We start from the raw sequence: 72,089 nt of genomic DNA on the forward strand, positions 1-72,089 counted from the left end.
TTTCAAAGTGGGGAGATTTTACAATAAATCATGGTTTCACTGGCAAGTGATCAAACATACTACCAAGAGATCACTGAACGAGTTTAGTGGACCTTAAAAGCTAAACATTAATATTCTTTAGGCATGAGGTGTATTTCTTTAAATATTTTTTTAGTTTTCTTCAAATGAGTTGAAAACAGGTCAGTACATTCTGGAAGCACAAAACCGCGTCTTTAACATTGATATTAATATCTGTAATAAAATATAATTATGAATAAAGAGAGATTTGAGGTTTTTAAAGTCAATGAGAAAGCAACCCAAACGACTAACAAAAACCAACAGACATAATTTCAGATTAGATATGACTATCTTATCGCTATCTCTGACCATAAGTCGCCCACTTTTTTTTTACAGTTCTTAGGCTAAAGCTGATTACCTTTTATTAAATTAATTCAATGAGATACCTTAAAGAAGGAACTTGGTAATGCTTTTATTTATATTTATATATATATATCTTTGACCATAATAATTTCATACATCAGACAACCCATTTTAGTTCTTTGTCATTATTTGATTAATGTTTCAGACCACCACATACAGGTTTACAGGATACACAAATAAGGCGCTGTAACTATTAACACTTTCTCCAGGAAGTGATCGCATCAATTCATTCAACAGTGCTTATCTCATTTTGAACATCCAAAACGCTATTTAAATTTAGGCTCTTGAGGTAAACTTATAATTATATTGACGAAGCTTCCCTTGAAATTGCCTTAAACAACACGTATAATTACTATAAATACATAACAAAAACATAAGATAAAAATTTCAAACTTCCACAAAATGCACTTCTTTAAAACTGAGTTTTACTGTGTGTTTATTTATTCTACATTGTCTAGAGAAACTAAGGGAGGATTGAGTTCTAACACAACATGTTTTACCCCAGCCATATAATTATTCCACCTATCCCAAGTCAGGAGCCTCTAGCCTTTGTTTGTCTTGTGTTTTTTTTATAATTTTGATTCATTTGTATGTATTGAAGTTTCAAGGGTGGTGTCCATTTCGCTAAACTAGTGTACACAATAATTAAGGGGTCAGCTGAAGCCCATCTCTGTGTGCCGGATTTACTTGCTATGTTAGACCCATTATAGTGGTCTTGTTTTCTCTTTGACACATTCCCGGTTTCCATTCTCCATTTTCGTTTTAAAAATCAATCTGAAAATAACCAAGATTTTAAAATTTTCATTTTTTATACCCCTCACATAGGTGTATTAATTATGTTTTTTGGTCTATGCGTCCGTTCGTTCGTTCGTCCGTCTGTCCCGCTTCAATTAAAGTTTTTTGTTAAAGGTTTTGGTCAAGGTAAGTTGTTGATGAAGTTGAAGTCCAATCAACTTGAAACTTAGTATATATGTTCCCTATGATATTAACTTTCTACTTTTAATGCCAAATTAAAGTTTTGACCCCAATTTCACTGTCCACTGAACATAGAAAATGATACTGCGGGCGGGGCATCCGTGTACTATGGACACATTCTTATTTTGTGATTAGTTCGTATAACAAAATATTTCACACAACAAAACAAGGAATACATATGCATATAAACATAAGATAACATAGTCTGTCTATAAAGATCTACATTTTTTTTAAATACTAATTACTATAGGACTTCTTAAGATAATTTTAAAACATCAGATAGTATTTTCTTTATTCTATTCAGATCCCAATTCGAAAGTTTTAACCATCAATAGCCGAGATTTTTTTCATTTCAGGTTATTGGGTTTTCTGTCTTAAAACATATATTCAACTAAAATTACCCAAATATTAATACTAAAGGACTTCACAAAATAAGCATGAAATAGTATGTTCTTTTTCTATATAGATCAAATTTCAAAATATTAACCGTTAACATCGGAGATTTTCTACGTTTCCAGTTTTCGACGTTTTTTCACTAAAAATCACTCATTTCACCTCAAAATTACTTCAATATGAATAATACTAACTAGAGGACTACATTATATTCTATTAAGATCAGGTTTCCTATCTTCAACAAGCTTTAGGTCTAAAAATGTAACAATAACTAACACTTTTTCGTATTTTTCAGTGTTCAGCATTTTTTCTCTGAAAACCACATATTTCATCCAAAAATAACCTTTTCCGCAAATTATATCAATGTATAATTTTAGTATGTTGTTAGTACATGTCTATATAATAATTTGCATTAAAAAAAAACTGTTGTTGCAATTAGTTGGAGGTTGAGTGATTTGAGAGCTAAATTGACTAGGCTATAACTACACTATGGTTGTAACTATATACTACATAAAATACTTTGAATAAAAAGATCGAATGACATATATATACTGTCTTTATAATACTTTTGTTTGCCTCGTCCTTAATATTTGTTTGAACTGCATATATTATCCACTAAAGAGATCCATCCGAAAGTACCAGCTAGAAGATATGTTGTCATCGCTGAAAACAGCACAAGTGCGGAGAAAAACTTCGTAATGACAGATTCGGTAAACAAATGTGGAAGGGAGATATTTTTAATCGATTCTGTAAGAAAAATAATGTGTAAACCAAATTTTTGATTTGAGAAAGTTTTATTGACTAATTGAAACGCATTGGCATTATAACAAAAACCAATTTAAACATCTCTTTATCATCTCAATCCTTTTTCACGTGTCCGATTCAGAGATTATGTGTTCATTATTTATCAATATCACAATCGGTAAACTTCGGCACAAAAACCCAACAGGTAATATGCAAACAAAGTTATCAAAAAACTATCAATTAAGGAAAATGTTTCAGTTGATTATACGTTACGGATTCGTAATAAATCTTAAAAAAAAGTTCAAGGAGGACATTAATTACTATATGATAATTTCATTAACATTATAATCACCAGAAACTAACTCTTTGTCGTAGACATACAATAGTGTTTTGCAATAAACTACCACTAGAATGTTTAACGACCGTGATGAGGTTCCGACTCAAAAGGAAAATTGTATATGCTTGATCTATTGCCACAAGACTCAAATTGTGAATTGACTGGTGTAAATTTATGGAGATTGCAATGAAGAATGATTCTGCGTTTATAGGCTATGATCTTATTATGGATAACACGCTTTTCAAAGGTCCGTGTTCCAAATATAAAAATAAGAAGATGTGGTATGATTGCCAATGAGACAACTCTCCACAAGAGACCAAATGACGCAGAAATTAACAACTGTAGGTCACCGTACGGCCTTCAACAATGAGTAAAACCCATACCGCGTTCATACATCCAAAGTTCAGTTACGCAACAGATCGGTATGAAATCCGTGATAATTACAAAAGTTACAAGATTATATCCTGGAATCGAAAATAATTTTTAACAAGACATGAGGGCAACATTAATTGGACATGACGTCTCTTTCATTTCAATTTTATTTCAATAAATAGAATTTGTACAGAAGAGTTGAGAGTCTGACTAAAACATAGTTTTGATCCCCAATTTCTAATTTGTAACAATGACAGGGAAATCAAAATGATTTCGAATATAAAATGTTTAAAATAATAATAGAATAATTTGTTTGCACATGACAAGTTTTTTTTGGAAAAACTGTTATCAGATAACGTACAGAATTCAAAACTTATGAAAACCAAATGCAGAATACATTAAGTATAGATTATTTCATGGCATTTTTCATATCAAGCCCTTTGTCGACCCTAGGTCATGATATCAGCTCAAGCTCGATGGCTGATATCATGAACGAGGACCGATAAAGTGTCTGATATGAAAAATGACATGTAATTATCTTTTTATCATATACTTCAGCAGAAGAAATACAGACAAGAACTATTATTTTTTTTACTTTTCTTTGAACTTTTCGATAATAATTTACAGACAACCAAATTCATATTTCTTAACTTTAATTGTTTTTATTGATATCACAAGCATTTTAATTATCTTGTTTCAACAATTAGTATGTTCTTAGTTTGAAAAAAACTGTGCTGCCGTTTTTTAAACAAATTTGGCCAAAAATAAAATATTGTTTGTTTCCCCTCACACGACCGACCCGGTAAAATCACCGCGACCCGAAAAATTTTATTGGCCATTCTTGTCCCCTTTTTTTGTTGCTATGTTGGTTATTGGTATTATCTTTCCGATGCTGTAGTCAATGAGCGTTGGTTTTTGGTGATACCTTTCCGATGTTGTAGTCAACGAGCGTTTTAAATCAAGGCATTTTTGCAAGGAAGCGTCTACATGATTCGGAATCAAGGAAACAAACAAAATGCTTTGCCACACGATTTGTTTGCAAGGGTGATCTTTTTTGAAAATAAAAAAAACCTGAAGCATCTTTCAACCCTGTGCATCTTGATTTGTTTTGTGTCTTACATCTGTTCCTGTTTAGAGGATAAAATCTTAAAGACTTTGAGTAAAAATGGTCTGAATCGTGCTTTAAAATCTATCTACTTTGTCTTTGAATAGGTTGGGCACAAGTCAGGAAATGTTGGATACATGTATTCCCTGCTTTCAGGGAACGTCCCTGTTTTCTGGTGTAAAAATAAACCAGTTTAAATGGGATTTCCTTTTTCAATTGATGGCATGAAAATTACAAAAGGGCACGTTTTAACGTTATAGCTGCATCAGTAGAATTCGTAAATACGGAAATTTTTTTAGGAAATACAAAACATGAATATAAAGTGAAGCCTTGTTTCTTCTAGAACTCGAAAAAAGCATACAAATCTTTGTTTAGGAATCAATTGACCAAGCTGCATAATCCAGGTGTAACTGAACATAACTAAATTATGTTCACTTCTATTGAAAATATTTATTCATTGAATTTTTATTCCAAGTGATTAACATACATGTATTTTTTTGTCATCTCATAATTGATGATCAATGTATGAATTGGTGAACAAAGGAATTGTTTTGTTGTGAGTTACGCATCAGATTAGACTTGAAATAAGCTTGATGTTTTAACTAAAAAAAACACTTGCTATCATTAAGCATTGTTATCACAAGTAGAATATGCCCTTTTGTAGATTTCATTACATTAAATGAGTAAGAAAATAAGGAGGTCCATGTATACTGGGGTGTACACTGAATTAGAATACAGGGAATACCCCACTTTTCTTGACTTGAGCCTTACCTGTTGAGTTTTATACAAATTCAATATAAAAACCATATCAAGGAATAAAATAAAATAATTTGCCTACCTACCTACCCAAACAACCTCAGTCGGGTGAGGGGAAACAAAGATATTTTGAATGTTGGCCTTTCCGTAAATGCACGAAGTTGCATTTGATAAACGTCACGGACTGTAAAGGAAAGGCATGTGATAACATTCTGGAAGCAGTCAATAAAGGTTCATTTATCAGCCCGCCGAGGAAATTCTTAGGAATCTGGTCAATAAACATAGTAATCCTTTCATAGCCTTTAAAGATTTTAAAATGTTATTGAACTGTGAAATTTAAGTAATATTTTATACAAGTATTTGATAAACAGTATTAAGACTATATATGGCAGTAAAATGAATTACTGTAAATTCATAAATTAGTGTGAGGTTTTTATTAATGCAAATAATGCGACTGGGTGGGTAGTGCAATAATAACTCGCATTCTGATATCTGATACATTTATCTGTATGCAGAAATCGCAATAATTAATCTCACATTTTTGTTCGTTCTTCAAAACATACACAAAACGCAATGATAAATGAATGGAATAATATCTGAATTTACATATATTGTTGATTCATAAGGCTTCTCTACCCTCCCCAAAAGTTAAAGAAATTTACAGCTTTAGATGTAAACAAAAAACAGATCGAGATATATTTTTTCGTGTAAATCTTATTGAGTTGCGTTTAAAACGGAAACATTTGGATTACTTATACAGTATGTCATTAAATTAATTTCTTAAATTAAAAAAATGGCAAACATACTTTAAAATATGTGAGCATTCAATGGATCGGAGACATGATTGTGTTGCATGCCGTCTTCAAATAATATAAGCAGGAATGGTGAAGTTGTTGTTTTGGTATAGAAATCCCAAACATCAGTCTCACCACAAATCAGATTAGCGGGTGCACGACTTCGTGTCCTGTAAAAGAATCTGTGCATTTCAGGTTAATTCTTGCCAGTATTTTTGAATGAGATACGGATTAACAAACTGTAAAAAGGGGAAAAGGTCAAGTCTATGTTCTGGTATGGAAAATAAGATATTGAAATCGCAGGATACAACTACATGTCCTGTAGGAAATATATGCTAGTTTGGTTGAATTCAGCCATTTTCAATGAGTTGTGATGATGCAAGACGACAGAAGTGATCCGGTATGGGTCGCGATACCTGGACGTTCTCGTGAAACAACATACTGAATACAGAACAATTAGCAGAAAACAGACAATTAATTTAATAGTATTATCCTTGCATCAAACGTTCTGAAGTTGTGTTAATTCAGATTTTTTGAGCACATGAAAAATTACCACCAAATGTGAACTTACATGAGAACACGATGGGTTCCGCCTGTAAAGCAGGATCTCCTTACTCCTCCGGATAACATAAGATTACCTCCAACTTTTGATGGGTTTCGTGTTGTTCAGTCTTTAGGTTTCCTAGTACTGTTCTGTAGACTGTTGTATTGTTTTTTCATCCGTTTGACTTTTTTCCATGGTTTTGTCAGTCTGTCTTTGATTTGTTAGTTTGGATGTCCTTCGAGTATTTTTCGTCTCCAATATAGAATGTGTCCATAAATATTCGTAATTTTTAGATTTGATAACTAAGTAGTGTAAAGCTTTTGTTGGTCTGTAGAGTCATCCTCAAATTGGACTATATTTTGTATAACAATAGCGAACTTTTATCATTTGTAATTCAGATTTTAGGACTCAGTTTGCTAAGGGATAAACATCCAATCATTTTGAAGGAGGAAGTACAGTACTTTGTCATTCTCCGTCCACTGGTACAATCTATCTGTCATATTTTTGTCGTCAACTACAAGAGTAAACGGTAACAAATTTTCTGACCTGCTACTTTTTTTTCTTTCCTGATAGTTGTATGTTCTTAACATTGATGCAAAGATATATAACATAATTCTAATTCTTGATAACCAAAAAATTACGAAAACACAAACATGACAGACACGAACCAACGACAACCGCTGAACAATATGCTCCTGACTTGGGACATGTGAAAACAGAGCGTGCCTGGATTAATCATGTTTGAAAGCGCCAAACCTCCCCTAACACGAGACAGTGGTGTAACAGTACAACATAACAATTAACTATAAATTCTGTTGAAAAAGGCTTAACTCATCAGATCGATGCAAAGCAGAATTTGAAAAACATCTAACAAAAACACAGAAACACAGAGCGGACGTGGGAGGGTATTCATACATCTCTCACAACAAAAAAGACATAAAGTATAGATGTAAGAGTACTCGCAGTTACTGACAGCTAGTTCAAAGCCAAATATAACTAATAAAAATTCATGTATCTAAGACTAGAATATCAATTGGTATACACCCAACATCCTATGTATTTAGTTTTAAAAGACGCCTTTAACAGTTAGATAAAAATATAACTTTGTACAATTCCAACATATAGGTATCGACATATTTTAGAACCATGAATGTGTATATGTGTATAACAATAATATTTAGTATGCTTCTAACTTATTGATAACAAAATCAATATCACCGTAAAAATTAGGATGTGCTCTTCCGTTTGAACTAAGGTACAGTCAAACTTCCAAACCAAATCTATTGAAGAATTTAGTAAAGGGTTTGCAAAATTGCTGGTAACGAAATCCCTGACTTTATTTACCAGTAAGACATAGATTACGCTTATTGAAATCCAACAAGGGCATCGCGAACTAGTTGGGATATATAAACACAGCAATACAGTGGCAAATGAACATCACCGTCCGTCCAGAAAAGGAAAATTGACAATAGTGTAAGTAATATCGTCCTTTTTGTCATAAATATTTGTGTAGAGTTTATCGTGTCAAACTGAATTATCTTAATCTAAAAAAGGACAGTTATTGCTTTTGAAATTTAATTCATTTAAAGTAAGTTCATTTTGGTAAATTCCGGCAGTATATTTAGTGCATTCTTGATTATTCAACGAAAAATGATCATCAAGATAACGGTAAGTGTTGTTGAATTTATCAATTAAATTGAATTTAGACGGGTTTTACTGATAGCTTCTGTCATCTGTTTCATCGTTATTTGTGTTTGTACTTTTCCCTTAACTCATAAAGCAACATCGTGGTATAGATTTATCAGAAAGAGCTAATAGTCGACCTTCTTTTATTGATTGATGTCGATAACTTTTTTTTGACAGATTTCGCTATCAAGTTTGTTCACTTGTACATGTAAGATAAAAAAGAAGGAATATCAGTTAATAACCTAGATTCATCATGTGTTAAATTATAACTGATTTACAGTTAGCTTGCTTGACTATATCTTCTATATTTCATATAGTGTGCATTCCCCTTTACATATTCTTTCTGATAAAGGAGTGTGTGTGATAATTAGCTGTTGCTCATGCATCCTTACCTGGATGAAAAATCCATAAATGATTTGAAAAATAAATCATAATCAGCTTCAATCATTAGAAGTAAATGTCTGTAGTATGGTGACATGACAACGACTTTTACAAACATATGCGTTTAAAGTGCCTTTTAATGCTCCAATGCTCTTCAACTTCGTACTTTATTTGGCCTTTGTAACTTTTTTGGATTCGAGCGTCACTGATGAGTCTTTTGTAGACGCAACGTGCGTCCGGCGTATATACTGAATTTAGTTCTGGTATCTATGATGAGTTTCTTTAAAAGTTCAAATGGTCAATTATAAATACATAGTTCTGATACAAAATTAGTGTGCCACATATGGACAAAGCTAAGCTGATAATTAGTAATTGAAATAGTATCGACACAACAAATCATGTTCGATTTCACTTTTATGTAAAAATCACTACTGTAACAAATTGATATATTGAAAAAAGAAGTATTTAGATTTATTATGCTCCTGCATCCTTATCTGGATGAAATAATTTTGTATCAGAACTATGTATTTATAATTGACCATTTGAAATTTAAAAAGGCACTTTAAACGCATATGTTTGTAATAGTCGTTGTCATGTCACGATACTACAGACATTTACTTCTAATGATTGGACTTTATTATGATTTATTTTTCAAATCATTTATGGATTTTTCATCCAGGTAAGGACATAAAAGGAACAAAACATTTCTGATAGCAAATAAGCATTAAACAAATGAAGCAAACACTAAAAAAATATATAAAATCATTCTGCAGTCTCCACGTTAAAATCAGATTAAACATATTAAAAATAGAAACAGAATTCATATTATTTGATATAAGAATTTCATAAATACCGCCAGTTTCAGAGTATAAACTTTCATTACGTGACAGAAAGGCGTGTGTACCAGGTAAACCAGTCGTGTTGCCAAAAACCATTGAAATGTACGCAAAAAAATACATTTAAAAGACAGTGACTAAGGTTTGTAACATACATGTTTAAAAGTAATATTGATTTATGGTAACTTTCAACAAAGAGTAAGCTATTCCGTATTGGACAATATTACTTTCGCTTTCCTATGCCTCTGCATGTGTAAAATAGCAATCAATTAATGTAGGTTTCTTTTCTTTTTATACCTATATGTTAATAGGAAATGTTATTTTAATATATCCTCGACTCTATCATATTCTTCATAAAACTTAGGCAACGTACGATGCAACAATCGTAAACATAATCCTTCCCCTTTTCTCGTTGGTATCAAAATCAGACCTGCTGCAGTCTCTATATCCAAACGACTGATTACCCAAATAAAATAGTCTGATATTTGTTTCTCTTACTGCTATCTCCCAGTCATTTGAAGTGAGATACTCGTCTTAGGAATTCCAAATCAAATCGCTAATTACCAAGTCAATAATTCATTACTTTAGTCTTTTGCTTACAACATACTATTGGGGTTCTATGTTAAAATTATAAGCAAAATGCAGTGTACGACAAATATCAAATATATTATGCATATATTACAATGTATTTACCCTATCGCTAAATTTGCAATAAATACTTTACAATACTTTGTTATGGCACGCCATAATAACAAAAATATTAATCTATTTAACATCAAAAACATTCTTAACTAAACATATTATATACATATATAATATTTTATGTTTTACCTCAATCACATATCTCCTTAAATTTGGTTAACGGAACACATCTCAAATGTTTAAGATATCTTATTTACATATTGAGATATATAAAGCTTTTATGAGGAAAAGTAGGTTATCATATATAGGATTTTTGACAATTTTAAAAGATGATTCATTTAGTGAATAAATTTTGAATTCTAACTGTAATGTTAACCACAACTGCGATACTGTGTAATATTTTAGTAGCTGTCCATACTTTTATATATATATTTGTTTCTTTGAATGATGAATTACAATCTTTTCTTTAAAAAATACCTTATGCAAATATTTATTAGAATTACGGTATAATATATAAGAAATCTTATAAAGTTCATATGATATATTTTGAAGTTATTAGGATATCTTATAATCTTATAAAATTTACGAGATACATTTCAATCTATTTATAGGATACCTTATAGGAAAAAAAGGAATAAGATATTGTTAACTTTGAAGTAATATAGGGTTATTGCATGAATATTGGGGAATATTGTCCCGAGTAGAATTTTATATTGCACGAGCTTGCAATTGCAATATATGTTCTACGAGGGACAATATTCCCCAATATTCATGCATAACCCTTTTATTGTATAGCAATATAATATTTACAAGTAAAAACTGGTTTAAACTAAGATTTGATCGTTGATGACGTGATGAATTTTGAAGATTTGTTGCACTAGTGCAATATTAGAATTTATTGCACGCTAACTTTTGGTTACTTTCTGTAGGAAATATTATATTGCTATACAATAATATTGATTATCGTTAGAGTGATTTATAAGTATCCAATAAAGAAGCTGAAGCATTTTTATCAGTTCACATAGAAACGAAGGTCTCTGCCATGATAAACAATCCTATTATTTCAGAGTATGCCAACCGAGTTGCTAAACATATAAAGAAATTAAACTTTATGTTTTTGCATTTGTGATTCATTCACGAACCCGGGTTAATGCATTGGTGATAAGAAATGGACTAAGTCAAGGTTTATTTACTGAAGACTTTATAAAAGTGAGAAATGGAAGCAATTTTTTTCACATCCAATTAAAAATAGTGTTTTGGGGTTGTTTTTTTTTTTTTTTTTTTTTTTTTTTCTGGCATTTCAAGATAGAAAAAAAATTATGAAATGCATGCGTTTGAATTGAATCTAAATTTCATTTTTTAAATAGCGTTTAGTTCATTAGTTTTTTAAAAAGTATTTTCCTTTTTATCATGGTAGGAAAAACGACTTTCATTTACCGATAACTTATTGACAGATATTTAGCTGGGTTTGCTTCACGTGGGTCATGTGTATTTCAATTGTTTATTATATCAAAGATAGTTTCCGCGATATTACTTATTTTTTATTATATTACTTACAATGTATCTTATAATATGACTTTTTTTCTTATAATATAACTGAATCTTACTATATATATTATTCTTACAATATATCTTATCCTAACAATTTTCGTTTTCTGCAAATTTTATTTTGTAAAAAAAACGAGTTGCCAAGAATACCGTCAACATACGTTTATCTTAAATAAGGTACTCAATTTCAATTCATATTTGTTAAGCATTTAACACATGCTACCATGAAACTCAATCTATGTGTTGTTTAATTTTTTGGGGTTTCTTTTGTTTGATATTTTTTCAAGAAATCGCACGTAAGGGATTGAAGGGATTTTTTTAACTATCTATTAATGTCTAAATGATAGGGAACCCTATAATTTCACATTGCCAGTCCATCCGTCTGTACGTCAACGAAAAAACTCCAACAAGATAAGTAGGAAGCCAATTTTATTTTCTATAGTTGTGCATAAGATGTGGATTTTATTTTGTTTGTGAAAGTTAGTCAAATATTATCATAAAATAAATTACATATTTTGAGAACCTTTTTAAACGCCTGGCTTCCTTAAAAAATGATATATAGGTAAGACATGTTATTTCAAATTAATTCCTAGTGTAAAATGTTGGGGTAAAGAATTGGCATTTCTTACAAATCATTTTATAAAACATCTTTCTACGTTACTGTTCTTTCATTCTGTTTAGGGTCATGGCAGGTAACTGGACAGTATGCGATCCACTAGAGATAACAAAGCCATCAGTTGTTTGGTGTTCCGAATGTGACGAGGGTCTATGCACTGAATGCTTTATCTAAGGCAAGTCCTACTCACTGCACAATACCAATTGAGAAATATAGTAAATTGCCAAAAGAGATTTTGGAAATTACACACAACTGCTTAAAAATGAAAAAATTCCAAACATACTGCAAAAAGCATGATTGTCCTTGTTGTCACAGATGCATTATTGAAACCCACAATTGTTGTAAAGACATCACTGCGATTGATGACATCATAAAGGATGTGAAGTCGTCAAATGCACTATACAATATCGAGCTGATGATTGTGAAAATAGCCAAAAAGTTAGAGAAAATTATAAAAGATCGAAAAGATAACCTTATTTCTTTGAAAGACCAGAGAATGTAATCCAACAAACAATGATAAAAGTAAACAGTCACCTAGATCAAATCCAAAAGAACTGTATGCGAAGTTGAATGCCTTAAAAGAAAAAGAACGAAAGAAAATAGAGGATTTGCTGACTTCAGTATAGAAACAGAACAAAGAAATATATGATTACACGTCGTACTTTCTGATATAAAGCAGCATGCTTCAGAGTTTCAAACAGTTTTAGCCATCAAACAAAAGGAAAGTAAAGTATTTAATGAAGAAAGATTTTTTGTGATTTATTGACAACCTTCGAAAGTCTCAAGTGGATATTTTTGTCATTGAAAGATGATGGCGCTTTTCAAAGGGTTTCCAATTAAAATCTTATGTTCAGATAGAACTTGAAATGAGAACCATGCAGGTAGTGATGACAAGAATGAAGTGGAAACAAGCTCAGCTGGGGTTTGCAGTTGCTTCACCGAGATTAATTAAAGATCTATAATTGAATTTAAAACTATCAGTACAAGATTCACATTGGACAACAGGCTGTTTATTATTACCTGATGATCGATTGGTACTATTTTGTCGAGTCCAAAATCTTGTACGAGTTGTCAGAATTGACGGAAAGAGTTTGAAATAGTTGTAAATCCATCTCGTGTATGTGATATAACTTTTATTCCAGAAGACAACACAATTGCTGCAACACCAAGCGGAGATGGCTAACGCTCAGGATAAATTTCAAATATCACGGCAAAGGCCATGTGTAAATTTCCAAGAAATCTATGGCTTCCATGAATGATTTCTTAATTCTTATATGACGTTTTTCCGCTTTGGAAAAAAATTGTAATAACAAATGGGATGCACGTCATTAGACTGCCGTCACAATTGAAATTGATGAAGTGTTTTTTTCTTTCTTTTTAATTGTAATTTTGAAAAAGATAACTATAATGTAATAATACATCTGGTTGCGCACTCACAAACATGATGTTGAACGCCTCCATAGTGTATGTGTGCATGTTCCTTGTCAGGAATCTGTTCTGCAGGGGTCGGCGTTAAATTTTGATTATCATACATGATTTTCGTTAATCCTTTCATTCCTTTTTTTCGTTTAAATTTTTTCAAATTTAGCTATGTCGGGTCAATTGATAACTGGCCATATGGTATGAAGTTTACTCTTTGTTTAAGGCTGTACAGTGACGTGTACTCGTTTGAATACTCTTCATGTCGAACACCTCTGATAGTTGTCTCCGTACCAATCATAATATGTCTCTTCATTTATATAACAACGGTCAACCAGAATGGCCAACATTTGTCTTCACTATATTTGTTTACAAGTGTAATGTATTACACTAAAATCTAAGCATTCAAGTAAGCGAAGCAACGCCACTAAGTTCAGTACAAACAGGTATAAATATAATGTCGAAAGGTTGGTTTTTAATCCAAAGCTGGTGTTTTATTTGCTGCACGGTCACAAAACGTTGCAACAAATCTGTTTGGGGTTAGGTAGGGCACTGAGATTGTTTCAAGGCAAAATTGTGTCTCAAACCATCTTATCTATATTTTCCAGCGGCTTTCAAATTTACCGTATATTTTCAGGTTTACATATGTGGAATATTCCTCTTATGTATAATGTCATTTGTTATTTTGTTATCGTCCTGAATGTGTATGCAAAATTTGTAAACCATCGTTAAGCAGACAGTAATCACTCATATTTTCAGAATTTGTGGACGTAAGGTCTATTTCTTATCAGCAATGCCTTCACCCGGATTTGTGAATAAATTATTACTGCAAAACATGGAGTTTGATTTCTTTAGATGTTTAACAACTCTGTTGGCATACTTGGAGTGATAAGATTGATTATCATAGAAGAGACATTCGTTCCTATGTGCAATGGAAATTATGTTTCAGCTTAACTTATTGAATACTAATAATTCAGCCTATTTCAACGCAACGATGCATTTTGAATTTTAGAATAAATATCATTTCTTTTCATTTATGATATGCATCAAAGTCCTACTGTGTTATAAAATGCAAGAAACAAAGTTAATAGAAGTTATGAATATTATAGCAAGGTTAATTTTATAACTTTTTTTTATCTAATAGGTATCTTATAAATAGATTGAAAAGATATCGTATTAACTTTATAGACATAAGAAGGAAAATGTCAATAATATGCATTTCTTTCGCTTGCCTGAAGGAAATATGAAGATGTGTTTACCCAGGAATATTCATATTTCATGATGGCTTAACCCGAGAGAAATGAAAAAAAAATTAAGGGTAAGTTAATCTTCATATCTTCCGAAGTCAAATGAAACGAATGTTTTATTCAACTGCATATTCTTTGTTTAATATCTGAACAAAAAAAATAGTTTGCATACATTTTCTTTTCTTATCAGCTTGTTTTTATAACTAAATAATTTAATTTTGGATGTAACGCGTCTTCTAATTGGCTGACATTATTGTTATGAGCCCATAGACATAATTTAGTCATGAGACTGTGACGTCATCAACGTTTTTTCATGGTTTTCTACGGTTTAAAATGGAATTTAGAATTAAATTATAAGAAATGACTGTAATATGTTTTCTGTCTATTCGAAATAACATAAAAAATGTGGTGCACACTGTTAAATAACCCGCTACGCGCGTTATTCAGTGTGCACCAAATTTTTTATGTTATTTCTTCATAGACAGAAAAAATATTGTAATATACATGATAAATGAAATTGTCTTATTGCATTTTTAATCATTTTGCTATAAAAAAAATCGAAAAGTTGAAGAATTGAAAAACCGGTTCAGCACGAGTGGACCACGTTAGAAATTTCATCTGATAACCCTTTCGAAGCACCTGAGATCGCGTCTTTTTAAGGTGTTTGTGTTTGTCAGTTCATATCCCTCGATGTTCAGTTCCTAAACGACTCAATTCACAATATTCTTTCTATTATGTGAAATAGAATCAAAAAGTAAATTTATAAAAATATAGATTGCATAGAAATTTGAAACATTGAACAATGACAGTATTTACAAAGGACCACTAAATGTGTGAATGTTATTAAAAAATGTTTATTAGAACATGTAGAAAGAAATAATATTTTTGACATTTCAATCTGAAAATCTTGATTTCAAAAAGATTAAAACAGGTTACATTACTCATTTGACATCAGAAACCATTAAATTAATAACACACAACACAATAGCCAAAGGGAGATAAGCAAAAAACAAATATCAGTCAACATAAAACTACACAGAATTATAAATTGGACAATTATCACTTATATTTTCAAATAAACTTGAAAGTCAGCTTTGTCCTGAACTCCATTACACGCAACTTCGAAGCTGTCCATGTAATACAAACTACAGAGTCCAGTTTTTGTCGAAACAACGTATACTTTGCAACTGTGAGTCATAGAACAATACATCGCACATTCCGACATGATCATTGATGTTAGGATTAGGTTAGCTGGTGTTGTGAGTATCGAGTTATTTGAGACTAACATATATCCATTTCCGCTCTGTTCAAAGGGCAACAATCCTGCAAAAACGATTTCGTGATTACATATGCTAGTTTATTGATAATTACTAAATTAAATCTTAATTTTCGGTAAGAGATGTGACAAATTCTTGCTCGTCTTTTCAGTTTTCGATAGGTCATTCGCGAATGCGTGATTTTTTTTTTTTTTTTTTTTTTTTTTTCATTATGTTAACCTTTGTGTTCACATTTACTAAAAGGAGTAGGTTCAGTAAGATCCCTTTTTGACTCAAAAATATAGCCGTTTGACAAAATTGTAAAAATATAATCTTTTAGCTATTTATTGGAAAGTAGAATGCTTCTGCTACATAAATATAGGCTGTTTTACAATAAAATGCACATATATCGGGTACTAGCATCATTAGATTTTTTTTTAGGATGAACACGGATGCGGCCACTTTCATTTTTGACAAAAACCATCTAAAAAGTTACGTTTTTTTGGCATATTAAGAGATTTTTCATATTTAAGCTTGAATCGGAGCGTTTTTAATGACTAAATCAGTTAAAATTTTTCACTTAAATTAATTAAATCAATTGAAATAGACACTAAAGTGTTTAAAAAGTGTCCTAAATCTTTCGTTAGATGAACCTAAAATTTGAGGACAAAATAGGCCCTTACCGGACCTACTCCATTATAAAAAATTATGAAAGTTTGTGTGTCGTTATTTTTTGCTGTATTATATGTACTAAAACTTTTTATGTGTATTTTTGTTTTCATTTTCTGCTATCTCTGTTGACATATTATTGGCTACATGTACCTTGCCCCAAATACACATCTGAAGTGGTGCTTAAGATTTTAAAAGATATTCTGGATACCTATGCCTATATATATGTAGAATTGAGTCCAAATGTAGAAACTGTTGATTGTTTTCCGCGATAAAAAGACAGAGCAGGGGTGATACTTGTATATGTAAAACTCATATCTTTTCTGAAGTTTCAAATAAAGGTCAAATACTAACAAAAGTGACATATATCTATAAACCATATATGTGTACATTTCGTTCGGTGTATGCACATTATTTTTAAAAACAGATACAGGGCGATATTATTATTTGATAGACAAGATATATTGTGTACTTATGATAATAAAATATGCATTTAAGACGAATTATATATTTTTTGAAATACATGTAATAAAAAATATATTGACTTTAGAAAAAAATGTATAAAACAATAACATTGGAAACACCCCTCCACTTACAAAATGATACACAATTTAATTGTACTTAAATGTAATATTAAAACACTAAATAATCTTAAATAATACTTGAACGTAACTGGGAAAATGTGAGTGATACAAATACTGTTGCTATTTTTGTATAAAACCAGGTTCAATCCAACATTTTCTACTTTAGAAAATGACTGTACAAAGTCATAAATGTAGTCTAGACAATTTATCTACTATGAAGTAATTGCAACAGAAGATTTTTAAATTTTAATCTTTAGCAATATATCCCAAATATCTTATTAAATCTAATTTTAGGAAAACTAAAACATCATGATTTTAACATTCCTACAGAGATTTGCATTGACAGGGGAGATTACTGCAAAAAGGCAGAAATATCACTAAAAATCGAGAAAAAAAATATAATTTGACCGCTTCTATTCAACAGAATGCATTAAATCAACTCATCATTTTGTTCTTAAAATGTCCTGTACCAAGACAGGAAAATGACAGTTGTTATCTTATGGTCCGTTTTTGTGTGTGTTACATTGTCGTTTTGTTTTTTATTTCACTTTGGTGTTTCTTATGTTTCGATGTTTTCCTCTTATAGTTGACATGTTTCCCGCGTTCTAGTTTGTAACCTGGATTTGTTTTCTCTCAATCGATTTATAACTTTCGAACAGCGGTAAACTACTGTTGTCTTCTTTAATGAATTTTTCTTTTTAATTTTATTATGGTCCTTGAAGTTATTAACTTATATAATGTTAATTCTTAGTGACCTAGGCTATGGATACATGAGTAACTTGAAACAGAAATGCGAGAGACATAAAGCTTGAAGAGCCAATATTAGATGTTAGAATATGTTATTTTGCCTATTTTAATGACTCATGTGATATCCTCTTTATATGATTATTGGAGTGCAGTCTGGAAGATGAATATCCGTCTGTTTATAACAAAAATGTATTGATAAAAATAACTCAGGGCATTCTTACGACATATTCATTTTAAAATTGACAAAGCTTCCATTATTTCAAACATACTGCAGACTTTACAACAGGACGTGAGGTTCAACCACCTGGTAGAAAAAATTTACGAAAAAAACAAATTTCCTACCTAGGCAATATTTTAACACTTATATTATGTATTGTGCACCGCAAGATTACTTTTTTTTTCAATTCAATACAGCATTTGATAGATGTATGAAGATGTGGCATGAGACAACTCTCCATCCAAGTCACAATTTAATAAAGTAAACCATTACAGGTCAAAGTACGGTCTTGAACAAACGGGAAACCCAACGGTCTAATCTATACAAAAACAAGAAACACATATGAACCACATAAACAAACCATAATCACTGAACATCAGATTTTTGACTTAGACCAGGTATAATCAATGGCAGTGGGTTTAAACGTTTCAATGTACCAAACATTCACCCTTATCTGAAACAATAGTGTAACGTCACGACATAGAAAGATACCTGTTTTATATACTGATATTCTATAATATCCTCCACAAATCTGGCCGGAATAACCAATACATATGTTATTGCAGTCATAATCCTTTTTATACACAGAGGAAACATCATCTGGTCCGTACTGATACGGGTCATCACCACAAAAACAAGTTTCATAAATCTATAAGAAAACGTTATAGTTAGTAAGCCAGGTACAAACTATGGCAGCGGGTTTAAACGTTTCAATGTACCAAACCTTCACCCTTATCTGAAACAATAGTGTTCAATTTTCGTTTGATGAGTTTGTCAGTTTATTTTCGATGGGTTTGACTGTCTCTCTGGTATCTTTCGTCCCTCTTTTATTATATTTTCAACTGAACAGTTTATATAACTCTGTGCAAATTTTATAAAAATAATACATACAAGAATACATTTCTAATCTGTCTTTAGCCAATTGTCTAACAAATACTGTAGATTCGTCTTTATCCATTGGATACGCACTTTCATGGTTTTCGTGAGTTAAACTAAGATGAATCACGAATTTAGATGTTCAACGAATTTTTAAATGGATATAAAAGGATGAGGGAAGATGATGGTTAATATACACTCTTTCTTAAACCACGCTATTAAATATCCACGAAAATGAAAGTGTTCCTTAATTCACGAAAATTGGTACTAAAGAAAATAAATGAATCCATACTTTACTCTGGTTGGCCTCCTTTTGTTCTGAAACTATGCAAATTAAACAGTCTTGCGTTAATGATTAGGAAGTTCAATACATTTCAACAGCTGTTACTGTGTACAAAAGTTATACTTTTCTAGAATTGCAAACAATAAATATGCCAAGTCTAAAATTATGTATAATATATCAATAAAGGTTATTATAATAAGACTTTACTAATCGAACGTTCTATTATTTCACTTTAAACAATTAGCAGTGTCGAATGTAAACTTACGGAACTTTTTTTTCGAATATATTATTGTTGTAAAAAAGACCGCAACTTGAATATAAGAAACATGTTTGTAATATATATTGTTTATGCATTAACTATCCGGAACCGCATAACCTTTCAGAACGCTTGAGTGTTCTGTTAGTTTGTTATTTTTTTAGTTTTTCATGGTTATTATTGTTTCTTTAAATTGTTTAACATCTCACAGTGGTTGACTACTCTTGCTTTTATTTATTCACTCCTTATTTTATTGATTTTGTATTTACATTAAATCATACATGTAGATCAAATTGTATGATTAAGTGTATGTTCACTTGTGTTAATATGTCTATTGATTGAGTTAAGCTATTTCAATTGATATTTTAAAGTGTGTCTTTATGTGTTGTGATATTACACTGTTGTTTCAGATATAGGGTGAAGGTTGGTACTCATTAAACCGTTTAAGCCCGCTTCATTTGTTTGCATTATTCTAAGTCAGGATGTTCAGTAGTTGTCGTTTACTGGTGTGGTTTATAAGTGCTTCTCGTTTCTCGTTTTCTATATAGAATATACCGTTGGTTTTCCAATTTGAATGATTTTACCTAAGTCAATTTTGGGGCCCTTTATAACTTGTTATCCGGTGTGGGCCACGGCTCCGTGTTTGTGACCTTTACTAGGACCTATGATAGCTTACTTTTAAATATTGTGACTTGGATGAAAAGTTTTCTCATTGGTACCAATACCACATCTTCTTATATCTATTTTGTTTTGTTTTTGCTCATGTTAGTATCTGGAGTTTTTTCTATACTATTGTGTTGTCGTTTAGTTTTCGTCTATCTTTTTTTTCTACAAACAACCTGAAAATGTTAGAACATACGATTTTATAGAAGACAGGGGATTCTAAAAAAGGAACAACTAAACAAATGCGTAAACTATCAGTCGGATGTGAAAAGAAAAGTATCAAAAGCTCAAACACATCAAACGAATATATAACAACTGCCATAGTCTTAACATGGTACATAAATTCTGTTATTAGAGCATGGTAGATTAAATCTGGTTTTATAGCTACATACTACTCTCACTTTTATGACAGTATCATAAAATTCCATTTATTGATAATGATATGTAAACAAAACATCTCGTTTTTTACTTAGATTAAACCGTTGGTTTTCCTGTTTGTATGGTTTTACACTAATCATGTTGGGGCCCTTTATAGCTTGCTCGTTGGTATGAGCCAAGGATCCGTGTTGAAGGCCGTTTTTGACCTATAAAGGTTTACTTGTACAAAGTTTGACTTAGAAGAAGTTGTCTCAATGGCACCCATACAACATCTTACATCTATATAAAATGTCAAAATGTCAAAAATAAGGGTGCAGCAGTCAGCCTTGTGACGTGATCTTAATAACTTTAAAAAAAATTGTCAACACAAAAAAATAAATAGACAGAGCACATCACAATAACAAAATGACGGGATGTGTTAGTACCAAGCCACGTCAAATGGATACTACCAACAATAGACAGAAAAAGTAATATACACAAATACAAACAAAGTATACTATAACACGTTATTAAGATGATAAACTATATCAATAACATCGTGTTTTATTTATGCGGTTCATACGGAATATTTATTCACAAGGCATTTGTATCTTGAGATGAACTTTTTTATGAAAAGGATGACATGTTTTGGTATACAACTGGTTCTTTCTTCTCAGGCATTGACGAATGCAGATATCATTATAACACCTTGCATTATAATTAATTAAACGTGAAATGAAATTATCTAGTTTCTCGTCAATAGGTATGGTATGATTTTCAATTATATAGCTTTCCCTAAAGACCAAATGACGAAAAAACTCATATTTTTGTTTTTGTTTTTTTAACTGAATGAATGAATGATCTTTATTATCATAAACAAACTATATAGTAACAGAGAAAATAATATTATAATAACAACAAATATTGAGTGAAATACAAATTGTTGTTAATTGATATTATAATTTTGTTTGAATTAATAATAGATAAACATATAGTTGTTTTAAACCAAATGGATAGCCTTTTACAGAAATAGTTTTAATAAATCTACACAGTTTCTCAAGCTCAACGCAATTTTGGGTTGAACATATTTGTAAGAATTTAATAACATTTATTTAGTTTTTAACCAATTTTCTTGTTTTGAACATTTAAAGTTTTCCTACACTAATGTGTAAAGTATTTGCGTCTTTTATCTTTGAAATATGTACATGACATGATATCATGGTATGCGTTAGCGATGTCAGCTACGTCACTAAGGTGATACTATCGTCCATATCTTGGAATGTTGTGTCACTTTCCCACTCAATTGGCAAACGGTTATGTTCCCATCTAAATTTACATAAGGTTATTAATAAATTAAATTGGAGAATTGATAAATAGTTTCTAAATCTTGAACACAGCCTTTGGGTGAATGGTTCATTTTTGTTGACTATTTTTGGATGAACTGGTTCATTACTCAGAGATCACATATTCGACCCAAAGTTTTTCTTTATTATGATGTGACCTTGCCATATAATTGACATTTTACAGTCATCAATTTGATATTTTTCATAATGATACCCATTAACTGTCATAGCCATAGTTATGCTTATTATCGAGATTTACATGTGACAGCTTAGAAAAAAAAACACGATATTTGCTCTCTTTTCTGTATTTGCCTTCTTGTAAACGACACTATAAACTAACCATGGTAATTGAAAAAGGGTATCGTTCCAATTTTCCATAGATAATGAAATTGGGGAGGATAGTTGTCTCATTGGTAGCCATACCACATCATCGTATAACATTTTTTTTTCTTCTTGCTTATGGTATAATTGGGGGAGGGGGATCTAGACATTTTAAACGTAATATATGCTTTCAAAACCGAAAATGAACTCTCCTAAATTTTCAAACCACTTTGTCTGACAACCATATGTTAGTATTAGACATGTAGGAACAATCTCCTTATAAAACATATCGAGTAGGCACTAGATTGACACGTTATTCAATCGCCTGATCATCTTTTGATCATTTTTATAATTTTCTTGTAATAATGTCGATTTGCAAATGCCATTGTTTACAATTTTCTAAAAATTTAATCAACAGACATTGTAAATCATAATTAAAAAGCTTAATTTGCTTTTAATTATTATCGATTTGTTTTCGTTAAAAATACAGTATAACTTTATTTTAGCTTTAAAATTGAGAGTGGAAATGGGAACTGTGTCAAATACGAAAAAACCAGAAAACAACCGAAAACAACCAATTGGTTTTGAAGCAAGAAAAAAACGCAGCTGGAGGCGAGTATCAGCTGGCCTGTTACAAAATATGTGTACCAGTTTATTAAAATGGACGTCATACTAAACTCCAATACAAATAAATTAAATGTAATAAAAATCATATACGACTATTTTTTAAAGCCTTGGTCTCTTGGCTTGGGACAGGCTCAAAATTTCGGTCAGTTTAAACATGTACAATGAGAAAAAACACCCAGTAATACACCCTGAAAAACACTATTTAAAAGAAATCCAAGTCCAATGTTAAGCACGAAAGAAAAAGAAAAGAGTAAAAATAGCAAAAACGACAATAAAGAGATTGAAAACAAATGTTTTGTAATAAAAACATTAAGACTTTTTTTTCAGAGTTCGAACAAGGAAATTAGCCTAAAACTTTCTGATGTTTCAACGATAAAAGTCATAAGAGTTGGCATTCTACAAAATGTATATCGTAACTTATGTTGCATCATCTTAATGTAAGCAATAACCTCTTTCCAAGCATACAGAATACCATGAATAAGACATTGTAAGAGTTTACATTCTATATCGTAACTTAGATTGCATCATCTTATTGAAAGCAATTACCTCTGTCCCAGCATACAGGTTACCACGATCTTTACAATAAAGAAGACATCTGTTATTTTCCATATCATTGTGATGTGGTCCATTTATCGGCAGCAAATGTGGCAAAAGTCTGTTGTTTTGTGCATCAATAAAACAACCAACATAATTATGATCACCTTTTTAAAAATTAAAAGACATATGTGATTAGAATTACACAATGATCGATGACCAGAACTGTAAACTTCGGATTTTTTTTCAATTTTTTAGGTTTAATTGCATATAATAGTATATTATCAATTTATAATAAATCAGTTTCACGAGGAGTATACTGAAGTTACAAAAAACACTGTACAACTTGAGTCTTTGTTTTTAACTGTTTGACTCTCTACTATAGAATTCTAAACAATAGGAAGTTTAAGAATAGCAAACTGTGGAAACAGGTGGCTTATTGGTCTCGTTAACCAAAATGTTTTACATTTGTAAATGTGTTCATTATAGTAAATAATGTTGGTGAAAGATGGTATCTTAAACTGTGTAATATAAGAATATGAAAGCTGCCTTAAACATGTAGTTTTAAAAATCTGGAATTTTTAATTGATGTATTTAATCAGAAGAGCATTAGTCTAGGAACCAAGTAAGCCAAAAAATGAACGGTTATATAAATTCGTTTCTAAAAATTGCATTATAAAAGTTGGAAAATGGCTGCCGCGTTAAATTTATCATTTACTTTGCATAGGCATTATTAAGGTCTTAAATCGAAAGAAAGGAATCTAGAGTCGATTAAAATTTTGATTATGAACTTGTATGTGCTATTGAAGTCTTCTATAAAAAATAAAGTGGGGCCAATATTTTACCCTGTATCGTAGAAAAAAAAACAGTGTCCGAACATCTGACAACAATATATAAATCTGTCATGCCAACATCCTAAAACAATATAAATATAATTGTTAAAAAAAACACTTACCAATTACTTTTAATCCACACTGAAAACAGAAAAGAAATATTTTTATTGCAATTACCAATCATATGTTATAGAGGGAAGGCTTTAGGGGGTCCGTTGATATATTAACAACACTTCGATTTTTCGTAAAATTGTAAACAACAAACATAACTTGCTGATAACAGTTAACACTAACTGTAACTATATACAAGTGGGTATAAATGAAAAAGGGGACCGCAATAAACTTAACTTTTTATACATTGTGACTTGGATGAAGAGTTGTCTATTTGGCACTCAAACCACATTTCCTTATTTATATTAAAGATCTCCTGAGACAGTTACATTTATATATATCATGTATACGCTGTTTATGTTTTTCTTTTGATGGAGCATTGCAAAGAAAGATATTAACAGCAAATTAATTGTGGGTAGTGTGAATCTTGAAAATTCTTGTAAACAACAGTAATCAGAAATAAATTACACGTATGTCAAAAACAGTGAACACTCTAAGTTTCAGGTAAAGGAAAGACCATGTACCTTCAAAAGTGGAAAGGGTTTATGGTCTTTTCCTAAAAAATATTCTGATCATCAATTTGATTGAAAAATATTCTTTTCAAACAGGTGACAAAAAAAAATAAACTGAATCCAGATTTTGCCCACTCAGAAACTATCTACTCAGACAAAAAAAAACATTACCCCCGAATTAAAGTAAAATGATTGCTCCATAACAGACAACATGAGTCCCATTGTCATATAACAATTAACATTGCGAATTTTAACAAAACAAATAACATGCAGTGGGTTGAAAACAGTTAACTGTTATATATATATTCCAAATCCCAGTTAAGGATGTACTTAGGTGAGGTTTTGGAATTTGTGTCAAATGTTCGGACTCCTTGGTGTTTTTCCATACAATACAATGTAAAATGTTTTGCCCCATAACACCCATTTATTTTTTCATATAAGACTTAATAGCTCAAGATAGGTCATTTACCAAAATTTTAGAAGATTCTTAATTCTGTTTCTTTTGTTCTGAGACGTAATAATACCAATGCAAATATAAGGTAAAAGTCCGAGTCAGCCTTTTCCCGCCATATTTTAAATCTCAAATATCTCGAAAAGGAGGTCCATGACCATCAATATTTTTAGCTTATTTTATTCCTTAATTGATGCTCTACCAGCTTATAGTATCAATTTTAACTTCTTAATTTATTAATTTTCACCTAACCTCACCTAAGTACATCCTTAACGACACCTTGAAATAGCCCAAAACAGTTTAAAAGAAAAATGTTTTCCCCCTTTATTCATTATAAAAAATATGTATTTGAAATAGGAGAACACTTTACCATACCAAAAACATGTCACAATGAAATGTATCAAAGTCTGTCAGTTTGCAAAGGATAGTTTCAAATAATGGAAAATGTTCATACTTTATAATGTATGGCAATTTTTAGTTTAAAGTTTGTTATTTAGGGGAGAACAACACAATCTGTCCCCAGCAAGTCAAAAAAGCATATATAACGATGTATATTCAGTTTAACCATTTCGATTTAATGCTTATCTTCTGAAATCTTAAAAAAAGTTTACAATCACCTTATAGAATATAATATAAAAACAATCATTGGGCGGGTTTAGAATGGTACCTAAAACGGAGTACAATCGACTTATAATCTCTCATACAACGTATTCGCAAACAACATTTGTATTCGCACTGAAAATGATAATAATTTTTAAATTAATTAACGGACAGTTTTAGATTATTAATTGGTGGTTTCTTTACGTCCAGTAGTTATTATTCTATGCATGTTTAGAAAGAGAACAACATAACAATAAACGCAATAAGTATGTTAAAGGCCATTAAAGGTCGGGAATTTGAAACAATCACTAGGCAATTGGGGCATATCAGATGGAGACATACATTTTGTATTCAAAAAGACCGAATCATTACCTCTGTAAAAAATAGTAAACGGCTTCTACGCGTATAAAGAGGTTGTTTGCATAGTTTAGTATACTAGTGTCAATATTACATGTGTGCACTCTTTCTTTGACATTTGAAAGTGTAGTCGATATTTTGGAATAAGTCAATGTAAGGCTAAATTTAACGTTAAATAATACCAATCTCTATCTCATGTGTTTTTATCAAAAATTTAATTTCACATTGGAATGATAAAGCCAAGGATTGCTGAGGTTGGAGCAAAAATTATCGTCCGTGAAGGCTTTGCAAAAAGTCATTTACATTTACTGCTGTGACCGCAAAATGTAATTTATTATAACAACGCAATATAATTTCCTGTTAATCGGGATTTTTTTAAACACTATGGAGTCCTTTCTAGAAGAAACGGGCAACTGGCGTACATATTTTAAAGCAGAATATCCTTGATGGTTTTTATGTTTCCGATATTCGATCATTTTTAAACTTATTTTATAATTGATTTGGGAAACAATTATAAGTCACAAACATAATGAGAGAAACGATGGAATCAACTTCAAGTGGAGATAGATTGCATTACCGTCTCCTGCTTTGTATGTACATCACTCCATGCGATTCCACACTCGTTATCTTAAAAAAACAAAACTGTCGTACAATACTTTTTTTGAGAAAAAAATAGTGTTTTAAAGTTAAATTAATCTAAATATAATTTGTTTAACTATGATTCGATTGATAAATAAAGAGTTACCTTAATTGAATTCACAATTTCAGCCAAAGACAACAAGACAATACAGTTTATAATCATCCTTTTTTCCCGTGTTACAATGACAGAAAAATAATTGTGTAATATAATACCCAGACACTCCAGACAATCCAAGACAAGCTTAGATGTTTGCTGATTAATTATTCAATGAGAAATAATTACTTCTTTACCGTTTAGTCATTTGCAAGAAAAATTATCAATTTTAAATGTGCAAACAATGAATTTTATTCAATAAATTCGATAAGACTTGAACGGTTGGGTGGTTACAAATAAGAAGATGTAAAATTCTTGTCAATGAGACATCACTACACAAAAGATCAAATGACAAAGATATTAATCACAGTATGTCACTGTGTATGTCTTATTCTTTTGTCTTATGTACTAACATTATTCCCAAGAAATTTTAAAACCATACTTTTAAATTTGAGCTTTATTGAACACCAGAATATACAACATGTCAAGTTTTTTATTGGTTTAAAAAAAAAAACAAAAAAAAAAACAAAAATAACCATTATTTTTTTGCAACAATAAAATCATCGAACTAAAATGACAGTTTTCCGATAACCTAACATTCCTTACTTATCAAAATAACAACTTAACTATACCGGAGTTGATACACTACATCCTTTGTAATATAAAAGATACACTATAAACAAGCCCATCATAATAGTCTTGAAACAATTTGGCATCGATGGTCGAGTGGTCTAATTAGTCGAACATAGATCATTTTTAATTTTTTACATTCAGTGACCACCCGGAATGGTATCTCTTATCTGTCCTTGTCTAAACTATAGGATTGTACACATGGCTGTTATAACCATAGAAAGCTGTTTAAAATTTGGCAAGTGGACATCGACACATGCAAAACATGCGGTCTATATTGCCCTACATGTATGCCCTATGATGATCCCAATACGGAACTTTGTAAAGGATACTTTCACAACACTTTTATTGAATATCCTTATTGTTGTGAATTTGATAACTTATGAGGAACGGATATTTGGGCACCGAGGTTATGCAAAAATAATGAGCACCAAATTTTTTTTCTGAGTGTGGTTAGATTATGCATCTTGAAAACGAGCGATACTGTAGGGTTTCATGATAAAGCTATAGATACAATGAGACTTTTCAATTTTACTATTCAAAAATATACAGAATATACATATACTTATTACAATATGAAACATGAAAAAGCTGACTACGTTTAGAATTTGATATAAAAAAATATTGTTTAAACACATGATATTACTATCATATTGATTACAATTATTCAAATATAGAAAGGGTCTTCATCAAATGACATGACCAAAGGGTGTGTTTAATATTTGTTGATCATAAATTCTTTTATAACCTCATGTAAATAAAAATAATATCTCGACGGACGTATATACGAAAAAAAATCGTTATACTCTGTACATCTCAAAAACTGCACCAAGGAAGTATGTGTCTTTGTGTTTTTATATAAAGAGTTGATAAGAAATTTAAATGATAAAAAAACATATGTAGTCGAAATACTGTGCTAGTCAGACAACACCCAAGCTGCAAGTTCGAATCCCATACATGGCCGGTGCACTCTACTCCAATCTTGATTGACTATTACTTTAAGTTTTCCTACCGAAAGTCGGTGATTCTCTTCGTGGATAAAAACTATATGCTTACTGACCGCCACGAAAAGACACAATAGTGTTGAAAGTGGCTAAACACCATGGCTCTTACTGAAAAAATCAGCCTCCTGCAAACATTTGCTGCAAGTCTGCTGCGAACTTGCTGCAGACTTGCAGCGAACACAGAGTCCGTGTTTGCAGCGTGTTTGCTGCAAATACGCTGCAGGTCTGCTGCAAACAATTTACCATGCAAATGAGTGTTTGCTGCAGACCTGCTGCAAACATGTATATGCAAATGAGTGTTTGCCGCAGACCTGCTGCAAACATATTTATGCAAATTAATTTTTCTCCTGCGTGTTTGCTGTAGACCTGCTGCAAACATGTATATGCAAATGAGTGTTTGCCACAGACCTGCTGCAAACACATTTATGCAAATTAATCTTTCTCTTGGGTGTTTGCTGCAGACCTGCGGCAAACATTTTTATTCAAATCAATCTGTTATTCAATTAACCAATGTCATGTTGTGTACACACCATTTTATCTATATTACACAGCAAATTCTAAAAAAGTTATGTTACATCTATTCATAAAATAGTTCAATTACTTTATCATTTGAAAAATTATAGCACAAGTTTATACCTTTCAACATGTTAAATAAGTTAAATTAATTCCAAGAATGTTCTCAAATGAATTACATGCATGAATCTGAAGTTAAAAAAAGATTTATTTGAAATTTACTTTGCGCATATATATATATATATATATATATATATATATATATATATATATATATATATATATAATAATATTTTTCAATTTGCAAACTACATTTCACATCAAATAATAACAGTTCGTTAAAATATTGTCACTAGCGCTTTCATGCCTTCTGACAATCTTCAGGCGACGTTTTAACAATGTCCTTGACGACACTGCCGTTGGTAACGTTTATTACGTTACAATAACGGTAAGGGGAGATAAATCAAACGTGTTTACGTAGATCCGTTTAATTTTGGCTGAAAGTCATTTATAAAGTGTGCTTCCTTTGCCAGTCTTTTATATTTGTTCGATTCGTTCATTTTATAGAACGGATATACGGTAAATTTTCCACTACTGCACGTTTCGAAATGTTCGCTCACATCTTGCATTCGTGTGGATGGATCTCGTATCTGCTGTCTGTGAACACGAATGCAAGATGTGAGCGAACAAGAAAATTCAGACTTTTTTTTTACTTGTATTTTATAAATTTCTGTAATGAACACCAATAACCACCTTTCCCCTATTAGAAATAACAAAAATTATCTGACAATGAAACCATGATATTGTTTTCTTATTCAAAAATGGCTATAGGACTTGTAGATCTTAAGTGAAAACAAATTAATTTAAATGATTGATTCGTTTTTAATCATTTCCTAGATTCTGATGACTTCAACCATTCGGATTTGGACGAAGAGCACAAAATGTGTGTATATCTTTAAGATATTTAAAAAAGAAAACAAATTTTTCGAAAGAAAATTAAAATAGAGGCAGGCTATACCGATTAGACGGTCAGACTCAAAAGTCAAGAACAAACTGACAAAACAATGGCACAAACATAGAACGACCAAATGAGACAATAAACACTACAACGAAGACAAATACCGAGTGATATTTCTCTGCATTTTGTTTCAATTAAAAGGTTCTAAAGTCAAATTATTCATGTAATTGTTATCCATTAGTTCTTACTTCATGATGAAATAAACGCTCGAAATAGATCCTGTATGATTTGTAATGTATCACACAATGTTTCAAATTACTCATACCAACTGCAGTATCGTGTTTCACTGAATATCTGAATTACTCGATTGGTTTGGTTTGCCCGTATAGTAGAAAATATATGTGTTATAAATTACCAAAATGCAAGACGTTTTGATTCAACATTCACGTTTAATTTTGATGAAGATAATTGTTGCTGGTTTTTTTTAGATGATGCTTTATTTTGGGATTTTTCTTTTTTTCTACCATAATTATGATCCAGTTGTACAAGCTGTTCACTATTTTAATCCATGCATCTTTTTTGACCTTATATATAGCTTGACCTTATATATAGCACACAAAAAAAAAAATGAATCATATGCTCTTTTCATGTCGGTTGCGATATGACACAGTCTCTTTTTAACATTGCAATATAGCAAAAAAGAAAGGTTTAAACCTAATTATATAAAAAGTTCGTTCCTATGTTACACTGTTACACCACTGTCCCAGATATAGCGAAGGGTTGGGATACCGCTTATATGTTTAACACCGCCACACTTTGTATATTAGTGTCTGTGTCTAGTCAGGAGCCTGTAATTAAGTGGTTGCTGTTTGTTGGTGCGTTACATATTTGTTTTTCGTTCATTTTTGTACATAAATAAGCCCGTAAGTTTTCACACTTAAACTGTTTTACATTTGTCCCTTGGGGGCCTTTTCTAGCTGATTATGCGATAAAGATATGCTCATTGTTGAAGGCCGTACGGTGACAATTTCTGTGTCACCTGGTCCCTTGTGGAGAGTTGACTCATTGGCAATCACACCAAATCTTTTGTCATTTTTATGACATGTTTCTACTGTTGCACATCAACTTTTTACTGAAACACGTATTTGTAACAAAAGATAAGAACTATCATTTGATGTACAGGTAAAGGAAATCAAAACATTCAAATTTAAACGTTCATTTAAATATGTTATTTTTTTTTCATTTGCGGGTTTGAAAATTACCGCATATTAAAACCGATAAGTATATGTTTTTAGATAAAGTTATATTTCAATGAGAATAATATTAACAATTTCACAATTATTTTCTTTTTCAGAAAAAAATGTTATAAATGACTAGCTGGAATGTATATGCGAAAATATGTGTTTCGTTTGAACATTACTATGTTTAATGTACAAAAGACATGTTAACCGAAAACATCCGCAATCGTAATGTCTACCACAATGGACATTTAATAGTGTCCATCCTGTTTGGTGGCGAATTATCAGATTAATACAGATAAATTGTAAGAAAAATAATTACTTAAAAACTAAACAAATGCCATTTATATATTCCATCTCTAAAGGGGTAGTGAAAAACAATATGTTATATATTTTTTTTCTCCATTGTTTTAATTTTCTAGAAGAACAAACCTAAGAACAGATAACATTCAGTTGCAACATCTGTTTTTCTTATTTGCATATGAAGTGTCTCTGCAATTACTCATCCTGTAAATGTATTGTTGTTCTATAATAATGTTTGTATTGTTATATTTTGGCTTTGCTAACATGCTTTGTCTATATGCCTTCTGATGTGCCTTTGGTTATGTGGTTCTTTAACTATTCATCCCGTCATTGTGTAAGTGTGCCAGAGTTGGTTCACATATTTGTTTGTTTTATTAAAATTAAGATAATAACAAAATGTTGACTGATGTACCTGTATATATTTTGTTTACATTTGTCCTAATATATCTGTTTGTTTTGTTCACAGATCGTTGTCAAAATAGCTCTGCGATTGTCCTGCAAGTGAGAGTTTAGCGAACTATAAAACAAGGTTTAATCTATCATTGTTTACTTAAGAAAATGACAGTGCCATGTCAGGAATATAACTGTTGTTATCTATTCGTTCAATGTGTTTATCTTTTGATTTTGCCATTTGATTAGGGTCTTTCTGCTTTGACTTGTTCTCGGAGGTCAGCATTTTTGTGATTTTACTTTTTACCAACACAATCATTAAAAGGTACTACATGATTGACACATTTATTGATACGTACATATTTATGTGATTAAATAGCTCATCAATATGACTATAGTGACACTGAATTGGAAAACAAACTGGAAATAAATATCTAAAAAATGTTCAACACAGATTTTTTAGATTTTTTTTATTAAATTACAATTGAGGCATTATCATGATGAGGCATTTTTTCTTCAAAAATTTTAAGGTCATTCATTTATTATTAATTATAGAGGTTTGTACTTACAAATAGTAAACAAATATACCTTTTAGAAGAACTATTTTATTCTTTTTGTAAATCTAACTTGACAAGCAATATGAAAAGTGACACTATTTTTTTAATTTTAAACATTGTAATGTGAAGGATAAAAAAAAATTCTACATGTTTGTGGGCGGTCAACCCTTCATTAACCTAAAATGCAATTACATGACACAATATCAAACTTGGTATCAATATGCTTAAATTACAAGATCGTTTCAAGACAAAATAGCATCTAAAACACAAACAATACACAAACAACACCAAAATAAGAGAACATTAGTGAAAACAAATTTAAAGTCAATTGAATCTTACAGATAGATCATAATCTTCTTGACATTTGTATCAATCATCACATGTCAATAGGATTTAGTGTAATGAGGTAATAAACACTAATTTTTTAAATAAAATATATATAAATACTCACTAAATAACATATAAGATTAAACATATTTACTTTCCTTATCTCTCATTAGCAGAAATGAAAATGTTATCAATTATTGTAACTATTCTCAAAAATTCTGTATAAAGTAAATGAATCACAATTTGATAATACTATGTTTTAAGATTAGGTTACCACGAAGAATAATGTTCGATTATTTCTGCACTGAGTGTTAATCCTACTGTTTGCAAATCTAGACTTAAGAATTCAATGAGCACAAAAACGCGATTTAAAAAAAAAAACATGTGCTTATTAGTCATGTCAATCCGCCATGCCGCACTTAGTTTAATTGGATATGTATAAATAAATATAGCCAGATGACACCAATTCACTTTAGTACTGTAAGTTTTAGACATTTTTGTGTATTAGTGGGTTTTTTCAGGCTTATTTTACATTCATTTCATCAAATAAACTTTGAATTCCTGTACGTCCTGAACCCCGTCACACATAACAGTGTAGTTGTTATGCAAACTGCACTGTCCTGTTGCTGTGGAAATCACAAACAGTTTACAGTTGTCAGATATGTAGCAATACCGTGCACATTCAACTTTACTTCTTGATGTCAGGACTTGGTTAGACGGTGATGTAAGTATCGTCCTATTTGAGATTAACTGATACTGCAATTTTTCCTCTTTATATGGTAGATATCCTGTAAAAAACATTTACAAAAACAGATTTTATTTAGATTGCTATTTAACGTGTTTGTTTGATAACCATCAATCATAAATCAACTGATATAAATCGAAAACCTGACAGCCACTTATTGTAATTATAACTATTTCCCATTGAAGATTAAGCTGAATGTGATTATGTAAATAGTAAAAGGCTAAGGTCCAACTTTGAATCAATACAAAATACTGCAAATATTCTAGTTCAACTTTCACGATAAAATTAATGCAAATCGTACTAAGTATTGATATATTATTTATTTCTGAATAGCAGGACCCATTCAACTCATTGCTGCCTTTAATTTCGCCCTTCTCTAGAAGTTACTTTGAAACCATTGATGTTGTGTTTGTGCTGTGATTTATATGTTTCCAATGGATATATATGCTTTTCAAAATAGAGGCGAAAGATACAGAAAGTTCATTCAAAACTCATAAGTCAAAAAAAAGTTACAACGACATAGATAGATAAAATATAAAGACAACAAACATATAATAGTACACGAAGAGTTCAAATTGGTCCAAATTTTTCGGTGTTTTTGAAATCTTGAAATTATTTACAAATTTCGCATATATATTCTTGTGATTATACTATCAAGACAAAATAGATATTTTTTGACACCTTCCTTTAAATCTTACGAAGTTATGACCAGTCACATAAGCGTTATTGCATTTAAAGGTTAATTTTGTTTAAAAAAAAATCCCTTATTTTAATTGTCTTTTGGCATAATTAACCATGGCCGCTATCCACGATCCAATGGTTTTTATATTAATGAATTCCTTTTTAAAATTGGAATCTTTTGGTTACAAAAAATTTTGGATCGTAGGTGGCGGCCGAGGATTGCCCAGTGCGTTTACGTCTGAAAATTGCACACAATCTTTTTATTTTGACAAAATGTCCAAAATGAACTTACTTTGGAGAATATTTTGTACTCTTATGAAAAGAACTGATTTATTTCGCATGAAGGCTTTTGCAATAAACTCATTTACAAATCAAATTGTGACCTTTTTGATATATTATGATTAAGTTGATATTTTTGGCCATTTTGTGACATATGTGAACCTTGTCCAACATAGAAAAACTAAAAACTGTGCGACAGAAACCACAATCAAAATCCCAGATACCCAAAATGTAAGGTTAGAAGTCCATGTTTCACATGTGGCATCTGTCGTCTTACATTAAAGTTTGATAAATCGAATGTGTAAGGTTATAATTAACGTTTGCAATCCTTCATATTTCTATCTATTAAACTTGTTGACAAATAAACGGTTTGTAGTAGAATTAATGTTAAAGGCATATATTCCATTATATTATTACCAACTGAAATAGAGAAAAAAAAAACATTGGAATAAAAAATAACACTTGAATTTGAATCCGACTCAATATACGAGGACAGTTGAGTCGTTTGTGTTTTCTCTTATTTTTGAGATATTGAGATAAGACGTGGCACGGTACTTGTCTATCCCAAATTCATGTATTTGGTTTTCATGTTACATTTGTTATTCTCGTGGTGTTTTGTCTGATGATTGGTCTGTTTCTGTGTGTGTTGCGTTTCGGTGTTGTGTCGTTGTTCTCCTCTTATATTTAATGCGTTTCGCTCGGTTTTGGTTTGTTACCCCGATTTTGTTTTTTGTCCATGGATTTATGAGTTTTGAACAGCGGTATACTACTGTTGCCTTTATTTACAGAACGTGAACAAAAACAGATACAGAACTTTGATTGAGATATGGATTTTATCTTACCTAGAGTAGCCACATCACAAATGGGTTTTATGTTCGTTTTTTTCTGACAATATGGTTTAGAAAGCAATGCTCTTTTAAAAAAAGCTTTGTAAGAAATAAAAACTAACAACGATGATAATTCTATCTAGAAGCACATCCAAGTTTCATGTACAATTAGATTGTCATTTCTTTCTTTTCTAAAAAGTTATTAACACCAAAAAAAAGATTCAATTGGACCAAAACAAAATATTGTCCTTTTTCTGATAGAACTTACAACATGTGGATTCATTTTTTTTTCGTGGGTACCAATTTTCGTGGATTAAGTGCAACTTACTTGTTCTTGGATATTTATTTTTGTGGTTTGGTCCAATTCTTCATACAGTCCTATAGAACATTTGTGTACTGTTAAACAGTTAATTGCTTTGTTCAACTGTACCAACAAAATTAACTAAAATTGGTATCCATCGAATTATAATGAATCGTTTGACCGTGAAATGAGAAATACAAAATATTTAATGATAATTTTCAAAAAAAAAAAAGAAATTACACACGTTGACGATTCAAATCCCTTACCTGTTTTATACACAGACATCCTCCAAAATCCCCCACACATCTGACCAGAATCGCCATAACACTCCATATCACAATCATAATCCTGTACGTATTTATCAGGACAGTGTTGATAAGGGTCATCTCCACAATAGCATTCGAAACCATACTAAAAATTATTAACTATGTTAATTCGGTTAAGGTCAATAGTATGTACATTTGAATTCAACAAGACTGTTCATGACTGACGACGATTTGAACTGTCAAAATATGGTTCCAGATTAGTGTTTACTAGTGAACTGGTTACCACATAGATAAAAAAAATCAATCTTTTGATGGATATATAATTGATATTTTAAGAATCAACTCATCATACCTCTTCAAACCATATTTATTTATTCTAACATAAAATCATAAATGTGTCGTGGTGAACAAGTCGGCGCCGCAGCCCACCACTCCATTTATATTCACAAAAATATACAGTTTTTGTTGTATTTCTCATAATGTTAATTTTATTCAAAAATATAGTTTTATAATCTTTACGTATTCTGATTGAACTCAGAATTAGCTTTGATAATGACTACAATGATATTGATGGGATGAAGGTGAGTTTGCAATGGTGTTTTTTTTTTTGTATTCTATTATCGTCTTTTGCAGATAATATAAGCTACATAGTGTGCTTGTAACCTAATACGGTATATATGGGGTCAGTAAATTTCATATTACTGACTCCATATTTACCGTATTACCTCACTAGCACACTGTGTAACGAATTTATCTTACCGACTATCTTAACATGTGAAATACAGACTAGTGGCATATCATAATGAGCAAGACTTCGATACTGTTAGTATTAAGAAACTAGCTACTTGTTTTATGAATTTATTCCATCTTAATCATCAAATTCTACGTCTGTTGAAACGGCCTTTACGATTTTTTCTCAGTACCTTTTTGCTTTTATAAAGGGAAGAAACACCAATACTAACTGTGTATGAAATAATCCCCGCCTCCCTACTAACCTAATACCAAATAAACACGGTCTCCACCAGGACGCGTTTAACCCGTCATATTCCCAGAAATGTATAGGAGGTAAGATAAAGCTGAATATCTCCCCATTGACATGCAAGTTTACCTCATATTCGTGAAGGGGTTGTTTACTTGATATATCCAACGTGTAAGGTAAAAGTCTGGACACTAAATCATCGCTGTATTAAATACCGATACATACTGGTTCCCCTGTGCCTTTATCAACGTTACCTCTTTATAAGGTCTCATGTGTTTGAAGAATTTTGTTTATATAATTTAGTCAACATGTAACTTGTGTCGTACTTTATCTTCAAAAAGATGACAATAATTTTGTAACAAAAATCAGATTTCATCGAAGTGCCACTTATCTATGTGCTAATTGGTTCAATTGTCAGAAGACAAACAATAACCCACGAATGTGCGACGTACTTCACTATACGATGATGTAAACGGGATATTTGCAATACAGTTAATAGTTAATATTAATAGACTACTAATAGTTGATATTAACCCACTTTCAAAATGTTATGCTGTAACTCATAAAATGTAAAATGATTTTCGTACATAGACTGTTGCAAACAAAAAGGAAGAACTAATTTCGGAAGCAACTGTATATAGATGGTTTCATGACAGCGCAAATATAACCTTTGTGGTTTTTTTTTTTTATTTCTGTTGACATGTGTTTTGAATAATAGTTATCAATGTACCAGGCTTATAATTTCATACGCAAGACGCACGTGTCGTCTACATAAGACTCATTAGTGACGTTCTGATCAAAATATTTAAACAGCCTAACAAGTACATAGTTGAAGAGCATTGATGACCCAACATTTCCAAAACGGTTGTGCAAATACGGCTACGGTTATATATGCCTGGGATAAGAAAATTAGTATTTCGAGTATTTGGAGTACTCTTGCAAACAGAAAATCTATCAAAATGACCATATATTAATTGAACGTAAACATTATTTTTGTAAGTCTTTCATAATAAAATAAATTTAACTATTTTGTTTGGCATATTGTTAGAAAACTATTTTAATTAAGTGAGAGCCTGGAAATAATAAATTTCTTCCGGAATTGAAGTACTTTTCTCAGATGTCTTTTTCCTTCAATCAAAATATTGTCTAATTACGTGTGTAATATGTTAAATTATCTTTGCATTACTACACCAATACCTGTGTTCCAGAGTACATATATCCCTTTTCTTTACAGTAAAGCAAGCACATATTGTTTTCTGTATCTGGATGATATCTGCTCAACAAGTATTGATGTGGAAACAGTCTTTGAGATACTGTATCAATAAAACATCCAACATACGCATTGTTATCTGTGCAAAAGACATTTAAGTTACTGCATACGTTTAACACGAAGATATTGGTAATTACTGAATGACTAGATACATACATTTACAATGGTTACCTTCCCTTGAGGTTAAATACTGAGGAAACATAATTTACTTAAGGATGTTTACTCCTTTTTTGTATGCCAGCTTTTCTGAATCCTCTGGTTTTATCCATATACAAATGTAGTACCATTAAAAAGAAATTGCCCACTGACTTTTCTTGTCATAATTTGATTACATATAGGTTAAAAGGTCTTCTGTGAAAATGTTATCAAATCCTTGTTATTATTTCATCTTTTTAAAAGGTAAAGTGTATGAAAAATCTAGAGAGAATTGTTTCCCGCCAAATTTTCTTAGGCATATACCTCGAAAACAAGCACATCGACCCTATCTTTTTTATGCTTTTTTAGTTTCTTTATTTCCAAACAATCAATTTATAACAGTCTCTATCAAAGCTTGTTATTTTGAAACAGAGTAGCGAACATCCTTAAGAAGATTAAATGTACTCTAAAATATGAGTATCGAAAATTTGCATTATATGTACAATACGTTTAATTCTCCCTCCTAGTTCCTGATGATTGCTGGATGAAAGATAACAAATAAAACTAGTATCATATATTATCAAAATACGTGAAATATATCAAAAGGAACTCACCAATTACCTGTACTTGACTCTGAAAAATAAACAAAATTAATACTTCTTTATATTTTGTCTATATTGGATATGCATATGTGATAATGCTAAGGAAGCTAGTTTTCGTTTAAGACAAGATAACATATAAAGCGAGAACAAGCTAAACCTTACGTAGTAATCTTAGATACATGGATGTCCAGCTTTATGTTCAGTTCAAAACATGATATACTGGTAATTATTGGAATTCTTCTTCTGAATCAGCATATACATGTATGAGGCCCCTCATGGGGGGTCCTAGTAATCACATAATCACCATTTTTTGCCAATATAATCACATAATCATTAAATATTTGCTTATCTTTAGTAATCAAATAATCATAAACTAAAAATACAGTCCTAGGTAATCAAATAATCATGAAATATTTGGCTTAATAATCAAATAATCATTAAAAAAACGGCCAAGTAATCACATAATCAATAACCCCATGAGGGCCCTCATGTATACATGGTATAAATCGTAAACTATACTATTCCTCTCATATCGTACACTCAGTTCTTTGGTTTATCTGTTTGGTGACACTAAAAGGTGATTAGCAATCATTAATAATAATTATATCGGCAATTATCCTTGTATTACACACATCTTCAAATTGACCGTCCGTATTCAAATTGAAACGTAAGCTTCGCCCAATCAATCTCAATACATATACACAAGAAGAAGAAGATGAAGATAATATATAAAGAACTTAAATTTTTCCAACTGATAGGTACAACAGTTATTATAAACAGATAAATTGAAATGGGTTACTTGTCGATTAATTGAAAGAAACCGGGGAACGCAACATAGAAAACGCAACGCAAATTTTAAATTCTACGAATTAGGCTTGTGATAACGGACCAGGTTTATGCCATCAACATATCTCTTAACTGAAAGGGCATGCGCTGTAGTAGCCGTGTGTATTTAGTAAAGTCAATTCATTTCTAATTGTAGACAAAACACCAAAATATCCTACTGTATGGCAGCTGTTTTTTTATTCATTTGACGTGCTTGAATTTTTGTTTTTGCCATTTTACTAAGGACTTTCCAATATGAATTTTCCTCGGAATTTTGTATTTTTATAATTCTACATTTTATATAATATATTTAATTGTTTATGCATAAACATCTTATTGATTTGGATCACGTTCCTAACGATTCTTTCAAAAATTACTAAAGCTAGTCTACAAAAAAACAACACCAAAACGATCACGTCAGTCAATGAAGGTTGTTTCAATATCAAATATACAAGGTAAAACCATAAAGGAAATGTAAATTTCGTTTTACAAATTACAATTCAAGACGAATTTACCAGGTCAGGAATGTGACAGTTGTTATTCATATGTTTTATATGTTTCAGCTTTTGACTTTTCCATTTGATTACATACTTTCCATTTCGATTTTTCTCGGAGCTCAGAATTTTTGTTATTTTACTTTTTTAGTACGTCTGAAATATTTTTCTGGAAATATCCTTATTGGAAACGCTCAAAACCCTCAAATCTTAAAGACCAGAACATATGAAATGTCTTCAAAGTTGTTAGTAAGTGGAAAAACATTTAACTGCAAACAGGAAGTACTGATTTGATATACAGTAAAATTGAGAATGGAAATGGGGAATTTGCCAAAGAGACAACAACCCGACCATAGAAAAAAACAACAGCAGAAGGTCACCAACAGGTCTTCAATGTAGCGAGAAATTCCCGCACCCGGAGGCGTCCTTCAACTGGCCCCTAAACAAATATATACTAGTTCAGTGATAATGAACGCCATACTAATATCCAAATTGTACACAAGAAACTAAAATTAAAATAATACAAGACTAACAAAGGCCAGAGGCTCCTGACTTGGGACAGGCGCAAAAATGCGGCGGGGTTAAACATGTTTGTGAGATCTCAACCCTCCCCCTATACCTCTAGCCAATGTAGAAAAGTAAACGCATAACAATACGCACATTAAATTTCAGTTCAAGAGAAGTCCGAGTATGATATCAGAAGATGTAACCAAAGAAAATAAACAAAATGACAATAATACATAAATAACAACAGACAGGTATACAATTTTTCTTTCTGGTGACTTCCTCGTGTAGACATGTGTAGAGCGGTTAATAAATAGTACAAGTTAGGCTTAGTTGAATACATATTTTGTATTTGTTGCATACTGTTTTTCGTTTGATCATCAAATTACAATGAGATAAATCGCTTCAACTATAACAGTTTTCGAAAAAAAAATAATCTGATAAACATGATAAAAATACTTTTGATAATAAAGTTAATCACGCACATTGTCACTTTCTTTTTATTGTTTATGTACAAAAATCTTAGTTCTTTTTTTTAGTATAAGAATCTAGGTCGAAATATTTAACATTAAATTCATACTGATTAACATCTAACATATGTACAATACAAGTTTTTCCTTATTTCTAGTTCCAACATGTATATACTTGGAATTCTTAAGAGTTTCTTTTATTCACAGTTATAAGAATGCATGCGATTGAATGTCTTCTAAAAAAACACTTAAAAATCTTTTTGTCAGACATCTTTTCGAAACTAGAAATAGAAAGGTGAGATTTTTTTTCCAAAGATATATCATTGATACCTTTTAGAGAAATGGACTAATTGTGATCGAGATATAAAGCATGGGATGTAAAAGCTACAGAAGAACTTAGTTTGAAATGGCAGTAGGTAGAAAATAACGCATGCATTCTTATAACTGTGATTGAATGTTACTGTTTTGAGTTAATAGTACACACGGCGATAATTATAATAATCTAATAAATGATTGGCAAAAATGTATATGCTTGTGATCGTCCTATGTGGCAATCGTAACAACGTATTTTATTTGGTTTTTACACCAGGTATAACTAGCAATCAAATTTTCAAACAGTGGTAAATGGAACAGCTGCAGACATTTCATAGATACTATTTACTAGCTTGAATTATTGTGGAGTCCTCGATTATCCCATCTTTTAAAAAAACCCATTAAAGATGGCAATTACATGTTTCATGTTGTTGTGAGATAATTTATCAAATTTCTATCCAAATAAAGGATATAATAATATATCAGCACGTTAAACATTTCAATGACTTGTTCATAACTACTAAATGTTGAGATTTGCTGCTTTTCTACTTAACATGATGCATTTTGGACTGAGTGCAACGACCCCCAGTCGGCCTTGATATAATTTTTTCTTGTTGCATATGCCTTCGGACTGTGAAATAGCAGTTAAAAATCAAGCATCATACATCCAGACGTAAATTGAAATAACACTTTAAAGATATGTTTAAAAGACACTGTTGAAATGACTGTTGCCCTTTTAAATCTTTTCCTTGAAAAGAGACGTGAAAGAGACGTAAAGAACATTCCTAATTTTTTTAATTGATGCTGTGAGTTCTAATTCATGACGTTGATGTTTAATGTAACGTTGCGATTGTAAAGGTTTTGTTCTTCATTTAGGCACCAAACCATTTAGTTTAAGCATTCATTTGAAAAATAAGGATTTGTTTGTCATTACTTCAAAAATATGTTTTGTAACCTCAACTCCTATTACTGCTTTATAACTGAAATTGTTTTGGTTTTGTTTTTTTTTGCATTTTCTGTGTTAATGTTGTTAGATATTAGGTTAATACACTAAACCATATTTAGCAGAACATCATAGAATAGGGTGATCGGATATACAGTCATATAAAAAATACAAATATGATAGTTCCTTTGATAATTTTAATAAAAAAGAAAAACATTTGATGTGTTTATGTTCTTTAAAGGGTTCTATTAAGAAATGAAGTAAATTGATAAACAAATTGTTTTTTCCTCACCTGTTTAAATCGTGATGTTAAAATTTTGTAAATGGATAAACATAATTAGTTCAACGCTATTTGAAAATATTTTATAATCAAATTCGTGTCGATGCATGTTTTATACAGAAATTAATAAATGACCTTTTCCATATCGGCCCGCTTATTATCCCGACACCCCATATTATCTCCATACGTAGTCGAGGTGCAGATATGGGTCGATGGATGATATCCGGGCCGATATGGAAAAGGCCATGTATTAATTTCTTTGTCATATATACTTACGACAAATTTTGCATCCAACATATACACTTTAATTTTTTAACAAAAACATCACTACCTCCATATATTCTTATGGTAACGTAGATCCTGTAGATCCTTTAAATCCATGATAAACCAGCATTATTTTAAAAATCTATACCATTGGGTTTAACCATGTTTACATCTGCTTTTCAATAACAGCTGGTACTGTATAGACAGATTTACCACTGGATCAAATACACATTAGTTGTCCCAAATTACTGGACATCACAAAATGTTGATGTCATAATAAAAAAAAATCTGACGCCACAAGGAAAAGTTAACAGACGAAACTGGAAGTACCGGAAGTAACTTGCACGAGAGGCACTGTTATGTTGGTTTTTTTTTTTTTTTGCACGAGAGGCCCCTGATATAGTTTATAACAAGTATCAGTCTGGGTGTGAAATTATGCCATGTGTACTTCCGTGTGTTACACATATTCAAAAGCTATTATATTGATGCTAAGTATATGATAAAAAAAGTGTTATCCTGATTTAGAGTAAATTCTCGAAATTTGATTGGCTGATATTGTTCTTATAAATTTCAGTACAAGTTTTTTGTTCCGTCAATTGGAATTATCTCCCTTATTTATTACGTCACCCGATAGGAATTGTATTGACTCGATAAATTCTCGTATTAGGACAATTGCACACTATGTAACTAATATTATAGTATGACCAAATACTCAACTATTGACGACAACAAAAACAAGCCATTGAAATGTCTTTATTACTGTGGAAACCTTTATGGGACACATTATATCTGCTTAGCAAAATACTCAGAGAAGTTAATTAATTGCAATGAACACTTATTGAAGTGAAAAGAAACGTCCACCATCTAGTAAACCTGTACCTGGTGTTCATGCAGTATATTTAACTTTCAATAACTTAAGATAACTTAACGGGTTTATTTACTATTTGTAGAATAAAGACTTGATTTTCTTTCCAGATTAAAGATTTTTAATTATTCACCTAATTTAAACAAAACAAGTAATTGGTAAATCAGGGAAACATTGTCTTAAAACTGACGGTAAACAATGTTCCATTGACGTGTTGTCCTAACTAGAAGTTTGGAAATTATACACATAAATAATGGCAGCAAATGATCATTTTTCAATGAATGTATGCATGACACTTTTTCAGAATGGAAATGTATGTTCATCACATAAAAATAAATAATGTTTATAGCTAATGACACTATAAAATATACAGATACTTAGTAATGAAAATCGCCCCTTTACAAAAATTTAAAAATTATATTGAATGAAGAAATAAATCTTCCGCACCTGCACACGCAAAGCTTTGATTCCTTGCAAACACTTTGTTATAATTTTGCTCATATTGATTCCTATTCTCTTTATATTGATCATAATTCTATGTTCAGATATTTTTGCCCCCAGTATCTCCAAAAAGAAATGTATTGTCGAAATGTACATTTATTACAAAAAAATTGGTACCGTCAATGTTTCGGCGACAGTATAAAACACATACTTATGTGTTAAGCAGGAAAACTAATTAACATGGACGAAATGGGAAACATAATGTCGTTTTCATACAACGTTTTTTAATACAATCTATATCACTCTTTATTTAGAAATAAAAGATCTACCAATGTTTTGGATTCATTGCAAGTTTACTCAAAGAGATCATTGCTAGCGTATTGTTCAAGTTCGTAAGGACATTATTAGCAACTCTTTTAAAGTGTTTCTATTTTTTGTGTTCAATTGTGAACTCGTAGTTCAGTATTTTTGTGATTTTATTTTTTGATGACCTAAGATGATTCCATAAAATCTTATACGCCGAAACTGTAATTAAATTAAGTTTCAATAAGAAATAAAGAAAACATCACAATATGAAACTAATATGCCTAACTGTCGGTGTTATGCATTTGTTATTAGATATATTGATAGTTATTAAATATAAATTAGACTAAAATAGTATTACCTTAACTGATTCTATAGAATAAACACACATCAACGAGCTCAGCAGCATCAAGAATGTGATCGTTTCATGAATTGTTACGACATAATCTACGTCAGATTTAAGTAACTCCTTTCAAACAAAATACATAATCGAATAAACAACGCTTAAAACACAAGAACATGCAGTTAACTGCAAGAAATATTAAAAAGACCAATGTCTGTATTTCATCAGTACTGAGCAAGATGCATGTTGGGCAATCAGCATTCTATTTATAAGACTATTAAATTTTCGATTTCGGAATTAACAAATTTTACTTTGAAAACTTAAATAGATCATGTAGATTGCAAATGCAGATTATTGTTCGATTATCTGAAACAATATTTAAATAAAACAATGTCAAAATGATTTTTATACCAAAGTATTCCGATAGAAAAAGTGTACAAGACTTAAACAGAAAATTCAATATTGTCTTAAAACCGGTCAGACCAAGCTTATTTGTTTAAAACACCTTAATTACCAAATTGATCAAACTGGAAGGGCAAAATTATTACAAATATTAATGGTTAAATAATTGTTTGTTAAAAGAGGTTTGGAAAATGACTTCTTAAATGAGTTTAATGTTACAAAAACGTTCAAACGATTTTTGTCAAATGCTACAGTAGTTTTAGTTCATATGTATAGTTGGCAATTATTGTTTTACAATAGAGGGACGAACGATACCAGAGGGAGAGCACAAACTCATAGATAGAGAATAAACTAACAACGCCATGGCTAAAAATAAAAAGACAAACAGACAACTAATAGTACAGAACACATAACATAGAAAACTGAAGACTAGGCAACACGAACCACACCAAAAACTTGGGGCGGTCTCAGGTGCTCCCGGAGGGTAAGCAGATCCTGCTCCACATGTGGCACCCGTCGTTACACGTTGCGCTTTGTAAAAACGTCTATTTTGAAAACCACACCTCTTTTGGGGAGATATATAATATAATATAAAAAATGTTTTTTGTTGATTTACTGGTTCCAAAAGATGATATCTCACCATGCGCATAGAAACAAATTTGTGAATTTTATATTATAAATATAATAAAATTAGCGGCAGCATTGCATTCTGAGGGAGACTAATAGCAAAGGTGTGGGTAGTACATAATTTAAGTACAAGTGTAAAATCGTCGAAGTTCAGGGCATACAAATGTTGAAAAAAAAGCCGAACAAACCTATATTTTGACGTTAGAAAAACATAATTATTAGTGAAAATGAGCACTCTATTCTAGGTTTTATTATTTTTCGAAACTTTTTAGCCGTAAACGGAGTTCCGATGGGAAGTTGCATGACAGTTCGTATTTTCATATCTATACCGAGCATTGGTCTGGTTATTATTGTAATGTTTTTGTCGCACGAACTTTGTTATTTAATTTTACGAAAAAATGAGGCGAAAGACAGCCTTTTGTTATTTGATCAATTGGTAGGCCAAGGTCAACAGTTTCACAAAAGGTATCACTCAAAAGCATTGAAAATCTAGTTTGAACCAAATTTTGGTGGAAAATCTGACAATTTTATTCCCCTTTTTACAATATGTTATGGTAAATAAATGCAGAATGTTGTCATGGATACACAAAAACGGAATTTAGTTTTATCATTTTAACTTTTGAAAATCCAATCTTTGGAAAATATTGATCACATGCATATGCACAGGTATAACACAAACAGTAAGGTTAATGGATTATTAAGCCAGGAATAGAATATGAGTAAACATTTGGTGGTTCAATTTAAATTTTAATATCATACTGTGGGGTGTTACCTTATGGCACATCAAAAAGCACAGAAATGCACTTTTTAAGATACATTTTACCACAAATCTTTTATTTGTTAGGTTCTAACTTTGTTCTGAAGGGATCACATATGATGTAGGATGGCAATACATGTTAATTTTATTGTTTACTGTCCTTAGCAACCAAATACACAAATTTGACACTCAGACTTGCTTCAGTCTTAAATTTGTCCTCCATCAGCTTCACATTTATAACCAAAGTTTGCGCTTTCAATGATATCATCAGAATGTATCGCTTTTTTTTTGGCATGCGAATGAGTCAGATAAACACTTTAAGCAGAATTTACATATTATTTGACATTAATTCAATTCAAATAGACCAGTACTGTTAGAAATTTATTCCATATTTGAGGGTTTTTCAACCAAGGTTTTGTATGCTATTTACAGAACAAATCACCTATAAGTGCTTTCAAATACTTAAAATGATTTTAAACAGAAACGAGGGACACGTTTTAGAAATTTACCCCAAGGTTTTAAAAACTAAAGTACAATTTTAATCGTTACGGCTTGAAGAGCACACACATTGTATTACACATTGATACTGGGGAAAACAATTTTATATTTAGGTAGCACCTCGCAGTTAGGTGTGTAGTTTCGCATTTTGTGACCTGTTTTCAATATAAGAGCTAGTGTGCAATAGCATTCATTGCTTGACAGTGGGTTTATAGAAACATCAAGACTATGTGATGTTTGTAATATCGCCTGTTTCCTGTATGCCAATCCTTTTTTTTTCATATCCATACTAAGCATTGGTCCAGCTATTATTGTAATGTGTTTTTCCTTTGTTTTGTCACACGAACTTTGTGATTAACTTTTACGAAAAAAAATCCATATTTTATTTGATCAAAAGGTAGATTAATGTTTTCAGAAAATCTATTACTCAAAAGCATTGAATTTCTAAATTGAACCAAATCTTTAAACCCCTTTGGCATTAGTTTATGGTTAGTCGAGAATATTTCACTCGTTTGAACAATCATATTAACATTGTAAAATATATTCTAAGAAAGAAATTAAAACCAATCAAATGAATGAAAAGTATCCATGTAGTATGAAATAAGCCCGGTGGATTTACAATATATTGACCGTTATTATGAAATAGTGTGATTTGTAAAGCTATGGTTATAGAAGAAAACCTTGCATGCCTGTATTATTTCACAACTTACTTATAAAAATTGAAAAGATGTAATTGGGAAACTTTTTTTACGATTTATGTGACAGGTGTGTGGACATGTAGTTTTAGTAAATGCCTATGAAAAGTCCAGTGCGATATTGCAGGTTTCTAGTGGTAGTTCAGATTTTTTTCTCATAGCGATGAGAAAAAAGGAGTGTTAAATAAGTTAATGAATTACCAAATTTACCAAAATGATGAGCGGCACATATTTTATTAAAATGTTTACAATCAGTTTCGGTTTCAACTAATGTTATAAACGGGTGTGACCGAGGGCCAGTTTTGTCTTGTTGTTTAACAACCCTTATAATATTTAATTTCAAATCATTTAACATATCCCTGACTGTCAGAAATTTTGATTCCGTGAATTTTACGACTTTGCAATGACTCAGTGTTTGAAGGTTGCGACACTTATGAAATAGCTATGAATAAAAAATGGCTGTTAAAATCTTTTGGGCTTTAAATCTTTTGGTTTATACACTGTTCCGCGACGTTTTTCGTGTGAGTACAGCTGTTATATAACTATTACAACATTATAATGGTTGAAGGCCTGTGTAATTCCACCGTTGATTTTCACTATTAGTCTTTGTTACAATTGAACTTTTCAAAGATGTGTGCATATTTTTACTTTGTTTGAAATAATGAAATACTTGGCATGAGTAAAGTGTTATCATGTCCAGTACTATAGAACTAACTTCACAAAACAATTCATTGCATATAAGAAAATGACTATCACTGGAAGTTAACCCCAAAATTTCCCCCATGTAGCCTCAAGTTGCCAAAATATTTTATAGAAACTCCCAATTAGAAAAATAATGCTTCTTTGAAATACTCAAGATATATATTTATGACAAGAAAATGTTTTACTGCAATAAAATGTAGCATTAATTACCTACAACTGTCAAATTAAATGGAATATATGCCTACATAGGACTCGTTTTGCATTTAAGTTATATTAGACTCTTCTGAATAGTAAATTTATCGAACATTTGATTAAATACTGTTTTCACTTTTTGATAATTCGGTATTTCCAATGCCTCCTTATCGAACACAAATTTGCAATTTCTAACCAACAATTCGTTTGATATGTTTGTATAAAGAAATGGTTATCTGGACTATTGTACAAAGAGTGTAATCTCAGTTAATTATAAGTATGAATTACTCCAAGGAGCTGGCAAAAATTAATTCTCTAGAAATATGTAAATATACAATTATAAACATTGTCGCTATCTAATTATGTAATGTGATGAAATCGAAGTTGGTATGTTCCAGGAAATGACTTTGTGAATAATGAATTTTACTATTCTGGTTAATATATTTCATACAGTATCTGAGGGGACATAAGGAAAGCATATTTAAAAAAGCAATATCACTATTACAGGTCTTGGATATAACGAATAAAGAAAAATGTATCGATTTGTAATAAGTACATAACGACGTGCAAATTAACAAAAAGGATCTTTAATTCTTACGTTTTAAATAAGTCATATTTCATTAGTAGTTCGCGATACTTTCACAAACATTAAAAATCAGCAAGGAAATTGTGTTTGGTCTAATAAAATAGAATGAGGTTTTTTTTTTTAAATTTCTGCCAATATACAAGTACTTTTGAAATGTAATAATCTTATGATTTTGTTATAAGTTAATTATTCGATAATTTATATTGATAACGTTTGATCTTTTCAGTAATTAGCTACATCAAATGCTACCATGCAAACATGCCAACATAAAATATCTATTCTAATCGATTGATATTATAGTTATATATGAACGGAAAGGTAATATATCTCCATCAGTTTAAAATAAGTATAAATATTTCCCAGATTCGCTGAAACATTTTAACAGACTGCGATAGTAGAAGGATTTAATACAATTTATATTATGTTTATGTCACTTTAATGTGCGTCGTCGATTATTTATCTCAGTTTCGTTTAATAGTATACAATAAAGAAAATAATATTTGGAAACTTTTCATATTCAGTTGAATAATCGTAACATCCACACTTTCTTTTGTTACATGAATTTAGCTGTTGACAAAGGCGTCCACAAAATTATAGCAAATCTATTTTATGTTCAAGATAAGAGTGCAAACACATATTGAACTGACATTACAAATCAGTAGTTAATGTATCTAAAGATGTTTTGAAAAACGAAATAAAAGCCTACCAACACTTGCCACATTTGTCTTGTAAAATTAAATAATATGTCGGGGTCAGTAAATTAAACAAAATTACTCAGAATAAAATGCTTTTTATGAATTACAGCAATATTTGAAAATTCTGACTACAATTTTCTGTTAGCTTTAATGTTGAGTGCCAACATTCCATTTTTTATTCAAAATAGCGAACAGTCATTAACAATCAGTAGTTGTGAAAAATCATGATGGTTCATTTACCCAGCAGAAATATTTGCCTGTATCAGTAAGAACTACCAATATGTGCAAGTTTTAGCACAACTATATTCCGGAACCATTAATCAGTGAATATGATAAAATATGATGGATTACATAATAGAAATTTAAAAGTGATATTGGGGCATGAAGAAGGCTTTAATTGAGAGTTTCCCTTTGTATTCACAATACCGAACAAAAACTTACAATTATATGTGTTTACATCTCAGACTATTAAGTGTTGCAAAAAAGGTAAAACGCATCAATCCATTTTGGTAATATTTCTATCTTATATTGCACATTATAGACTGGTATCATCAATGTGAAATTTAATAATATGATAGAATGGTATGATATAATTTACAGCACAATGACTACGACATTTTTTGGATTAAACTTTTTAAAAAAATGAACCTACTTTAAAACAAAATGTTCGCCAGCATCATTTTACACTAGCAATGTTGTGCTATAATGACAATTATATACCGGGGTCGTTAAGTGATAGATTTCAACATTTCATTTTTTGTATTCAAAATACTGTGCTAAATCTTAAATCAGTAGTTCCGGTATCTCTCATTGCCAGTGTTGATTGATGCAAGCAAATATGCTATTATATTATCCTGATGTGTCAAAACTATTGATTTAAGTGCCAGCTCAGTGTTTTGAATAAAAGAAATGTAATGTGGGATCTATAATTTATAGTAGAATTCAAAAAGTTGTGTACTGTTGTTGTATCTGTTGTTGCTTGAATGCATTTTGATTGTAGTGATATATACATGCATCATCAATGAAATATGTGTGTATATATTTTAATATTTGGGAAATAAACAAAAAGTTTATCATTTTTGATAAAATAATACATTCAATAATATATACTCTTATCACAAATACTTATTCACCTGTTATGATCTTGTATATTATGTTCTATCACGTTTGTTCTCAACTTCTCAGAATAAATGTCTGTTTGTATACATTTTATCACATTTCCTCTTAAAAATGTAGTGAAACTAAAAACAATGGAGCAACACTTTTTTTCTTGGCAGAATATAATGACTAAAACATATGTTTTAAAACCCCAAAATTTCTCAAAAGGTATACCGTATATTAACTACGTTGTAAAATAGTTAAGAATGTATTGATTCTCGTCTGAAGGTAACTTCTGGTATACAATTGTAATTGACCTTAAGGATGTTTGCCCCTCTACTTTTTGAATTTTTGCCAGATTTTTGGAATCCTCTGGTTTTATCCATGTATTAACATTAAAAAAAAATGCCCACTAACCCCTACTTTTCTTTTCAATTTTTTATAACATATTATTTGAAAAGCCATATTTCAAAATTTTATGAAATCCTAGTTATTTTTTCATAATTTTTTCAACAAAAAAGGTGTCGATGTTAAGTGAAAGAAAAATCTAGAGAGAATTATTTCCCGCCAAATTTTCAATGGCTTATATCTCGAAAACAAGCACACAGACCCTCCATTTTTTTCTGCTTTTTTAGTTTCTTTATTTATATACTTTCAATTTATAACAGTCTTTTAAAAAGCTTGTTATTTTTAATCAGAGTAGCGAACATCCTTAATGAAAAGTATCAAGTTTATTAATGCTGTCTTTAATCAAGTGGCTTTTGATATTATAACAGAGACAAAATGTCTGACTGAAAACGGATAATTTTAACAGAGAAAACTGACAAATACAAGGGAAATATCAAATGAATTAAAAAAAAATGAAATAATATGGTATTGCCCTTTTGGGAATCATCGCAGCTTATTTTGAAAATACCTTCTCCGTCGAATTCTCTGAATTTTAGGATGTTGTAAATCGTAGTGTACACAAACTATTGATGCTTAAGCAGCAGCGGTTGACAATGAAATTCGACGTGAACTGTCCTATCACATGTAGTATAACTAAATAAATGTAAGATGCAAGTTGATAGAACTCAAGGGACATCAATGTGTCATTAAAAAGATTGGCCAGTGATAAAAATGGATCGATGCAACAGCTGGTGAAGTTTTAATTCCCCGAGGGTATCACTAGCCCAGTAGTCAGCACTTCTGTTCTGACATTAATTATCATTGATATGGTCATACATATATATAAATTAACTGTGTACAAACTTGTGAATTATTAGTATACTAAGGCTTTCTATTTCAGAAATAGATAACCTAAGGCAAAACTTTTAGGAATTTTGGTCCTCGATGTTCTTCAACTTCGTACTTTATTTGGCCTTTTTTTTTTAACTTTTTTTAAATTCGAGCGTTATTTTTGTAGACAAAACGCGTGTTTGGCGTAAATACAAAATTTAATCCTGCTATCTTCGATAAGTTTATATACTATTTCGTGCAAATCTTTGCAGACACTAATGCTTTTAAAGATTTATGTCAGGTAGAGCAAACTGTCAGAAAAACCTAAATATATGCATCATGTACAACATAATAAGTGAAAAAAATTAAATGTATAGTTAGTGGGATCAACGCATCAAATTGGTGGTAGTCTTATTATTGATTTCGATTACCAGTATGACATTTTTAACTTAACACACTTTAATCAATATAATATAACTTAAAAAAATAAACTCTCAGTATTATATGTCTATCTATTGCAGTTAACTACAAAAATATAGAATGATTTGTTCAAATTTTTATCATAATGGTGTAACGTTCTGGTGCGTCAGTGGTTTGCTCCATTTCAGATGTCAAACAAATTATCATATTTACAGTTGAGTGCAGACCAAGCATTACATGTAGACGGGCCGAAAAAAAGTTAACGCGGCGTTTACTCGCGTGCACTTCAAGAAAACGTCGCGTTAACTGTGCGTTAACTCCGATATTTCAGTAGACATAAAAAGTAAACGTGCGTTTACTTTCACGTTTACCTCCGCGTTAACGAAAAATCGGTGCGTCTTTTAATTTTGTGAAGAGTAAACGGGCGTTTACTTTCGTGTTCACTTCCGCGTTAACGTAAAAAAAAAACCGAGTCTTCTAATTTCGTCAAAAGTAAACGCACGTTTACTGTTTTTAGTAAACGCTCCTTAACGAAAAATGTCATCGTATCCTGGATACACTGACCTTAAATATCAAATGATAAAGTGCAGCAAAATTAAACGACCAACTGTTCATTTGCGATTGACATATTGACGATTACAAGTTATTTATAATGCTATTACACCTCTTTTATTAATTGAAATTAATCATAGTTAATTTCTCTTTCTGAAAAAAATAATCAGTTTTAGCATGTCTTTTTTTATTAAAAAAAATAAAGCCTCCATAATTAAATAATTACCAAAATCAAGCAGATTTCACATCTCAGACTGTCTGATTCAGGATGACTCTTATAACAAAATTATTTGACCTCATTAACCAAAACTGACCATATTTGCCCTTCATCATGTAAATTTATATAGCCGCACAGTAAATCAGTTATATTTATAGATCAGGAGGAACTGTATAATACAAATAACAGCAATATTGAATAAATGACGTAAAACTTTGCAATCATGTCCTATTTTTTCAAAATATTGAATCGTCAACAAATATCAGAAGTTTTCATACCTCAGACTGACTGGTATAACAAAATTTGTTGTCCACATCAACCAAAACTGACCATATTTGCACTTTATTATGTAAATCTTAAAAGCCGCATCTAATCAGTTATATTTTCATATCAGGATGGGTTGTATAATATATATTTTGGTTCGCATCAATTTATAGTGCCAGCATGTCCTATTTTTATTCAAATATTGAATCGTCAACAAATATCTGAAGTTTTCATATCTCAGACGGACTGGTCTGAAAAAATTATTTGTCCGCATCAACCAAAATTGACCATATTTGCACTTTATTATGTAAATCTTAATAGCCGCATAGTAAATCAGTTATATTTTTATATCAGGATGGGTTGTATTATACTTATTTCATCAATATTGGAAAACAATGACTCAAAATTTTGGTTCATATCAATTTATAATGCCAGCATGTCCCATTTTTATTCAAAATATTGAATCGTAAATAAATATCAGAAGTTTTTATACCTCAGACTGACTGGTATAACAAAATTATTTGTCCGCATCAACCAAAACTTACCATGTTTGCACTTTATTATGTAAATCGTAAAAGCCTCATAGTAAATCAGTTATATTTTTATATCAAAATGGGTTGTATAATACAAATAACAGCAATATTGGAAAAAAATGACTTAAAATTTTGGTTAACATCAATTTATAGTGCCAGCATGTCCCATTTTTATTCAAAATATTGAATTGTCAACAAATATCAGAAGATTTCATACCTCAGACTGACTTGTATGACAATATTATTTGTTCGGGTCAAACAAAACTGACCATATTTACACTTTATTATGTAAATCTTAATAGCCGCATAGCAAATCAGTTATATTTTTATATCAGGATGGGTTGTAGAATACAAATAACAGCAATATTGGACTACAGTTTTGGTTTGCATCAATTTATATTGCCAGCATGTCCTCTATTTATTCAATATATTGAATCGTAAACAAAACATCAGAAGTTTTCATACCTCAGACTGACTGGTATAACAAAATTATTCATGATTGATTTCACTCCCGGTTTTTAGTGGAGTTCGTGTTGTTTCTTTATTATTATTGATAACTGTTGATGTAAATGTCCTCTTGTTTTGTGAGTCTTTGTTTACTCCTCAGTTTTGATTGTTATTGTCTTATAATGAAAAGTTTTAGAAGTTCTCTTCTTTGAATAGTGTACTGTTAATTTATTATTTCGGTTGATTGATTTCGTGTGTAGCTTAGCATTCTTTGTTTAATTTTGTATTCATGTCTACAACGTGTATTTTTTTCGGACGTCCCCGATATCATTCATAATCGTTACGGATAAGTCTGTTTTAATTGACGAGATATGGTACAAATGTTTATACTTATACAAGACCATATCAGTATCCTTTTTTATACAATGTACAATTTTCGATTGAACATTTGGCAAAACAGAATTGTAAATCATATAAATCCAATGCAAACAAGGTGAAGAGACTATTAAAAATGGGGAACGAAGCAACGAAAACCGTGATGTTTATATCCCATCATATAAAAATATTTTTCCGATGTGTTGGATAACCTATCTATGGGGGGCATCTATCCGCTTTGATTTTTGAATATTTAACTTTAAAAAAAAGGAAAAATAGCAAGTCTGCAACTCAGTAAAGGTATTGGAACTGATTTTTTGTAATTAATAAGATTTAATATTTCGAATTAAAAGTGATTTTAAATTGTTCTGGTTAGAAACACATATACGTAAAATCTTAAGATAAAAGTCGTTTTCGTAAAAGAAATGTACAAACACGAAGTTCATTGTTAATTTTCACAATCCGTTAACGCGAAAAGTAAACGTGCGTTTACTTTCAAGTGCACGTAATAATATAGTTGTGAAATATGTAGTAAATGCCCGTTTACTTTTAAGTGCACGTAAAAATCAACCTGTGAAATCTGAAGTAAACGCCCGTTTACTACTGACTAAACGGACACAGAGTAAACGCGCGTTTACTCGGGTAGACATTAGAAATTTCCATTTTGATCAAGTTAACGTAATTATAGTAAACGCGAAAATTAAAGTGAACTAGCGGAATATGTGCACGCGGCGTTAACGGGCGTTTACTTTATGTAATGCTTGGTCTGCATCCAACTGTATATGATACGTTTTGTATTTTAATTGAAACACTTTTCACAATGTTATTGCTTTTGTCTGAAGCTTTAATTTTGTTTATTATGATGTAAAAACTATATCTATCTTATATACATTATTATATACTTTAACAATAAATTCCATATGACAAAATTAAAATCGTAATCAATCCAAGGTCCCCTAATTTTACGCACCAATCTTGAACCACTTCTGTCTCCTGACTGTGTCTTTATTAAAATCGTCGAAAATCCTTTTGCCCAAATATCTTACAGTGTGATAATCATTATCATAATTTAAACAGGCAACTTGTTGTGTTTTTATCTATATATGTTCCTTATTCAGAAGTTAAAACATAACGTCTGTTACATTGGCCAAAGAAATGTGTTGCCTCAGTTTAAAAGCACCCGATTTTACACTCGCCACTGTTAGTGTTGGTTGATCGTGGAATAGCATCACATTGAAGAAAAAGCTGTTAAGTTTATCTTAGATTGATTTTACATGTAAAAGATACAGATAAGGCTTTTGTGTGGTAGTAGCAATAATTACCCCCTTAAAAAAAACTGTAAATAAGTCATGTATGTTCACTGTTGTGACACGTTCTCGGCAAGATGCTATTGCTCATAAAAACGCAAAAACAAATGATCAAGAAACTATACAAATAAAAACAATCAAGAAACTTTTCTATTTATACAGCCTCGTTTCGTTTGGTGATGTTTCCCCCCAGATATTAAAGTATCTTCACTCCATAAGGAAATCTTATCTAATTCACCAACAAAAACTGAGAGATTCGGTCGCATGAACATGATGAACTCGAAAAGTAAAGGGTGTCTCCTACTTTGCATGCACACCACACCATGCAATTTCACCCTTCATATGTAATGACATAAAATTGTTATTTAATGCTTTTTCCTGATAAAAAAAAGTGGTGTTTTAAAGTTAACAATTGAATAATAATAATAATATATAAATATGTTTTGATTGATAAAATAATGAGTTACCTTAATTGAATTCACAATTTCAGCAAATGACAACAAAACAATACAGTTTATAATCATCCTTCTTTCCCGGGTTGCAATGATAGAATAAAAATTACGCAAAATGACATTCAAATACGTGGGACAAATTCAATATAAGGTTCTAAATTATTAATGAAAATAATTGCTTGTTTGCCGTGAAGTCATTTGCTGGTAAAATAATCAATTTTGAATGTGCTAATCATGGATTGAAATACATTGTTTCGATAAGACCAGCAGTTGTTAAAAGTTGTAAAAGAAGACCCCGTCTACTTCCGATGTCCTAATACTTAAGTTTTTCCCCAGGGGATCAGAATTAAAGCAACACTTTTACATTTAAGCTTTACTGAACATCAAAATGGGCATTGTATACATGATTAATAGGACAATATGTATTATGTTAAGATGTTTTTATTTAAAATACACAATTCAGAACAATTGTTTTACATCAATAATATCATCAAACTATCAAACAATATGACCGCTTTCCGAAAACCCAACATACCAGAGTTGAGACATCGCCATTTCTGTTATGTGAAAAATAAACTTCAAAATAGGCTATCATATTGAAAAAAAGACCACGTCTACTTACGATGAATACTTTTAGAGTTTCGCAAGGGAATCAAAAAATTTTCACTTTTACATTTCAGTTTTACTGATACTGTCTGGGTTAATTGTGTGTCCTTTTTGTTGTGTTTTTGTTATTTGATTGATTTATGAATTTTTATGAATTTACGTGTCTCCTTGATCGTTTTTTACACTGTATTTTATTTATCGAGATTGGGAGATTATATGAGTTGTCGTCAAACATGTGTTCATTTAGTCTCAAGTGTGAAACTATAATATCCAATACAAGAACATGACAGTTATTGCAGTCTGTGGTGGATTTATCGAAAGTTATTTCCTCGGGCATACAACCTCAATTACATTTTTAAATATCTTGAATATTTAAACCAAAAAGGTCATCTAAGTGGCAATATGTGTTTTAAAAATTATCAAATAAATGTCATAACAGAATGGTTATTTTTTGAATGTTGAATTAGTTCGATTTCCCTTTTGAAACTACCTCAAAATCAAGAAACACACAAGATTATGAATGGTGGGAAAACGTAGAACTTTTATTACCAATGGAATAATTGTAAAAGATAATTTACAATGATTTTAATCAATCACTTTGATTTATTTAACAGACAAAATATATAGTTGGATATAAGTGCTTGTCTCAAACTAAGTATCGCTAGAGCGGTCACTGTTGTTTTGTGGTTTGCTTTATGTAAATAAATCACAGTTAAATATGGCGATATTTTAAAAAAATGCAACTCCAAAGATTTGTGTTCAGTTATTACTGCACTGAAGGTTAAAATATATTAAATAAATCAATTGGCCAAAAAAACCCGCTTATTTTCATATCTGTCACGCTTTAAAAACAGGGTTTCTCATCAATTTAAAAATAATTGCAGTGTTAATACCATTATGAACAAATTGTTCCATATCTAAGTCAAAACAAAAATTTAAAGGTAGTTTATTCACATTTTTGTCACAAGTATATTCTATATTTATTTCATCATATAAACTTGGAAATCCTGTGCGAACTGAACTTCCTTACACATAACGGTGAAGCTGTTATACAAACGGCACTCTCTTGTTTCTGTAGAAATCACGAATACTTTACAGTTCTCAGCCATTTGGCAATACCGTGCACATTCAATTTTACTTCCACATGTCAGGACTGTGTTGGCCGGCGCCGCAAGTATCGTGTTATTTGTGACCAGCTTATACTGGCCTTGTTTGTAAGGTACATACCCTGAAAATGCGTTTAAAGATAAAATAGAAGAAAGGCAAAGTTTATATTCATTTCCAATGCAATAGGAAAAACTAAATCTTTAAAAAAGTTCAATGAATACAATCGCCTCTTTCAGCTTCAGTGATGAACAGATGAAAATGTTAGTGTATGCAACCATTTCAATGTATTTTTTCGCTGAATAGCAAAACACGTTCACCTTATTGACGCCTCCAATCTCGTTCATTTTAAGAAAATTTATATCCATGAGTCTTGTTTTGTGTGCTTTAATTTTTGTATTCTGAATTAATGTGTGCGATATAAGCATCGGTAACTTTTTTTTATCGAGTTTATTCAGATTATTATTTATGTTTGCAATTATTCTTATTAACCGAAATGATGTAAAAACTTAATTAATGTGTGCGATATAAGCATCGGTAACTTTTTTTATCGAGTTTATTAAGATTATTATTTATGTTTGCAATTATTCTTATTAACCGAAATGAAGTAAAAACAATATATTGGCATTATCCAATTAATATACGATAATCAATCGAAATAGAAAGAAATAAATGAATTAAAATCGTGCACTAAAATATCATTTTACCGCAGTATATCAGGACAAAACAGAAAAGAAAATGAAATCTGATACAACGCTTTGATTGAAATAAGGATTTGTTTTAATCATATTTGGCCAGGTTACAGAAATTTACAAAGTTTATTAATAAGATAAGTTGATGGCGGAATTGAGTACTGTTAAATACTGATTTAAAATTAGAGAAAACAACAGTGGCAACAGCCGAGGACATGTAAAATGTTTAGTCGTCACTTTTCTTCAATTCTCACATTAATAAAAGATTCAATTCTGTGAAAGTATGTATTGGTCACTCTTATTTGGAAACTATAACTGTTGTGTATGTACTCATTCAGGTGAATAATTGATAATAAACAGAATAACACTATCGTTTTCATTTTAACCGTGATATTAGAAATGAAGATAATTGAATAATGATTTACAACATGATTTACAAGGAAGCTATTAAATCAAGAGTTCAAAATGGTGAAGTTGAAATCATTTCTTCGTAAATTTTACGGACGCAATCACGAGTTGGTTGACCGTTATGGAATAACTGTTTCACAAATGATATCGGATATGTTCCTTACGTCGTAACTAAATTCCCCTTCACTTTCATGAATGTGGCCTACCGAATTAGACTATTTACCGGATTTTTTATCTCATAAGCAACAAGACGGGCGCCACATGTGGAGCAGGATCTGCTTACCCTCCCGGAGCACCTAAGATCACCCCTAGTTTTTGGTGGGGTTCGTGTTGTTTATTCTTTAGTTTTCTATGTTGTGTCATGTGGACTATTGTTTGTCTGTTTGTCCTTTTCTTTTTTAGCCATGGCGTTGTCAGTTTATTTTCGATTTATGAGTTTGACTGTCCCTCTGGTATCTTTCGTCCTTCTTTTACACCGGCATTTTCCATATTTAGCGAGCAACCTTTCTAAAAAAGTTCATGCAAAATCCACAATCAGTTAACATACCTGTTTCATACACTGATAACCTCCATCCACCCCCACATATCTGTTCAGAATCACCAACACACTCCCGATTACAATCATAATCCTTTATGTGATAATCACTTACATCTTCAGGACCGTACTGATACGGGTCATCACCACAATGACATTCCGCTCTATTCTACAAATAATCAAATATGTTGTTTTTTTTTTGTTTTTTTTTATTCAGGTGAATAGTTTGTACGTTAAAACCAAACAAGACAGTTGATGAAAGCGATAGTTAGGACTAAATGTGGATTTTGAAAAGAATTTCTGCACATATGACTGGAGCCTTGATCATGCTGATTGCCTTTTGTAAATTCACATTCAAATTCATAACGATTGCAAGATCTTGTTGAGCGTGGGGTTGGTTCAGGGTGCTCTTTGATATTATTTCTCAATCGAAGACAAAGTAAGTTATCTTAGGCCGTGTTCATACCAAATGTCATGTACAGTAATCATGTTTACAATTTGTTTAATGTAATGTACACTGGATTCACATTGAATTTGTTCACATCTATTCACTAGGTTTAATTACATGTAAACGAGATTTGTTCACTCTTGTTAACTATTTGTCATTTGAATGCTCATTACATAGAATCGAATTTAAATTTCTCGGACAACTTTTCTAGTAATTGGGAAGCTACCATTTGATTTTTGGAGCCGGCTGAGAAATAATTTTAAAAAAAAATCAGATGTTTGCAAACAAAAAAAGGAGGATGACAATGTAAGTAAAAAAAAGTCAGGATAAACTAATAAATCAATGCAGAACCGAATAAAAAAAAGGAAGGACAGCGATAACAACTTCAAAAAAGCAAGACAAAATGTTACCGGATCTTAGATACTGGCCAAACAATACAATTTACGCACACTCATTTTAGTAATACATTTATGAGTAAATTGTTAATTGAGTGAAGGCCAGTGATAAATATTTCTGTGTACGTTCAAAAGATTCAGAAGACATTTCAAAATGAACTATGTGTTTGGCAATGATGATGCGTTGAGTCTTGATGAGGGGTTAATAAAGCTATCTAAAGTTGATTTTATTTATTATAACAAAGCAATACATCTAGTTTAGCAAATGTTTAGAGATTTAATTCGGTAAAAACTTGATTAATAATTATTATAAATATCAATTTTATTCAAGCAACGTTTCCTTTTTCATGGTAAAATTCATGTTCTAAGTACCTTGTTGCGTGTACACTTAACTCACACAAGCCCTATATTGACTATCGACTGCATGTAGTCAACACATGATTTAAACTACATGTAAACATTGAGTTTTATCAATGGAAACACACATGTGTATAGTTTAGGTGTGAATTACACAAACACAACAGCAAGTTTATGTATATGTGAGAAAAAAAAATATAAAACACAAATATATTGAACTCTGAGGAAAATTCAAAACGGGAAGTCCCTAATCGAATGACAAAATCAAATGATTAAACACATCAAACGAATGGACAACAACCGTCATATTCCTGACTTGCTTGGTACAATCATTTTCAAATGTAGAAAATGGTGGATTGAACCTGGTGTTATAGCGCTAAACCTCTCACTTGTATGACAGTCGCATTAAATTCTTTTATATGTTCTACGATGCGTGAACAAAACAGACATAATAGGTAAAATTGTCCAAATAGGAGTACAGAAGTCATCACCGTGTCATAATCTCAATTAGAACCAAAACAAACAAATATTTAACAAAGAAGCACAAAAAAAGCATCTATCAAATTTAACAACCACATTTATTGCTAACTTATATATGTATTGTAAATCAACCCAAAAAGGACAGAAATATTTGAAGTCATGTGACTGAATGGCAAGGTTCACATCAACTCTAGTGTAGATTCGCGTGTTTGACGTCAGAATGTACACGTCACACAGGAAAAGATATAAAATAATGTTGTCGTTCAGAGTATTTTCAAAATTATAATAGAATAATAACTTAAAACATTGTTGTGACGTCATTCTATTATTTACCCGTTCTTTATTTCAGTGATTGGATTATAATTGACCAGTAAGAAACCACTATGTTACCTTTAACTGTCCAATATTTTAAAGTATAGCCCTCCTCCTTCTTGAAAATATTGGACAGCTAAAACGTTCCCCAAATGTTCCTGGAACGTTTCTGTTTCGTTGTCAAAACTTTGCGATTTAACGTTGTGGGAACGTTAAAGTGTGGACTATCAGTAACGTTGTAAGAATTTTGTGATATAACGTTATGAAAAAACAATTTGGAACCTTTAGAGAACCTTGTGTAACTAATCTGGAACCTTGAATAGAACCTTGCGTAAACAATATATAACCTTTATAAAACCTTGTGTAACCAATCTGGAACCTTTTTAAAACCTTGTGTAACCAGTATGGAACCTTTTAAAACCTTGTATAAACAATTTGGAACCCAAATTTAACCTAGACTAACAGGTACAATAATGGTCTAACGTATCTACATGCATTGGTCCAACGTTGTTTTTCCCCATCTTCCAGGACATGCTTGTAAATTTTGCCCCTGGACGTTTAAGCAACCAACAACCAAGCAATATTTCTCCATGTAACAATATTTTCTTAAATAGTGAACACAAAGGTATGAATATACATAATTTATTTTAGCTAGACAACACGCAAATTGTTAAAAGTTTAATTTTATGTGTCTACACGTTACTAAATCAGGTCTAGAATGAAAATTATAAAGTCTATTCCTGATAATTCATGACTGTAAATGTAATTCACTTCATACAATTATTTTCCTAGCTCTGTATTCTAACATGGTTTTTATTAAACAAGAGTGTTCCTTTTGTTTTCTGTCACACTTTCTTTTGTCACTATTTGACAGAATGGACTGTTAAAGCCTTATATCCTTTACATAATGGCATTATAATATACACATGGAAAAAAGTATTGCAACACCAAATTTAAATTAAAGAAACATTCTTTATTTTTTTGTAATATAATTTGTTGAAATAGAACTAGTTAAACATTATTTAAATCAATAAATTTCGACTCGATCCGTTCGTATCTGCACATGCAGCGACTGCACCCGTAAACAATAAAACAGATGTTTTATCTTAATTTTTTGAAACGCTTTAAATAACCAAGTTCATAAAGTTTTTTTTACACTTTGTAAATTGTCCTCCATTACTCTTATCTGCAGCAAGATGGCAGATTATCAGCATGAGAGAAGCAAGTATGTCGCTGTGAAAATTGCACGTATTGTTTGTAATCACCATTCTACTATAAGTCGTTTTGAGAATACAAAATAGTCAACAAACGATGTTAAAAACCTTCCGATATTAAGAAGACCACCTATGACATCTGCTGGGCAAAATCATGCATAATGAAGGTTGGTCAGAAGGAAACCCATTGCAAACAATACAATTCTAAAAAAAGAGAGGTTGCCATACAGGAGACTTTAAAAAACTGTTCGAGAACGACTCATTGCTATTGGATATAGTGCGATAAGACCATTTGGGGACCTTTGCTTACAAACAGACATACAATGGCCCGTATACAATGTAGTGCAGAGATCGCCAAAGTTGGAAATTAGCATCGTGGAGGAAACCCCATTGTTTCAATCTTTTTTGGCCCGATCATAGCCCGGATTTTGAACCATATCGAGCATATATGGGACACTATTTGGCGTAAAGTGCGCGAAAGGACACCCCTAGTTCAAACACGTCATGAAATATACAATGCCCTTCATTAGGAATGGTTGCAGTTACCTCAGCAACAAATAAGTCGACTGGTTACAGAAATCAAAAGACGCTTAGACATGTTAGAGGCGGTTATCCGTTTGAATGGAGGCTACTAATTCTTTGGCGTATAACGATCAACGATGATGTCAACAATCATCATAAGATTAATTTTGAAATGTCTGACATTGTAAAATTCGACTGCACTAAAAGTTGTAAAATGCATTTTTTTGTACAAAAAATACTTCATTTAGTTATTAAAATTGTGGTTAGATAAAAGATTTTTTTCTTGCATTTTTTTATTCGTTTTAATGCCAATGTTATCATTAACTATGTTTCAATATTATTTTACAAATATTTTATCATATTCTATCCAAAATACCAGCCTGATTTTTCAAGGTTTAAAAAATCAAGGTGTTGCAATATTTTTTTCCATGTGTATAGAACAGTAACATAATGGCATTATAATAGAGTTCTCAATTAAGAGGAGGTCAAATGTAATATAGAATGAGCTTTAAAAAAATCGTGTGCGTTTGGACACATTTATTTTTATATTATATAGTAAATATATAAAGTGTGTCGTAAAAAACAATGACACTTAACATTAAGAATGGAAATGGAGAATGTGACAAACAACTACCCGACCAAAGAGCAGACAACAGCCGATAGCCACCATTGGGTCTTGAATTCAGCAAGAAAATCCCGCATCCGGCAGCGTGCTTCAGCTGGTCACTAAACAAATACGACTGTATTCGTTAAGAGAAAATTGAAGTCATACTAAATTTGAGTTGAGGATATATATAAATGAACTCAACTTAAAAATCTAACAAAACTGACACGGGTCAGAGTCTAATCATTAATGTTTAAATGTTCTAAATAATTTGCCCCCCAAAAAAGCACAATTTCTTAAAAACATAAACAAGTCTGTTTATTTTTTAAATAAATTGTGCTTTTTTGGGGGGCAAATTATTTAGAAATTGTAAGTTAGATGCCGCAGAAGGAAGGACAAAACCAGAAGTACATTTTGATTAAATGATAGCCTGCAAACAAATTTTCAAGACAATTGCAGTACTTTTCTAAAAAATTTAATTTGTTTTCAAATGGATCAATATTGATGTATTATTTTCCTCAATGTCAATAATCATTTCAAAAATTACTTCTCTTTGGAAGATATCACTTGTAATGTGTTGAATATGTTTTTATTTTACATTATTACAACATTACCTCTGTTCCAGAGTATATGTAGCCCTGTTCTTTACAGTAAAGCAAACAAAAGTTGTTTTCCATATCTGGAGTTTCGTTATCCAACACATATTCATGTGTTAACAGTCTTGTCCATGTATCAATGAAACATCCAACGTAATCATTGCCATCTGTTCAAAAGAATGTATTCATTAAGTTAACAGATTAAAACGGACAATTAGTAAATAAATAACTGTGCAATTATTGCCTACCGAGGGTGTTAGATGTTAATCGAAATGTAAACTACTTTTGTAGGTAATGGAAAGGGGGGAAACATAGTATTTGAGTTATATATATTTGAAATTGGGTAAATAAAAAAAAAATATTAACAAATTCATTTAATTCCCCTCTCTTAGATCTTGTACTGTGGTGAAGAATATGTTGCTGATGATTTTATGCAGAAAAGAAAAAGATTAAAAGAGTATCATGTTTTATCATTATACACAGTATCATATCATGCATACATTATCATTATATATGAAATATCAATTAAAGGAACTCACCAATCACCTGTACTTGACACTGAAAAAGAAACAGTTTAAATTGAAAAGATAGTTATAGATTATCTAATCGATGATTTGAAATAAGCACATATATTAAACGAGTGATCAATCAACCCATTAATTCACGAATGCTCAAAGTGCATAAGTAACTTATCAATGTTGTTCGGTTATCAGTTGATATTTGATTTCGATATTTGAATTATTTGATTCGTTATTTTTATTAGATTTGCAAGAGGCTTTTTTATGAAATCAATGTGGAAAATGTAAGGAGCTATTTCATGTTTATCTTTTTCTACGCATTCACAATTTGTTTTGATCCGACATAATCGACGTTTTGACAACGCCTACTGTTGTACGACGTCAGAGGAGTGAGATAACCACGTTTCCATATCACTGGGAAATCAATGTTATTCATTGGAGCCAATGTTATATTGCTATCTAATATATACTAATATGTAGTGAATGCAGATCACTTGTATGTGTAATACCGTCAACGACAAACGTTCTGCATCAGCCATCCGTCATGATATCGACATCAGTCACTGTTACAAAGGACTCTTATTTGTATAACGTCATTTCACATTAAGATTAAGTAAGATCTACTTTATAGGTATATAATTTGGCTGTTACAATATAACACTCTGTATCATCCCTGAACTAATGCAAACCTATCGAGTAAAGCTCCTTAGATTATATTGGTGTCTCGGGTTGAAACAAATGTGATATTTAACAAGCTATATGATATTCTCTATTGATAGTATGTCTTTTCATTGCATGTGCTTGATATTTCAATCTAAGGAAGCTAAATGCATTAAAAACAATGTAACATTAGAATATAAAAAAGTTAAGAACAGGAAAATCCGTAGTTAGTAATCTAATATACATGGATGTCCCGTAGTATCAGTTGAATTATATGATAAAGTGGATATCATTTCAATTAACAATGTTAATGGTGGTTTTTGTCCATGGATTTATGAGTTTGAACAGCGGTATAATACTGTTGCCTTTATTTAACCATATTGGTGTTCTCTTTACAGATTCTTCAGAGACAGGCTTTTCTAAATTGGTTAATTTATTATAATTTCTTATAGAGATAATCCAAGTCGTTTACTATGTTCATATGTTCTAATATTATCATATTGATATGGGTCACGGTCCTTACGATTCCTGTACAAATTGCATTTAAACTATTGCAGGAAAAAACTGAATTTTCAACACATTATTCATACAATGTTCATCCAGCCAGATCAAGTAGGTAAATGTAGGCTGTTTAAATGTCAATAAACAATGTTATACAGTAAAGGGAACGAAAATTACACTGTATATAGTTTCGTGCATCCGAAGCAATTTATGAATACACCTTCAAAACTCAAACTGCAAAACTCAAAATTGGAAAGACCAGAACACATGAAATATTTTGATCTTTCTTCAAAGTCGTTAGGAAAAACACGAAACTTCCACAGATTTAGATTTGAGTTTTTATATAATATAGCAAATCAAGCTCATACTCTGGCATGTGTATTTGTGGTATCTATCTGTTTGTCGTAAATACTGTCATACATTCGTTTTTCTTTCTTGTAATTGCTACGTTTAGAGCGGCGAATTGATAGTAAAAGTTAGATTTATAAGTGAATAATGTTTCTGAATTTAACCATTAAATTACATCATTGTTTATTTCTTCAACTATGATATTTTTCGAAAATATTGAAATTGATTCAACATGATAAAAGTACTTTTAAACATTTCGTTAAAACTGCACAGTGTCACTGTCATGTAATTGTTGATGTAAAATATCTTTAATATTCTTTGTTTGTTACCTAAATAGAATTATTCCACACTTACTCGTGTTAAATAAGGATGCAATTTTTTTTGGACAGAAATGATGAATAGCCAGTTATATTTCAGTACTTTTGTATATTATAATTTGTTGTTTTTCATAAAATATGCTGTATGTTATGGAAAAGATTGCAATCAGTCATTATGAATACATTACTTTTGTATGAAATGTGAATAAGTAAGGATAAATATGCAAAAACTTTTGTTTTTGTTAAAACATTCAATTCATTTCAATATTTACTACCAATTTTAACTGTCACTGATGTTTTGTACATTTTGTGGTATAGGACTGGGTTTTTTTTTCATAAGATCTTAAAAATATCAGAAAAAATGTATTAAAATGATACTCACATTTTTCCTCGCTTGCTACTTTTTTTTTATTTGCAACTAGTTTATAATTTCAAGGTCCTCAAGACAAGATTTTTTATAAGAATTTTAATAATGTAAGTAGTAAAAAATACTTTTACGTTTGTTTGTGTTGAATATGAATGTAATAATTTCTTTATTTTCATAGAAATAATGAGCCACCATTTAATTTCAGTACTATTATTCACCAGGTTAGGTAGTTTATTTTTATAAAAGCTAAAGAATATCAGGAAAAAAAAATGCTAAAATATTGTTCGGATTGTTTTAAATTACTAAGGATTTATATAGTGAATACAAATCCTTAGAATAACCGGTATTTCTTATTTTGACACAAAAAAAATAAGACAAAAGGACATCCTTTTCTGAACTTTCCGGGGTTGGAAATATATACAATAACTAAAAACAAAATGACCATTCTCTTTTAATGATATTTGCATTTAGTTTTATCTGCATATTGCTTTTCCTAAACTTCCTAAACTTTTGCTTGATAACATATATAAAAAATGTTGATCTTTTGTATTTGAACATTTTGTATTTGTCATGTCGTCATTTAAATGAAATGAAACAAAACAAAAATTCCGTAATTTGTGACATAGAAGAGGTCTTCCCGTCAGAAAGGTCTATCAGTCTAAGGTTGCAAGTATTGCATCTATGATGCGTTTTTTTTTTATTTAAAACTGAATTGTAAACAATTATCCAATGATTAGTCCTAACTGGTAGTGTTGAAATTATTAACAGAAATAATACATCCAAATAAGAATTATTCAATTATGACAATGTATGCATCACACTTCTTGAACATGGGAATGTGTTTGTATAACTTGAACATAAAAATGGAGAAAGGGAATGGTTTTTCAAAATAAAAAATGTTGTTGCTCGTAGAACGAGAACATATGACAAAATTAAGACAGCATAGCTACCCTCAAAAGAGTGGTGTTCCTATTAGAGGAAGCTCATACGAAGAAAAGATCAAACAAACAAAAAGTAAAATTATGAAAGCTGGTATATATAAAAGATAGAGAGACGAGATATAACTAAATAGGCTTTTAGAATTAAATAACAAAAAAGCTTTACAAATTGTATCAACAGGTCAATTAAACAACTAAGTACATTTATACATTTGATAAAGGCAATCATCTCATTTAAAGTCATTATATTTTTTGTTCAAATGGTAAACGGAAAATGTCCTCCGTCTCTCTAAGTAATGATAGTGATACATGGCATACAGCCTTGATTGCGTATGGTATATTTTTATTAAGTATAAGTTTATTTCATTGAATATATATTAAGATACTCTATCTGCATGCTATGTGATCTTAAGCGTTTGTTAAGTTGCGTATTTAATTTTACAATATAAAGAACTGTTTTAACTACATATTTCAGTCTAATAGGCCGAAACTATAATATAGCAAATTTTCAATTTGAAATTAAGCAAGTATCATAACATGAAATGGATATGCGTAAATGTCAGTGTTATGCCTTTGATATTAGATAAATAAATTATAATTACATACCATATGCTGTCGCGGGGAGGCATTGTAAAAGTCTTGAACAGTGTAGAGGCTATGTATAAATTAGACTAAAATAATATAACTTTAATCATTTGTTAATGATTTCATAGAATGAATAAACATCAACAAGCCAAAAAGCTTAACGAACATAATCGTTTCACGAATTTTAAAACGATAGAATGTACGTTAGATTCGGGGAGCTCCTTTTAAACATTATAAATCGTTTGTGCTATTTATTTTGTTCTTTCAAGATAATTGAATAAACAACGCTTAACAACGCTTAACACCAGATCATGCAATTAGTTGCAAGATATATTTAAAAGACCAATGTTTTTATTTGATGAACCTTTGAAAAGGGGCTTGTTAAACAATGAAGATGATAATTTAAAAAAGACGTTTACCCTTTCGATTATGCAGTTAAAAGAAATTTAATTATAATGTAAATTTGGATTATCGTTTAATTATTTGAAATAAATATTGGAATAAATACAAAATATCTTATTGTTTTATACCAAAGTATTCTAAACGAAATTGTAATGAAAATTTTTTAAAGATGTTTTATATCCATTGATATATTTCTAAAAGAAAACATAATATTTTCTAAAAACCGGTTAGATCAAGTTTATTTTATGAATGTCATTGTTTGAAGCTTAAATCTACTTTTATGAATAATTTAACCAAACCAGACATATACCTCACCAAAAGACAGTAATTGTATATTATCATGTTTATTATCATCATTATTATTATTAATATTATTATTATTATCATTATTATTATCATTATTATTATTATTATTATTATGTTCTACGAGGGACGATATTCCCCAAAATTCATTCAATAACCCCTAATATCATATTCTTCTATTGTTTATACAAATCCAACCTCATTGCACTTAATTGCTCATACTGTAATAATATCATATACATTTTGTACATTGCTTATATTATCACTTTATTAATTTGTGTATTATATACTGTGTGTTTCACTAAAAAATATTTTATCATTGTATTATTAATTTATTATATCTATGTATCTTGCCTGACAAGGACCTATGGTGTGTGAAATAAATAATGTCTGATGTACATGTACATTGTAGTAATCAAGATTCTTTCTTCCATATAGGTTTATGCACAAAATGAAGGCAGATGATTAACAATGAAATAAAAGAAACTTAAATCAAGTTTTGAGACAAAATTCTAATTGACTAGCATGCATATTGTATATTATACAATGCATATATGGATATAAAAAGACAACCAAAATATAATATTGGCCTCAACAAAACTGTGTCCCTCAATTAACAGGCCTGAAGGTCTTGAAACATGAGAAAAACCTACTTAAATTATTATTATTATTATTATTATTAAATTCAACATTTTGAACAAGGCGGTTTAAATCAATTAAAACGCATATAAAAATGTGAATGCAGGCTATATTATTTAAACTATTCAAAACTACTGTAAATGTATGTTGGTTAATACCTTAAATTGTAGAATAGTATAAACAAACAAGTCATGCACTGTTTAATTTTTTGAATTTTTACCATGCCATTGCTTCTATTTGTGTGATAATTGAAATACTCTTGATGGTTATTTTGATTTCAAAGATTACCTTGTTATGAAAAGAAATTGCATGGCATATATGCATTTTTTGTACTGTTTGAGATTTTAAGGAATACTTTATATAATTATTTTATATGATTGCAGGGCTCTACATGTATATTTCAGATATGTGATGCACCAAATAGGGCTGATCATTTAGAAGAAGCTACAGACCTTGCGGTAAATATCTTATTGAATGTATACCCAAAATCAATGCACCAAGTATAAAATTGGGTTATTCAAGTGCAATCAACTATTTTGAATAAAATTTGTAATACCTGTACCTTACTGTTCTATAAATAAATTTTATTGGAAATTTTTTTAGAAATTTAAAATGTACACAAAAAATACATTTTTTCCAATTAATTTCATCCTTGGAGATACTTTGTAGCTCACCTGGCTCAAAGGGCCAAGTGAGCTTTGCTCATCACTTTGCATGCATCATGGTTCATCGTTAACATTTACAAAAATCTTCTCATCTAAAGCTAAAATCTTAGCAACAGTCATCATCGGAGTATCTTGTTTAAAACATGTGTCCGATGACCCGGCCCGCAAAGATAGCCACCATTGACAAAATAAAACATAGAGGTCAAATGTAGATTTTCGCTTATATCTGGGACAATATACCTAATGCGCCTCTGATTGAGGAACAGAAAAGTTGTTTGTAAACAAAAACACTGTGTAGTGATATTGGACATGTTTAAATTTTTAACAAGTGATTGAGCTTAA

General features: G+C 30.7%; 2 protein-coding genes across 2 annotated transcripts; both read right to left on the reverse strand.

Annotated features, from left to right (window-relative positions):
• Positions 1-15,730: 15,730 nt before the first annotated feature.
• LOC143081882 (sialate:O-sulfotransferase 2-like) lies at positions 15,731-23,699 on the reverse strand. The gene is made up of 3 exons (XM_076257541.1): positions 23,561-23,699; positions 18,781-18,937; positions 15,731-16,138 (listed from the first exon to the last, which is right to left on the reverse strand). The coding sequence occupies exons 1-3, from the start codon at positions 23,621-23,623 to the stop codon at positions 15,879-15,881; spliced, it is 480 nt and encodes a 159-aa protein (XP_076113656.1). The 5' UTR covers positions 23,624-23,699; the 3' UTR covers positions 15,731-15,878.
• A 9,742-nt stretch (positions 23,700-33,441) lies between these two features.
• LOC143081883 (uncharacterized) lies at positions 33,442-38,479 on the reverse strand. Its single transcript, XM_076257542.1, has 3 exons — positions 38,341-38,479; positions 36,165-36,309; positions 33,442-33,853 (listed from the first exon to the last, which is right to left on the reverse strand). Exons 1-3 carry the CDS (start codon positions 38,389-38,391, stop codon positions 33,600-33,602), a joined length of 450 nt encoding a protein of 149 aa, XP_076113657.1. The 5' UTR covers positions 38,392-38,479; the 3' UTR covers positions 33,442-33,599.
• Positions 38,480-72,089: the final 33,610 nt, after the last annotated feature.

The sequence above is a fragment of the Mytilus galloprovincialis genome, chromosome 7 (assembly GCF_965363235.1).
Source record: "Mytilus galloprovincialis chromosome 7, xbMytGall1.hap1.1, whole genome shotgun sequence".
In the NCBI taxonomy this organism is placed as follows: domain Eukaryota; kingdom Metazoa; phylum Mollusca; class Bivalvia; order Mytilida; family Mytilidae; genus Mytilus; species Mytilus galloprovincialis.

Coding starts and splice junctions, on each gene's coding strand:
- LOC143081883 (XM_076257542.1), bottom strand. CDS start 38,391: ATGTGCTTGCTTTACTGTAAAGAAAAGGGATATATGTACTCTGGAACA. Junction 36,310..38,340: donor ATATGTACTCTGGAACACAG/GTATTGGTGTAG, acceptor AATAATTTTTAG/TATGGTTTCGAATGCTATTG. Junction 33,854..36,164: donor GATGTCTGTGTATAAAACAG/GTAAGGGATTTG, acceptor TGTTTTTTACAG/GATATCTACCATATAAAGAG.
- LOC143081882 (XM_076257541.1), bottom strand. CDS start 23,623: ATGGAAAATAACAGATGTCTTCTTTATTGTAAAGATCGTGGTAACCTG. Junction 18,938..23,560: donor ACCTGTATGCTGGGACAGAG/GTAATTGCTTTC, acceptor GTTTTCTTATAG/ATTTATGAAACTTGTTTTTG. Junction 16,139..18,780: donor AATATCAGTATATAAAACAG/GTATCTTTCTAT, acceptor TCGTTTTTGCAG/GATTGTTGCCCTTTGAACAG.